This window comes from Lactuca virosa, chromosome 7, assembly GCF_052849685.1.
Source record: "Lactuca virosa cultivar CGN04683 chromosome 7, Lactuca_virosa_CGN04683_v6, whole genome shotgun sequence".
NCBI classification, from domain to species: Eukaryota; Viridiplantae; Streptophyta; class Magnoliopsida; order Asterales; family Asteraceae; genus Lactuca; species Lactuca virosa.
The window spans coordinates 133,974,482-134,046,570 of NC_136432.1; positions in this window are offsets into that span (position 1 = coordinate 133,974,482).

A 72,089-nucleotide genomic window follows, 5' to 3' on the forward strand; every position below is an offset into this window, starting at 1 on the left:
TTAGCATAAGCAGAAATAGAACAGGCCTTACAACATCTATTATTTTAATGGCCTATGATCCATAAATCTTTCATCAGATCATTACTCCTGTGCACTTTTTCCACAACTTGTACTACAAGAAACTGAGTGGGTCAGGCTTGGGAGCCTGGTGAGTACATAGGGTTTTCAACCCACAATAATTAAGTTTAGTAATTTCATCAAATCATTCAACCAGATTGCCTGTTCCCGTTATCCTCACTTCATATCCCTAAAGTATCTAATTTAAGGGACCTATCCTAAAGATCATCATCGGGATAGACGATAATACTTAGGGGATTCCACAACAATATATGTCAGTAAGGCAACCATGAGGGGAATGGAGTAAACCGGTGAACACATCGTTCACAAACACCTACAGGTCGCGAGCTTGCTAGCGTTCCACTAGATTGTCAAGAATAGTCTGTGGTCGTCATCTATACTCTGCTAGATGACTAAATCATATTAAACATCGAGGCCTCTCATCTTTTATTTCATCATCTATATCATCTACCCATCTTTACCCATCATAATTATAGGTATAAAATACATATACAGTTTGAATCGAACAAAACATGTATATTTTGTTCAACCAGCATAAATATCAAGAACACAGATAATATGCACACATAGCACGTAATTTATATTAAATACTTCATATGTATGTGTAAGATGAAAGTAACTATGCACTCACTTGTTAAAGTGATGACTCATAATTCGGGCAACGCTTCGCTTCTAACAACTTTCTTTTCCTCCGACGAAACCTAGTATCATTATTACTAGATTTTAATCTAATGTTTATTGAGACTAATTATTAGCCTATATTTATCTTTAGCTCAAGGTCTACGTCATGATCTATCAAGTAAGGAACAACCAGGTAGGATCATATCAGAGGTAGGGTCAGTTTGGTATATGTAATATACCGTTTGGAAAGCCTACTTTAAACACCTCACTAAATCACATCCTATACATAATCCACGTAAGTAGATCAATTAGTATAACAACTTTGAATCACAAATAAATATTGTTTATAGGTTCATAATAATGATAATGAACTTAAACATAAGTTATACTTAATGTAGGGTAAGCATAACTCACTTATAAGGAGGTTTAGCTAGGAGCGGGGCTCTGCTGGGGCAGAACTTCTGAGCCGAAAGCTCTTCTTCATGGCGCCTTCTGGCACTCCGGGCTTTTCCTCTAACACTTGGGAAATGCTAGGGAAGGGGAGGGGATAAGGGGGTATTTGAGAGAAAAAGAATTGTTTTGGTGTGAGTAAATGTGGTGATTTACGCATCTATTTATAGGCTGAGGAATTGCATTACACGAGGCGTAACTTCGGAGAACGCGGCGTGTACTTGGTACGCAAGCGCTATGCTGGGCGTACGCGGTCCACGTGTCGAGATCCGGTGCGGAGTTGGTAGGGTTGGGATTGCGCCACGTGTCAGCCTCACATCTTAACCCATAGTTTAATTAACTTCTAAATTCCATAACTTTCACATACAAGATCTGTTTTCACGTTCTTTATATCAATGCGTAGGTAACGACGTGATCCAAAACTTTTGTTTAGACTCCGTCGGCTAATTTTGAATTTATTTTTTTAAGTTATATTTTAAAGGGCCTAGACAGTTAAAGTCCATTAAAAATTCGTAACTTTGTCATCCGACGTCGGTTTTCGCCTGTCTTTATATCGTTGTGCTCCTATTAACGAGATATCTGATTCTCATTTAGATTGTCTCCGCTAAAAATCGATCGATCAAAAATTTGATTTCCGGGCTGCACACTGCTATACCAAACCTTAGAAATATCATAACTTCCTCTAACAAAGTCAGATTTGGACGTTCTCTATATGGACGCTCTCGTTTTAACGGATACTATGAATTTCGTTTAGATTGTTAAGGCTAAAAAGTATTTTATCGCAAAATCACTTTTTACAATACTCAACGTCGTGTTGGTTTTGTCGCAAAACTTCGATGGGTCATAACTTCTTTGTTATAAGTCAGATTTCAGTGTTCCTTATATCCCCAAAATCCTTGTTACGACTACTTCGACTTTCTTCATAGATATTAGGTTTATCTATTATTTTATATTTGACGCATATTTTTTATTATTATTTTATTATATCGTTATAAATACATATATTGCACATAAATCACATAATACTCAAATAATTTCTCTTCAATACTTCAAAATAGGTTACAATTGTTGACCCTAATTATTGCATCATCATATTAATGCTTAGCCAGAAACGCGGGGGTTACAATTATCTCCTCTTTAGGATGATTTCGTCCCGGAATCATGCATCAGCAAACAGATGTGGATACCGACTCATCATGTCACTCTCTGTTTCGCAGGTGAGGTTTGGCCCATTCAAAATTTTCCATTCCACAAGCACTAATTCGACCATCTTGCGTCGTAATTTATTCGTCTTACGGTCAACAATTGTTTCAGACTCTTCGATTAAGCTCTTATTTTCATCCATCCTTAACTCCGAAAGTGGAATTATATCAGGAACTTTTCCTGTGAACTTCCTCAAATAACACACATGTAAAGTGTTATGAATACCATCCAGTTCTTCCGGTAATTCCAGCTTCTAAGCTCTATTCCCAATCCTCTAAAGAAGTTTGAATGGTCCAATAAATCTTGGACCCAACTTTCCTCTCTTTCCAAATCGTATAAGTCCCTTCCATGGTGAGAATTTGAGCAGTGCCGAATTTCCAACTTCGAATGTCATTGGTCGTCACTTCTTGTCAACATAGCTCTTTTGGCGATCTTGAGCCGCTAACATCCTTTATCTAATCACTTTTATATTTTTAGCAGTTTAATGGACTATTTCGGGGCCCATAAACTGCTTTTCTCTGGCCTCAAGCCAACAAGATGGCGTACGACACTTCTATTCATACAAGGCTTGATAAGGTGCCATCTTAATGCTTGAATGGTAACTATTGTTGTAGAAAAACTCTACCAGAGGTAAATGTTGATCCCAGTTACCTTTAAATTCTAAGGTACATGCTCTTAACATATCTTACAGTGTTTGAATTGTTCTTTCGCTCTGACCATCAGTCTACGGATGGTAGGCTATACTTAAACACAAATTTGTACCCATTTCCTCTTGTAGACTTTTCCAAAATCTTGACGTGAATCGACTCTCACGATCCGATACAATCGTTAATGGAACACTGTAAAGTCTTACTATCTCCTTCACGTAAGCATTTGCAAGTTTATCCATATACCATCTCTCACTGGATGTTATGAAGTGTGCACTCTTTGTGAACCGATCCATGACTACCCAAATCATGTCGTGACCGTTCTTCGTTCTGGGTGGTTTAGTCACAAAATCCATGGTGATGTCTTCCCATTTACCTATGGGTACAGGTAAAGGTTCTAAACTACCATACGGTTTCTGATGTTGTGCTTTAACTCTTGCACATGTTACACATTCGTCCACATACTTTGCAACATCGAGCTTCACCGTCGGCCATTAATAGTAAGGTTACAGATCCCTATACATCTTAGTGCTGCCGGGATAAATCGAGTACATGGTCTTGTGAGCTTCTTCTGTCTGAAGGTATCTTATTCCCCTCATCTTAGGCACCCAAATTCTATCTTGGAATACCTTAAATCCTTGACTGTTTGTACCAAATTTCAATGTTTTGCCTAAAAGTTCTTCCTTTCGGTCATTTTTCTCCAAAGCTTCTTCCTGAGCGTTCTTAATACTTTCCACAATCATTGAGATAATTTCTTTTCTTAACACTCTTGGCCTTTTTCTTTCCAATTTTACTTTTCGACTTAGAGCATCAGCTACGACATTTGCTTTGCCAGGGTGGTAAAGTATCATACAGTCGTAATCCTTGAGTAACTCTAGACAGTGTCGTTGTCTCATATTCAATTCCTTTTGATCAAAGAGATACTGGAGACTTTTATGATCAGTGAAGAGTTTGCACTTTGTACCATAAAGATAATGCCTCCATATCTTTAATGCGAACATTACCGCTGCCAACTCTAGATCATGAGTGGGGTAGTTCTTCTCGTGGTCTTTCAATTGTGGAGATGCATATGTTATTACTTTATCTCTCTAGGTTAGAACACAACCTAACCCAACTCCAGATGCATCACTATAAACTGCAAAGTCTTCGACACCGTCAGGTAAAGAAAGAATCGGTGCTTCACACAACTTCGTCTTTAAATTCTCGAATGCTTCTTCATGTTTCTCAGTCCATGTATATGTAGCTCCCATATGTGTCAAAGCTGTCAATGGAGCGGCTATCAAAGAATAGCCTTGGATAAATCTTCAGTAATATCCAACTAATCCCAGAAGGCTTCGAATCTAAGTGGGACTTTTTGGTCGATCCCATTTCATCACAACTTCAATCTTTCCTGAGTCAACCATTATTACCTCTTGGTTAACCACATGACCCAAGAATTGGACTTCTCGAATCCAAAAGTCACATTTGGAGAACTTTGTGTACAACTTCTCCTTCTTCAAAACTTCTAATACTATCACATATTTATCGAGGAACTGTTTACAAACCCTGTCCGTCAAATCCATAAACATTGTTGGAGCATTGGTTAGTCCAAACGACATAACCAAAAACTCATAGTGTTCGTATCTTGTTCTGAATGTGGTCTTCTCAATATCTTGATCTCTCACCTTCAACTGATGATATCCTGACCTAAGATCGATCTTTGAGAAATTGCTCGAACCTTGCAGTTAATTGAACAGGTCATCAATCCTTGGTAATGGATACTTTTTTTCACCGTTGCCTTATTCAGCTCTCTATAGTCTATGCACATCCTCATGCTTCGATCATTCTTCTTCACGAATAACACCAGAGCTGCCCAGGGTGATGAACTAGGTCTAATGAAACCGTTGTCCAACAACTCCTGATGTTGCATCATAAGCTCTTTGATCTCTGTCGGTGCTAATCGGTATGGTGCTTTCGCTATTGGTGTCGATCCTGGAAACAAGTCTATTCGAAACTCTAATTGTCTATCACGGGGCAATCTAGGAAGATCTTCAGGAAAGACTTCCAGATAGTCACACGCCACTGGTATTCTTTGTATCTCTTTCTTCTCCTTCTTTTCATCGATCACAAATGCCAAGTATGATGTGCATCATTTGGACAAACATTTTTTTGGCTTTCATCAGGGAAATGATTCCAGAATTTATTCCACATTTGTCCCCGTACACCATAAACTATTCTTTTCCAGGTGGGTTTACTCTCACCATCTTCTTCTTGCATAGTATCTCGGCATCGTTTGCACTAATCTAATCCATTCCCAGTATGATGTCGAAATCATTCAACTCAAATGGTAACAATTCCTCATGGAATTTATTCCTGTTCAAATCGATGACGATGTTTTTAATGCAATCGCTAACAGGTATGAATTTGCCACTGGCAAGTTCTACAACTAGAGCATTATCAAGTTTATCTACAAGCAATACTAGTCTTCCACCAATTTATGTGATATAAAGGATTAATTTTCTCCTGAGTCAAACAGTATATTGGTAGGCAATCCATTTACAAGAAAAGTACTTGAAGCGACATCTGATTCATCCCTTGCTGCTTCCAGGGTCATCTGGAATGCTCTTGCCTTTGGCCTCGGTGGAACATTAGGCCTTGACGCCTCTTTCTTCTTTAGTCAGCCCTATAAATATGCCCTTCTTCATTACATCCGAAACACACCTTCTTGTTGAATGTGCACTCATTGGCGTAATGCCCAGACTTTCTACACTTGAACAGGTCATCTCCTCGCCGCATTTTCCAAAGTGTTTCTTTTTGCACTTATCACACCATCTTGCTTCACCTCCTCCTCCTTCAAACTTATTAGAACTAGACTTTGAGAATTTTCTTTTCTTGTTGGACCTTGAAGACCCATCAAACTTCCTTTTCTATCCTACCTTACCTCTCTCCAAACCCTTTTCCCTTAATTGGGTCTCAACATTCTTAGCTGCTCTAACGGATTTCTTCAAAGTGGTTGCCATTTTGACCGTTGGGCTAAAGTCTGATGGTAATCCATTAGCAAATTTCTCTATCTTGGAGATTTTAGTAGGAACCAAGTAGGGGAATAACTTCATCCTCTCGGTGAATGCAGTCGCATAGTCATCAACACTCATCTTCCCTTTCTTTAGGTTCTGAAACTCATTGTTTAGGTCTATCAGACCTACTTCCGAGCAGTACTGCATTTTCAACTACTCCATGAATGCTTCCCAAGACATCCTCAGTGCTTCTCCCCATGACATTGTATCTGCCTATAACTTCCACCAGCTTAGAACTTTGGTCTTTAGTTGTCTGACTGCAAAGACGGTTTTCTGCTTGTCATTGTAGTTGTAGTTTTCAAATATCAGTTCCATCTCGGAGATCCAGTCCGTAATCTCCACTGGCTTCGGGCTTCCAGAAAGACTTGGTGGCTTGGCACCCAAGAAGTTCTTATACATACACCCATGCCTATCAATCCCTCTATTCGAGTCATTCTTTTTTACCACCCGAGGTTCAACTTGACTCACACTACGACTGTAATTTCCTTCCTCTGACTATTCAATGTTCAACTCAGGTTGTACAATGGGTACAGTAGGTTCATCCCTATTATCATGCAATATTTTTCTTATCTCCTCTTTTTGTTCGACCATCATAGCCTGGATCATTGCTGGGACTCCCGCCATCGTGATTGGTTTGGGTGCAGTTGTTACCTCTGGTACATGCTCAATCACAGGTCGCTGATTAGCATTAGCATTTCCGAATTCACTTCGTGTTCACGCCATGTCGAACACTTAGAAATTTGAACACATAAAGTTTCCACATCCGGTCGGCAATAGATCATAGATCCGTTCAAATAATAACATAAATCATTTAGCACATCAGAGAAATTTAGGTATCTTTCCTAAAATAAGCTAGTGCTTGTGTCAAAAGTATAGCAGACACTAATCATCACCTAGCATTCTAAGTTTAAGTCTAGAAATCCTACAAATTCCTAGTTCGCTTAAACTAATGCTCTGATACCAACTATGACATCCCCAATTTCACGGCTAGAAAAGACCGATTTGTTTTTGCTTTATTTGAAAATCAGAGTATCTTTTTGAAGAAATATGTTGCGGAATTTGTTTCCAAAAATATGATAAAGATATTATCAAAGAATTTCCGAAGAAATGTGTTTTTATTTATACTAAAAACCTCGAGATGTCATTGTCAATATAATACAATAGCATAAACAGAAATAGTACAAGCGTTACAACATCTATTATTCTAATGGCCTATAATCCATAGATCTTTCATCAGATCATTACACTTGTGATCTTTTGATACTACATGTAATACAAGAAACTGAGTGGGTTAGGCTTGGGAGCCTGGTGAGCACATAGGGTTTTCAACCCACAAGAATTAAGTTTATTAATTTAATCAAATCATTCAACCTGATTACCCATTCCCGTTATCCTCACTTCCTGTCCCTAAAATATCTAATTTAAGGGACCTACCCTAAGGAATATATGTCAGTAAGGCAACGATGAGGGGGATGGAGTACACCGGTGAACACATCATTCACAAACACCTACAGGTTGTGAGTCTGCTAGCGTTCCATTATATTGTCTAGAATAGTCCGTGGTTGTCATCTATACTCTGCTAGATGACTAAATCAGCTTCAACATCGAGGCCTCTTATTATTTATTTCATCATCTACATCATCTACCCATGTTTACCCATTATAATTATAAGTATAAAATACATATACAGTTTAAATCGAATAAAACATATATATTTTGTTCAACCAACATAAATATCATGAACACAGATAATGTGCACACATAGCACATAATTTATATTAAATACTTCATACCTATGTGTAAGATGAAAGAAAATATGCACTCACTTGTTAAAGTGATGACTCGTAATTCGGGCAGCGCTTCGCTTCTAACAATTTTATGTTCCTCCGACGAAACCTAGTATCATTATTATTATATTTTAGTCTAATATTTATTGTGACTAACTATTAGTCTAGATTGATCATTAACTCAAGGTCTACGTCATGATCTATCAAGTAAGGAACAACCAGGTAGGATCATATCGGAGGTAGGGTCCGTTTGGTATACTTAGTATACCGTTTGGAAAGCCCACTTTAAACACCTCGCTAAATCACAACCTAGACATCATCCCCGTAAGTAGATCAATCAATATAACGACTTTGAATCACTGATAAATCTTGTTTATTGGTTCACAATAATGATAATGAACTTAAACATAAGTTATACTTAAAGTAGGGTAAGCATAACTCACTTACAAGGGGGTTTAGCTAGGAACGGGGCTCTACATGGGGTAGAAATTCTGAGCCGAAAGCTCTTCTTCTCGGAGCCTTCTGGAGTTCCGGGCTTCACCTCTAACACTTGGGAAGTTCTAGGTACGGGGAGGGGCTAAGGGGGGGTATTTGAGACAGAAAGAATGGTTTTGGTGTGAGGAAATGAGGTGATTTACGCCTCTATTTATAGGCTGAGGAATTGCATTATGCACGGCGTTACTTCGGAGAACGCGGGGCATGCTCGGTATGATCGGCATACCAATCCCTAAGTTTGGCGTACGTGGGCCACGTGTCGAGATCCTGTGCGAAGCCGGGGGGAGAAAGGTAGGGTTGGGATTGCGCCACGTGTCAGTCTCGTATCTTAACCCATAATTTAATTAACTTCTAAATTCCGTAACTTTCGCATACGAGATCCGTTTTTGACGTTTTTTTATATCCACGCGTAGGTAGCGACGTGATCTACAACTTTCGTTTAGACTCCATCGTCTAATTTTTAATTTATTTTTTTAAGTTATATTTTAACAGGCCTAGACTGTTAAAGTCCGTTAAACATTTGTAACTTTGTCATCCGATGTCCGTTTTCATCTGGCCTTCATCTCCTCGCCCGTCGCATACTGCGGTTCCAACAATGCTCTTTCTCGGAACATGGCAGTGATCTATGCCACTGTCTCAGTAGTATGGTGAAGGTCCTGAAACTCCCTCGCTAGATGTTGCACCTCATTGGTTGGTGCAAACTCCTCCTGGAATCTCATGACAAACTCCCCCCAAGTCATGGTCACCACAGCCGCATATCCTAATTCACGACTGACCTCCTCCCACCAATCACATGCTTGTTCCCTCTAATCACATGATGCAAATCCCACATTCGCCCCTTCATGTCAGAAGTTCGTCCACTGAGCATTCTCCATGTCAGCGATCCATCGGCGGCTAGCAATGAGGTCCTTATCCCCAAAGAACTCCAGAGCTCCACAGGCCTTGGACTCCTGAAGGGAAGGAGTCTGCGCTCCATCTGTCCTGCCGCGATTTCAGCCCGAAAGGCCTTGATTTGCTTATCTAGAATCTCCATAATTCTAGAGCAGTATGCATCCTGATGCTCCTCCATAATCTCTATGATCCCCTCCTTGACTGTACCGAAAATCATAAGATTCTACTCCAAAATACAATAGGTGATCTCTAACGAAATGAATTCCCACATCTGATCATCTATCAGCTCAGTGCCAACACCTGAACCTGAACCAGATCCTTTTCCATGAGTGCTCATCACCATAGTGAAAAGCATCCATATAAAAATCAGAACATACCCATTAAAATCCTTCATCCTACTGTCTTCCTAGAATTTTCATGACCTTCCTTGATTCGAGTATGGATCCTATGCTTTCAGTAGTACGGGCCCAATACTACCTTCCACACCTATCCATACCTTCCTCAAGAATTTTCCTTAATCTTCTAAGTCAGCTTCTCAAACTGGTATTCTAAATACCCGCTAACAGCACAACCAAACCCACTAAAGCACTTCCTAGGCTCTCCTAGGCTCCCAATCTCACCCTACCATCAGCTGCTGAAGAATGCCCACTAATGTACTAACTACTTTATGAATACAATCACATGCAACAAAGCTTAGATAATCATTTAACTCGAAGACTCAACCCTGCAACGGTTAGACTCAAACGAGAGTTGTGCAACAGGGCCAAATCCATCAATCTGAGATTAGTTAACCTTTACAGCATGCTACTTATCATATTCACTTAATTGTTAACTCACATCACTAATGGTCCCATAAAGGACTAAGAAAGCAGCATTCGTGCAGTAATACTCCAACCTAGGAACTTCTACTAACACTGTTGGTTGCCTTATGCATGAAAATTATACACAATATAGGATCAAATAGACTGTCGAACAAATGACTCTACCCTAGGACTACAACAAGATGGGGAATAGGAAATAAGGCTAAATCAATCCTTCTACGGCTATATGATCTTGATCGTATATAATTTTTAAAGCATACACTTAGCAATTAGTTCTGCCAATATAGATGCCAAATCTAACATAGCATCCAATTCCTCTTACGCTATAAGGCGTCACAAATCATGCCAATCTATCATGCAATTCTTGAAAATATCCTTATCCTTATTCTAGCATGCAAGCATTTACATCATATAACATATCAACATGTATGGGTATTCTGGGAATCACTTACTTAAGTTCGGCTGATTGCACGCATCACACCCCTTTTTCTTTTAAAAAAAATCTCTTTAGAATTTATTTTCTTTAAAAAGATTACAAATTCCTCAGTTTGAGTTCAGTCACACCCGAGAGTATGCTTGAATCCCACAAACCAAGGCTTGATACCAACTTGTGACGCCCCAAAAATCCATGGAATAATTTTCATTTTTAAAACATTAATCCGTAGAACAATTTGTTCCTAAAAGCATTCATGCTGAAAATAATATTTAAACATCAGAGTAAAAATCATAAACAACCACTTCAGAATAAAGTCTGGGGGATGTTATGCAGTCACGTCGGTCCCTTCCCTTTCGAAGTGGAAGTACTTGAAACCATAAAAATGAAACTATAAGTAGAAAGCATAGTGAGTTCCCTAAAATACCACACATATTACATATCATTGGGCCTTTCCCACACATTGGGCCCACCCTATAACAATGGGCCTAGGCATTCCTAACCGATTGGCCCAACCCATCATACAATTGGGCCAAACCCGTCATATAATGGGCCTAGCATAACATACAATGGGCCCAGCCCTACATACATGCCCTTGGGCCCAACCCAACATATAATGCCAGAGTCACAAAGACAAATAGCATCCTACATAACACATTCCAGTGGGCTGACATCGATGCCTTTGACCTATAAGTATAGTGAGGAGACTCACCTCAATCTGAAGATAAACGAATCACACATGCGTTGCTGCTACAAGGGCTCCTCACACTGAATACATCCAAAATCAATAACGAAGGTAATAACCAATTACCGAAGGTCCAATTCTTATTCTATCATACTAAGGGTAAAAGACCATTTTACCGTTCCCATACTTGACCCAACAAATCATGGCCCACAACCAAATGACCCAAGGCAAAAAAAATGGCCCATAAAGACTTTCTGGTGAGTACACCCCGCGTACTGCTTGGTCATCGAAAATGAAATGGTTCGAAACCCGTTACGCGCAGCGTACCAGAGATGTACGCCCTACGTTGGAGTCCAAACCAGAACCCTAGATTAATAATTCACCAAAGGACCACTAACTTATGCATGGAAGAGATATACCCATCAAGATTCGATTTTTATGACTTAATGACCTCAAAATGACTATAAGTGAGGCTCAAAGGTTCGAGAGTAACTTCTACTCACAATATCCAAGTCGTGGGACCAAAACACGCTCATAACCTAGCCCAAAACTAGATCTACACAGAAGAGCCACACAGTTTGAAGCTTTATACCTCCAAAAGCTTACAAAGATGATAAATTTCCTAGATCTCCAAGCTCTAGCCACAAAAATTCACAAGGATGAACTTCTCCTTGTTCCACAAAGCACCAAGAACACTTTGAAGCTCCCAAAACAAGCTCTCAAAGATTATGGTTTCGAATTAGGTATGGAGAGGATGGAGGCTGTAAATGAGGCCGACCTCAAGGGAAATAATGAGTTTTTATAGGGTCCAAACCCTAAAATTTAGGTTTAAGATTCACATGAGTACACCCACTGTACCCTTATGTACGCCCATCGTACTCAAAAGATACTTGCGCCTCTTCCATGCAGTATGCCCAACATACATGCTATGTTCGCCCAATGTACAAGCCAAACCCCCCTTTCCTCCTAACTTCCAATGGTTACAACTTATGCGTCCCAACTCCGTTTCAATGTTATTATATCCTCAGAAAAGTAATGATAAGCCCTAGAATCCAATCTAATCTCATTTGACTTAAAACTTACCGAACAAGAATCCTTAACTCATGAAGAAGTCTGAAGCACCAATTTTACGATTATACTCTTTGACTCCAAATTAGAAATTGAAAGCTTGGATCACATAACCTAGATAATCCACATCCAATTGGGTTTAAACCCAAGCCCTTTGAAGTCAAGGTCCCTAACTAGATCCATTAAATGCCCAATAACCATAATTCCCAAAATAGGAAACTTATTGAAATAGGATGTTACAAAGTCACCCAATCTTGAGAGAAAAGATCATGTCCAAGAAAACAAGGGTTAAGGAAGAAATATCTTTTTTCCCAGTCATGATCAGTAGGAGAACTTTTGGAGACTAAATAAGGTTTCCCAATATTTATCTTAAGGACGGCATGAGAGTACATAAAAGTATGAAGAATAAAACTTTCTATCTTGGATAATCCAAGATCCATACCTTCATACTCATTTAAATAATGAATCCAAAACAATATACACCAAGCGACTGACATAACTTGGGCATAAGCAAGTTTGGTAACTTTGAAAACTCCGAAAATTATGGAGAAAAGGAAATGATAAACCGATGATGAATGGAAACTCATAAAAACAATTCTAGGATGGAGAAAGACAATACTCTCTCAACTTTGACCCCAAAACCTTGAAAATGGTGTCTTCTGGCAATTTTCCTGATGATCAAAGCAAATCGATATCGTCATTGGAATAGTTACTTACCTCATCCTCATTACCAGATAGTAATCCTATATCTATGAAATCCTCAACAATGGGTTTCCCCCGTCTACCCTAGCCTGAACAATTTTTTACCCATGATCATGTTGGGTTAGGTGTCTAAGCCCATAACTATTTTGGTATGTACTTGACCCGATTGTGAGCATGGTCCTTTTGGGTTGCCTTCACCATAGCAACTGATAGGATGAATTAAGGAGAAAGAGGACTAATTATGATTTATTAATATGTTATATGAATAATATATTATAAGAGAAATCATATTGTTTAATTAATATTAGTCAAGAATTAATAAAAGTTAAATTTGTGGCTAAAAGAGATTAATTAAATAAAGGGGACTGATATTGTAATTATATGATAGTTGCAATTAGGCTATGGATTCCTAATGGAAAGGAGTTTGGACGAAATCTATGGGAAGCCCATATGGATTTTGTCCAAGGGCTTTCTAAGGGAACTCCATGGGTTGCTTAAGGCCTAAGCAGAGAATTAGGGTTTCACCTGAAGCCCTAGCAACCCACACAAGTATATAAAGACCTCTAAGGCTCCCAAAAACGTGGCTAAGTGATCTCTAAGGGTTCTTGGACGTTTTTGGTGCTTCTTCTCCTTCTCTTAAGTTATCTTGCTGCTCATGGTGTTTGTGACTCCATTAGAGGTGCAACATTTGAGGCACTACGCTTTCAGAAGCCAATTACAAGAAGGAATAGATTGTTATTGCTACATAACAATAAAAGGTAAGATCAAAACCCTATATTATGATAATATTGATTATTGTGTGCTAGATCTAGGGTTTATGGCTTTGGATGATTATTGCATGTTCATTAGACAAACTAGATCCAAAGCTTTAGGGTTTGCATGTACACCATAGGAATGATGTAGTGCTCAAAACCCATCAGTGGTATCAGAGCCTAGGCTGTTTGTTTGATGTATTTGATGCTTGTTTAATCATTCATTGCCTGAAAATCGAAGTTTTTGGTCCTCTACCTGACTGAGTCGGCAAATCAGTTGATGAACTTGGCGAGTCAGCCTGACTCGGCGAGTCCAGTCCCTGACTCGGTGAGTCCCGGGTTCAGACAGAGGATATTTCGGGATTTTGACCTATTTTGCTGTGGGATAATTACCAAAAACGTTTTTCATTAATAAAATCCGAATTTTATCAATATTTGGTGATTATCCTTACCAAAATAGAAGATAATTGTCAAAATTAAGATAATTACTTGTTTTATAAGATAAATATTAATTATCTGTAATTTTGTTTTGAATTATCTAGTAAGAAATTGAATTAGGTCAAATTTAGATAATTACCAATTATTTGATTAATTTTAATTATTTGTAATTTGATCTAGATAGTTTTGAAAAGTTTCAAAACTTGCCCTCAAGTTTTGGAATTTAAATTTTTGATTAAAAGTTTAATTTTGAAATATTTAAATTCTAAACTCTAATGTTTTGAAATGTTTCAAAACTTGCCCTCAAGTTTTGGAATTTAAATTTTTTGATTAAAAGTTTAAATTTTTGAATTAAATTCTAAAACCCTAGTTTTGAAAAGTTCAAATTACACCCTTATGGTTTTATTAAGTTAATTAAAAATATAATTAAAAGAGAGTTAATAAATCCATAATGATATTGTTTATATTTAATTAAATTAAAAGGTATAGATTATTAAATTAAACCACCTAGTATTTTAAAAGTGTAAAATACACCCTTATACTATATATAAAATTAAAAGGTTTAATATTATATATGTATAAGTAAATGTCAGTTTTACCGTTACTAGGCCTCATTCACGAAACTGGTCTCTAAGGGGTGTTTAAGGAAGCGGCCTGTAAAATGACCGCCATTAGGTATCCACTCTTACCAACCACACTCTTGAGTAGTGGAGGGTCGTTAGCCGAACGGGTAGGATAGGACACAACCTTTCATTATAAGTATAATGAAATACGAAGTAACTAAACACGCTTTTATAAATTCCAAAATCTTAGTTACTTTAGGAAAAAGTGAATTTGATGTAATTCCATGGAATTACACTTTGTACCCTTGCCGAGACAATTAGTAAAGCGTGTGTGGTTAACCGGCACACTAAGTTGGGATTAGCATTGGTGGCAAAGGGTGACTCGATATTTGTCATAGATCGATGGTGTAACATCCCAAAATTCAAGGCCAAAAATTTCGTTTTTAGATAAGTTATTATAAAACCAACAGTATAAGAAAACATCCATAATATCATGTCATGTCAAAACCAAAGTAGAAATAATCAAAACATGTTATCATAAAACAATATCAGAGTGTAATCCCAAAGATCTCATGCGCGGAAAACTATAGTGTGATGCGCTGCGATCGAGCCGACTCCTTTCCTTTGAAAACGAGTACCTGAAACCAAAACTGTAAACCGTAAGCACGAAGCTTAGTGAGTTCCCCCATCATACCACATACCATACAATCACATATTGCCAGGCATATCTGGGTGCCCGACCTACCCTGTTGAGCATACCGGGGTGCTCAACCTACCCCATGTCAGGCATATCTGGGTGCCCGACCTACCCTTTCGGTATCTTTCAACCGATAACCGGGAGCTTGCCTCCCCTTCGGTATCGTTCAACCGGTAACCGGGGACTATTTCACCCCTACCACTACCACATAAAAACATAGCATAAAAACATAAATCACATACTTCCTAGCTTATATGGGTGCTGGACTACCCCTTCGGTCCTGTCGATTGGTAACTGCAGACTATTTCACCCCCTACTACCACTATCACATAGCATCACATCATGCTAGCACATAAACATAACAGGTAGTAGCAAACCTAGATAATTATCACAGAGAGAATCATCTAACATATAACTCCTACTAGTGGGCCGGCATTGTGGCCGTAGACCCACCACTACTGGAAGGTAACTCACCTCACACTGTTGAAGTCCCGTAGACTCAACCCCGCACTGCTGAAGTCCCGCAGACTCAACCCCAGCTGCTGGATGACAGATTCCCGAACTGTCAACACCAAAATAACACCCAATTAATAAGTGGGTTCCAATACATAACTATAAGTCCATGCTTGGGGGTAAAAGACTACTCTACCCCTAACTTGGCTTGATTCAAGCCCGTGGCCCAATCTTAAGGCCCAAAAGTCCCACTATGGCTCAAAGCCCAACATATGGCCCAATTTTCCAAATTTGGCCCAAGCCTTTACATGTCTTATTCAAAGGCCCAACCAAAAAGTCCAGTCCAACATTTCGTATTCTAATGGCCCAATATCTCATAATCACAAAGGCCCAAACTATGGCCCATCTATGGCCCAATTTTCCAAATTGGGCCCAACTCCTTATATGGGCCTTACCTCAAAGCCCATTAATTATTCTAGTCCACTTGCTTGATCTTGGATGTCCCATTACTAACCCAAGTGAAATTAGGGTTTCACATAAAATGATGATTAGGGTTAAGTATCCTACTTAACCCATTAAGGACTTAATCCACTAAGGACTTAATCCATTAAGTCCAATATTGCTTAGATTAATTTTTTCCAATGATTATTATTTAATATTCCAAGTTATCAAATAATTCCCGTGTGTCCCGATTAATTCCCCAAATTAGGGTTTCATTGCATTAGGGTTTTCCAAACCCTAATTAGGGTTTCCAACCCATATTAGCCCAATAGACCCAATAACTTGGTCTTTTTCTCAATTAGGCTTCATTACACCCATTAGGGTTTCACTAAGCCTATTAGTCACATGTTCGGGCTTTTAGGTCCATTAGGGCTTCATTGGGCCATTAAGGTCTTATTGGCCCATTATCCAAACATCCAACGAGTCACGATCCAACAAGACACACCGCCACCTGACACGACGGCCGGTGGTGGTAGGAGGCGGCAGCCACCACCCTAAGGTGGTGGTTTTCAATTTCTTTTTTTATTTCAATTCCTAATTACATCTTACAATACAATTATCAATTAATCCACACACACACAACCACCTAACGATGGTCGGCGGTGGCGCATGGCGGTAGCCACCACCTCACTGTGGTGGCGGTTATGATCTTCGGCCAATACAACCCCCAAGGCACTCCAAATATCCATCCAAACGCACCCGAAAGCCCACATCCACCCGAGATGGTGGTTAACAATGGCAGAGCGGTGGCAGCAGGTGGCGGTGATGGGTTTCTTCTGTTTCCTGGCTAAGCAATTATTTACACAACGTTAACTTTCCAAAATATAGTCATACACACCGCAAATCACGCACACATCCACCTCCGCATGGTGGCTGGTGACGACAGAAGAGACAACAGCTCCCAACCACCGACTAGGTGGCTGAGGAGGTTGGAATAAACAGGAATGGCGGCCACAGGGTCACCGGTGGTAGAAATCCATGCTCCCGACTTCCATTCATCGAGAAGAGAGAATGAGAAGAAAGAACGATGGTAGATAGCCTTACCCAGAGATTCGCGATCGCTTACGACCACCCAGCAGCGAACAGGTTCCCTTTGCCGGCCTCCAGTGGTCTTGCGAGCTGCACTCACGTCTCCGGTAGCGGCTCTGTGGCGGCGGCGCCCAATGGCCAAGAAGCAGCTACGAGTTCTGCTCCACCGACTTCTCACAGCCACGACATAGACTCGCCGGTCTCTGCTTACGTCGGCAGCAGTGATGGGGGTATTGACTCGGTGGTTACGACTTCAATGCATGCGGTAGTGACGGCTAGAGGGGTGGAGGAACAAAGGTGGCGGCTGCAAGGTCATTTTAGGATTAGGGTTTAGAGGATGCGACTCAAATGAAGAAACATGGAGAGGGTGATGGGTCTTAACCCGTTTCTAATCAAACTTCTGCCGATTTTCACTTTCAGTCCCTCCCTCCTAGATTTATTTCAGCTTAGGTCAAAAATTACAAAACACCCCCTGCATTCAATATTTTTTAACAATTCAAGTCCAAATGTTACCAAAGGCCCCTCCTTTACAAAATTGCTTTCAACTCGAGTCCCGAATTAACCATTTAGCCCTCAACCTTCCAAATTATTTCTAATTGAAGTCCTTATGTTACGAAATGACCCATCCCCTATAAACCCTTTTCAAATTAAATTCGAATGATACCAAGCAGCCGTTGTCTTCTAAAAAATCTTTACATAATAAATCCCGGAACTCATACTTTGACCCCCGAGTAATCCAACTTATGGCATTAGGCTTCCCAAAACCAACACCTTGCTATATAATTATAAATTTTAGGGCTACTATTCGTTCATTAGTTTATTTATTTATTAAATAAATAAACGGGGTGTTACAACTCTCCCCCACTTAAATTAGATTTCGTCCTCGAAATCATTCCTTACCATTTCTCACACGCCCAACCACTCTAGTAACATAGTTATCACCCTGGTGACACCCCAGCCTTCCTAGGGTAGCCGTGGCCGGTCTTCGCTAAGCCCTAAAATCCACAGGTGAACGAATTCTTCACAACAAGATCACATCTACTTCGTCTGAAATCTGTTGTCTTGAGATAGTTTGATTCCCTGACAGACCACTCATACAGAATCACTATCGTTGAATCCAGTCCGTTTATCCCACAACTGACTACTTAACTTCTGATCACTCACGGTTCCCACTATAAAACAGGGTCGCAGACTCAAATATCCTTGCATATCACTTTTACTTGGCCAAGCCTCAGCTAATCCCGCTGTGAGTGACTTGTCACTTCCCAATAATCCAGCTATTCTGTGCGTACTTGCATCCTAACACAAACACTAACATTGTCCAAATGCAGAAACTGCTCGAACACTGAACTGCTTGAAGCAGTATGTTACCACATGGCTGCTTCCAAAATCTACCGAGACCTGCCTGGTCTCAATTTGTTCGTCAATTATCTGAAATACCGGGTTCCGATCCAGTTATGGAGCCCAAGAACTCCCACTTAGTCGCCTCACACGACCCGCGAATGAAATTCTTCTCTAGAACTAGTTTCCACTAGTTATCATGTCACGGGGGTTCTAATAATCTTCTGATCTAACTGATCGGGTCCATGCGTCAAATTCTGACAACACCAAATCTGAGGCTAAAAGTGATTGCTATCCGACCGATGGTAGACTTATATCTCAAACGACCTTCAGCAGTCCCTTGCTTCCTTGATCTCATAACTGTGGTGGCGTTCCTACAGTCTTATCACTGGCTCAACCGGATCAAATCCGTCTGGGAAATTCCAAAATCCAATCCGTGGATCTCCATATCCTCACAGCTACACCCGAACTGGTAGGTACTATGGTTCCTTCTGCGTCCTAACAACGCACTCATGCTATCTATCAGCCTAGTGAATGCTACGGCTACACCCGCAGACTTACAATACTCCTCACACTATCTACTGCTAGCGAATGCTGCGACTATCCCTGTAGTCTTACAACACTTTCCATACTGCCTGATCGTTATTGAATGCTACGGCTACCCCCGTAGTCTTACAGCACTTTCCAAACCGGTCAAGCACGCACTCGACCTAGCACACAACTGAACTTGAGCCCTGATTGGAGCTCTAACTGGATTCCCCAAAACCTTCTATCTGACGCCAAGGAAAAGTGTGACCCAATTATTGGAACGTTTTCTAAACTCCCAACTCAACCAATCCTCTACCTAGACGGCCACTCGGCCACTTTCCGTCCTGACGGGAATGCAAAACTCATCCTAGTCTCACACTTATATCGAACCCTGAATACCTGATCGGTTCTCCCCCACCTAGCTGCAGCTAAGTCTTCATGGCTCATGAGAATTGAAGGACTCCCAATCCTTCTCGCTTCCTAGTATCCCACTGATGACAACGTGTGCTTACTAATGCTAACGTTCAATCACCTGTTACATTCTAAGATCGCCCATCCTTTGAAATCTTGAAGAGTACTCTTGAACTCTGGTCCCGTCTGACCCCTCAGTCCACCTCCAATGCTGACAACTGGAGGCCTCAATCTTCACCCTAGCTAACGAATCCTTGATCCCATTTTAAATCTTGCAGCACTAATGAACTCTAACAGATCACAACCCATGTGAAGGTACATTTCTCTTAAACATCCAACATCTGAACACTCATGTATCTGACACTCGCAACTGGCTCCACTATCTTCATGCTACCAGTCTCTTCCTAGCAATGGTAGTGCCTTGAACTCCAAAGTTCCTCCATAGATAGCTGACGACCATACCCGAACAATAGCAGAATTACTGAACTCTAACTTCCCTGGAGAACTATAGCTTTAACTCTGACTTGATATTCTCTAAACACTACTCCTGCGTAGATCCTAAAAAGATCCGGAATGATAACAGTACAAGCAGAACCCACTCCGCAAGGTACATCCCTCAGTATGTTCATCAAGGACTTTTCGGCATGCAGGATGGCATATATATTATCCTTGATAACCCAAACACTAGCAGAAAACTGACCCGAGATCTGACTTATCCAAACTCACTCACCATCCCAAAGCGATAAATATTCCCAACGTCCATCTAGCAGCAAAAGAAGATGACATACCCACAACATCTAGAGGAGCACTGATCACATTCAGCTGACATGATCGACCCCGTTACCTTGTAGCAACCTAAACCCTTGGAGTAACAAACTCCGTTGTGCACTTTCCTGTACGTGCTGCACTGACTTCGGCCATGCTGGCCTTTCATCCGATGATCAGAAGTCATGGGTCTCTTCCCAGGACCCTCTACTATATGCATCCGGCATGACCCTCTCTTTCCAGGGCTCCGAATCGATCTCGCATCTGCAACCTCTTGCAAATCATATCCTTCAGGGTCTGACACCTTGCCACGCTTGCTAGCTAACTTGCCAATGGCAAAGCTGCAATGACTGAAATATCCTCTATCCCCAACCGGGTCACAAACTCTTCCCCGAAGCTTCTCAGGTTATCCAAGACTCTCACCGATTCGAGTATGGATCCTATGCTTTCAGTAGTACGGGCCCAATACTACCTTCCACACCTATCCATACTTTCCTCAGCATTCCTCCTGAATCCTCCAAGTCACTTCCTCAAACTGGTACACCCAAGTCTCACTGAACCTCACTACTAACCCACTGAAACGTATCATAGGCTTTCCTAGGTTCCCAAACTCACCTAGTCCTCAGCTGCTGAAAGATTCCCAGTAATGTCAACTAGCTACCTCATGAATATAGCCACATGCAACAGAGATCAAATAATCCTTTGAGTAAAAGACCCATCCCTAGAACGGTTGGACTCAAACAAGAGCTGCGCAATAGGGTCAAATCTATCACTCTGAGATTATTCAGTCTGTGCCACATGTGACTTAGCATATTCACTTAATAGTTAGTCCACATTACTAAAAGTCTCACAAAGCACAAAGCAAGCAACATTCAGACAATGGAAAATCTAACCATTATATTCCAATCAAATCATAATATCCTCTAATCAGGAATCTGTACATGCAATTCAAAGGCTCATACAATCAGGCATAACCTAAACAGACTATCCTATCACTGACTGATCAGTACTAGCATGCAACTCTACAAGCACATAAAATAGGCATATAAGGCATCCTCCTAGATCCTCAGCCCTAGTCTGGCATGCAGTTCTCATAACCATATAATATCATAACATAACATGTATGGGTATCTTGGGGAAAACTTACTTGAGCTTGGCTGATTGCACGCATCACACACCTTGTTCTTTTCAAAGTTCTTTTCTCTTTCAAATTCTTTTAACCTTCTTTTTATAAAATGATTTTACTTTTGAAAATTTTCATACCAAGTCCTTAGTTTGAGTTCAGAAACACCCGGGAGTGTGCCCGAATCCCTCAAACCAAGGCTGTGATACCAACTTGTAACATCCCAAAATTCAAGGCCAAAAATTTCATTTTTAGATAAGTTATTATAAAAGCAACAGTATAAGAAAACATCCATAATATCATGTCATGTCAAAACCAAAGTAGAAATAATCAAAACATGTTATCATAAAACAATATCAGAGTGTAATCCCAAATATCTCATGTGCGGAAAACCATAGTGTGATGCGTTGCGATCGAGCCAGCTCCTTTCCTTTGAAAACGAGTACCTGATACCAAAACTGTAAACCGTAAGCACGAAGCTTAGTGAGTTCCCCCATCATACCACATACCATACAATCACATATTGCCAGGCATATCTGGGTGCCCGACTTACCCTGCTGAGCATACCGGGGTGCTCAACCTACCCCATGTCAGGCATATCTCGGTGCCCGACCTACCCCTTCGGTATCTTTCAACCGCTAACCAGGAGCTTGCCTCCCCTTCGGTATCTTTCAACGTGTAACCGGGGACTATTTCACCCCTACCACTACCACATAAAAACATAGCATAAAAATATAAATTACATACTGCCTAGCATATCTGGGTGCTGGCCTACTCCTTCGGTCCTGTCGACCGGTAACTGGGGACTATTTCATCCCCCTACTACCACTATCACATAACATCACATCATGCTAGCACATAAACATAACATGTAGTAGCAAACCTAGATAATTATCACAAAGACAATCATCTAACATACAACTCCTACTAGTGGGACGGCATTGTGGCCGTAGACGAACCACTACTGGAAGGTAATTCACCTCACACTGATGAAGTCCCGTAGACTCAACCCTACACTGCTGAAGTCCCGCAGACTCAACCCTAGCTGCTGGATGACAGATTCCCGAACTGTCAACACCAAAATAACACCCAATTAATAATTAGGTTCCAATACATAACTATAAGTCCATGCTTGGGGGTAAAACACTACTCTACCCCTAACTTGGCTTGATTCAAGCCCATGGTCCAATCCAAAGGCCCAAAAGTCCCACTATGGCTCAAAGCCCAACATATGGCCCAATTTTCCAAATTGGGCCCAAGCCTTTACATTTCTTATTCAAAGGCCCAACCAAAAAGTCCAATCCAACATTTGGTATTCTAATGGTCCAATATCTCATAATCATAAAGGCCCAAACTATGGCCCATCTATGGCCCAATTTTACAAATTGGGCCCAACTCCTTATATGGGCCTTACCTCAAAGCCCATTAATTATTCTAGTCCATTTGCTTGATCTTGGATGTCCCATTACTAGTTACATCTTACAATACAATTATCAATTAATCCACACACCCACTAAGTTAATCACACACACACACAACCACCTAACGGTGGCCGGCGGTGGCGCATGGCGATAGCCACCACCTCATGGTGGTGGCGGTTATGATCTTCGGCCAATACAACCCCCAAGGCACTCCAAATATCCATCCAAACGCACCCGAAAGCCCACATCCACCCGAGATGGTGGTTAACAATGGGGGAGCGGCAGCAGAAGGTGGCGGTGATGGGTTTCTTTCGTTTCCTGGCTTAGCAATTACTTACACAACGTTAACTTTCCAAAATATAGTTATACACACCGCAAATCATGCACACAGCCACCTCCGCATGGTGGGTGGTGACGGCAGAAGAGACAACAGCTCCCAATCACCGACTACGTGGCTGAGGAGGTTGAAACAAACTGGAACGGTGGCCACAGGGCCACCGGTGGTAGAAATCCATGCTCCCGACTTCCATTCATCGAGAAGAGAGACTGAGAAGAAAGAACGATGGTAGATAGCCTTACCCAGAGATTTCCGATCGCTTACGACCACCCAGCAGCGAACAGGTTCCGTTTGCCGGCCTCCAGTGGTCTTGCGAGTTGCACTCACGTCTCCGGTAGCGGCTCAGTGGCGGCGGTGCCCAATGGCCAAGAAGCGGCTACGAGTTCTGCTCCACCAACTTCTCACAGTCACGACATAGACTCGCCGGTCTCCGCTTACGTCGGCAGCAGTGATGGTGGTATTGACTCGGTGGTTACAACTTCAATGCAGGCGGTAGTGACGGCTAGAGGAGTTGAGGAACAAAGGTGGCGGCTGCAAGGTCATTTTAGGGTTAGGGTTTAGAGGATGCGACTCAAATGAAGAAACATGGAGAGGGTGACAGGTCTTAACCCGTTTCTAATCAAACTTCTGCCGATTTTCACTTTCAGTCCCTCCCTCCTAGATTTATTTCAGCTTAGGTCAAAAATTACAAAACAGCCCCCTGCATTCAATATTTTTTAACAATTCAAGTCCAAATGTTACCAAAGGCCCCTCCTTTACAAAATTGCTTTCAACTCGAGTCCCGAATTTACCATTTAGCCCTCGACCTTCCAAATTATTTCTAATTGAAGTCCTTATGTTACCAAATGACCCATCCCCTACAAAACCTTTTCAAATTAAATCCGAATGATACCAAGCACCCCTTGTCTTCTAAAAAATCTTTACATAATAAATCCCGGAACTCATACTTTGACCCCCGAGTAATCCAACTTATGGCACTAGGCTTCCCAAAACCAACACCTTGTTATATAATTATAAATTTTAGGGCTACTATTTGTTCATTAGTTTATTTATTTATTAAATAAATAAACGGGGTGTTACAGATGGAGCGTGTGTGGTTAACCGGCATATCGATTAGGTGACTGAAACATTGAGTGCACCACGTACATTCACATGGTTATTCACACATTATTTGTGATCCTCGGCATCCCAGTCACAAATGAAGGGCATAATCGAGATTAAACATGCCATTGAAAAGTTCAATGAATCTCAACAGATCTAGGAGTTTCAATTCATTTAAAACTTAAGCCTTCAATTTTCGTTTTTCATGGTGGAAATTGGTAAATCGTCATTTACCTACCTTCAAATGTTCTGCAATTTGGATTACGACATCCCTCTTCCAAGTTGTAGAATATTGTGTTGGGTCCTAGCTTTAATATCTCATTTGGGTGTTTTATTAAGGACTCAATCACTAACTTAAATTTCTCCCGTTTTGTAGATGTCAAAGTCTGACAACTATGGTATTCCTGAATCCGTTGGAAAAAGTTTTCAACATGAAGATGATGTTCCATGATTGGATTGTGGAAATGGAAATCATGCTTCACTTCCTCCTCCTCCTCCAATAATTCTCCCTGACCCACGTGTTCGAAGACTTGAAAAGTTCAAGGTCGCTCAAGCCCTATTGGCGAAAAGACATGAAGATGGAAAGTCGGTATGCGCTCATGTCTTGGATATGAAGTTGCATATTGATAGATTGGGAATGTTGGGTGTCGATGTCTCTAGGAAGCTGACTATTGACTTAGTTCTTCAGTCACTTCCCGAATCATATAGTGAGTTCATTAGAGAGTACTATATGATGGACCGAGACGTGACCCTCATTGATTTGATTTATTTGCTTGTTGTTGCTGAATCAGAAATGATCTGGCAAACTGGTCAAGCAAATTTGTCTTGTAAATCAATGTCTCAACCTTCTATGGACAATGGCAACATTGGAAGTCCATAAAAGTTTTCTCTACACAAGAGAAAGGCTAAGTCTGAGATAGTCCCTTGTGTCATTCCCAAAGAATCTGTGTGTTTCTACTGCCAAGAGAAGGGGAATTGGTTGCGAAGCTGCCCTGACTACCTGAGAGATCTAAGAGATGGGAGAGTCAAGATGTATGACTCTACTTCAGGTGAAATCCACTATCTAACTCTATTAAGTTCCTTTTTAGATTCTTAATACATGATGTGATAAGATTACATTTGGTGTTTTGTAGGATCGAAGAAAAAGGAAGCTTAAAAGAAAGAAGGGAGTTGCATCTGGTCATGAAGAAATGAATTTCGATCGCATGATTCAAAGATTGGATTTTTTTAGTTGCTACTTTAGAGTTAGGACAGATTGCTAAATAATATTTACATAGTTTTCATTTGTAATCGCATTGTAAGGACAAGATTTTTCCGTAATAAAATAAATTTTGATTTTGCCTTATTTATGTTTCCTTGCGATGGATTTTATGAAAATTGGTATTTGAATGTTTCTGTTGTCAGCAATATTGTGAATAGATTTGATTCTTAGTTATGTTATTTGTAGTAATGTCAGAAATTTACCAAATAAGGAAATATTCTCATCGCCCAAGTTTCAATTGGACAGAAACTTGAAATCATGCAACTGGTATTGTATGATGAATGAGAAAATTCGTATTTGGGAAACTAAGACTAATTTCTTATTCACATAAGTATGTGAGTCAAGTGATGGACTAGGAGATCTAGTACGTATTGTTGTGCACTAGGTCAAGTCCGCCACAAATAACGATAAAATATTCGTCATGATTTGCTAAAAGATTAGTAAATATGGTTATACTTAAAAGTTTAAGTATAATTCTGAATCATTGAAAAGTTTCAATGAATGACAGAACGAGTAATAAGAATCAATCGGGCAGAAAGATAAAGGTTTCTCCAATCTAAAAAGATGGGAGAGTACTTAAGTATCTATTTTATGAATAACATAGTGATTTGAAACCGTATCACAATTTATCCTCTAAGGACACCGTGGTACACTAGTATGGCTAAGAAGAGGAATCGGCAATTGTTGAAATGGTTAAATAAAAAGGTGAATCATACTTCGTTCCAAAATCAAGTCTTAGAGTCGTACTCCAAGATTGTGATTTGAGTGACATCATCGTAATAAGGTTTATAACACACTCATCAAATGTGATGTAGGAAAATGTTTTCTTGCTCTTGCACGTTTAAAATTGGTAAGTTGTGATGTCTTGGATAAGACAAAGGCCAATTAAGACCAATTGTATGTAGTATTTGCCTTGATAAGGACTTACACTAACTCTTGAATATTTGTTTTGTCAAGAAATGTTTCTTGACAAGAGAATCTTATATGTCAAGAGGTCAGTGGGATTCTAAATGATCTTGAAAAGGTTCTAGAACTAATCAAGAGTAAACCAATTATTAAACACTAGCACACGACTTGAGGCTTGTAACCTATCGTGTTGATAAAATTTCATTTCTATGTCATTACAGTAAAGTTACTTATGCATATGAGTTCTACGAGTTCTTAATTGACTGCATAAGGGCAAGCACCCTGCTCAATGGAAAGTACATTGATAGGTAGGGGTGAGCTGCTAAATAACTTGGAAGCAATGGTGGGACCCTTGATGGCAAGAAATTATGAATGAACAAGTTCTGTCCATAAGAGTTTGGATTTGTCACGAACATTATCTTATGATTATGGTTATGACAAATTCACATGGATAGGAACACATACACCATAAATCTAAGTGTCACAAGGTTTCTCTCCTTCATGAAAATGATTGTGAGGAAAAGCTTTCACTAAGAGAAGATTTTAAGGAGATAGCGATTGTGTAAATTGCATTCTCAGATTCGATTATGATTACGGCATCCCTCTTCATAGTTCGAATTGTGAGATTTGGCGATTAGTTTGAACATTCAAGACTTATTACTGTAAGTTCTAGAAATGTTTAGACACACATGTGAGTTATCTAAGGAAAGGTGTATGAGAAGCTTAGATAAAGGCTCATCGAAGCATATCGTATTAGAAATATGAACTTTGGAAGTCAATAAGTATTACATTCTAGAAGTCCAATGGTTTTCTGAATACATGTCGAAGCTAGTGGGAGCATAAGTGTTATGCTGGTATGGATATAATCATCATGTTAGTGGGAGCATAATTATTATTTTAAGTGTTGCAAGTTAGCAATGTTAATTATAGAAAACAAAAGGTTCACTTTGCAAAGTTTCTGGGGTTGAAAAGTTGTTTTGCTATAATTAAGGGATAGAATATTATACTTCGTTTCGAAATCTAAAGGCTTAGATCGAGAAATTTTAATCAATAGTCAAGGATATATTAATTGCGTTCTCAAAATTCGATTATGATTACCGCATCCCTCTTCATAGTTCGAATTGTGAGAATGTGACAAATAGAAATATTATGGCAAATGGCTGATAAAGTATCATGCTTTTATGTAAGACATTATGAATGGTGTCCCATACGCTTCTGGTATAGGATCGATTGCATATGCTGTAATATTTGACCGTTCTAAAATTTTCCAAATGCCTAGGGCATTAAGAGGGAAAAGGAATAGAACTGGTTTGACTAAAATAAATTGAACAACTATCAACGACAATCTAAGGTTCACTAAAGATTGGTCGCTTGTGAGCGGTTGGAAGTATAGTAATGAATGGACCATATCGACATTATTATGAATAGATAAGAATCTATTCACAATGAGTTGTTATATGGCAGATATGGAAATGTTTCCATAGTAGGATTTGGATGTTAAGAATTTATATCTAGATTAGAAACTTTTATGCAAGAAGGATATTCAAAGGAATGTACTTTGAATGTGAGACTTCACATCTATGGAATTGTCTTGTAACAATCCCTAATAGAGCACTTTGTAATTTCATTGGCAAAGTCTTGGTGACTTTTGTGCAATAAGATTGCAAAAAGGATAATTGCATAAAGTATTAGAATCTAACATATTCTAGTAGTGGCGAGAATTTTGTGTTCTTACACTAACGATAAGGATTAGGTATTGTGAAATGAGCATCATTGGAAATGTTTTCAATTGATATATTTCACAAAGTAAGGACCATAGGTAAACATAGTGTGCATGCCTGGTGCATGGGACAACTGTTGTTATAATTCAAGTAATAAGTTGATTACTTGAAACATTATACAATGAATAATGTGTAATCAATATGGTGACTAAATAAAAGGAGTTTTATTTATACTCAAAAGTTTGGGGCCATATTGGATTCGATTATTCTTGTGTTTCACTTTGCATGTTTTGACTTCCTGAATAATAAGATTATTCGAACGTTCCACAGTCGATCATACATTGGAAGTAGGTATGAAAGAAGACTGTCATGAATCTGACTGTAGATTGTCTAAAGTGTTTTAGACATAGCAAAAGTTTGCTGCAGGGTTCATGAGTGCTCCTATAAGATTAGAGTATTGGATTAAACCCACGCTCACTTGGATCGCTTCATGGATTTTATCACGAGTGATTGGTGAGACGATAATATCTTATATTTTTGAAACCGAGACGTGTGAGTTGTATTCTACGACTTGGTTGCACATTGATAATATGTAAACGCACCAGTAACTTGGTGTTATAAAACATATTGTTATGTGTGATTTGATGAGTAGGTACAAGCGAGCATTGAGTCAAAGTTTATCCGTTCTTTTTACCCAAAGTGGGATAAAAGAGATATTTGTGGGCCCCTCGATGATTTAGTGATGACACCCTAAGCGCTTGGCCAAGCCGAGACTGAGTTGATGTGTTCAATTGTAGTCTGTTGTCAGTCGTCATAAATCGAAAGTCGGGAAACAACACATAGACTGAGAGAATGATTATAATCCATATCATATGTCTATATGATATCTAGAATGGAGGAATATATGATCCCTTATCTAAAGGACACGCTTCTGATAATATCAGAGTTGACAGCGGCTTTTGAAAGCTACGATTGCTGATCAGGTTCCGAAGTCATATGCAATATAGTTATTAGACTTATCCAAGTGGGAGACTGTTGGATTAGGTGTCTAAGCCCATAACTATTTTGTTATGTACTTAACCCGATTGTGAGCATGGTCCTTTTGGGTTGCCTTCACCATAACAACTGATAGGATGAATTAAGGAGAAAGAGGATTAATTATGATTTATTAATATATTATATGAATAATATATTAAAAGAGAAATCATATTGTTTAATTAATATTAGTCAAGAATTAATAAGAGTTAAATTTGTGGCTAAAAGAGATTAATTAAATAAATGGGACTGATATTGTAATTATATGATAGTTGCAATTGGGCTATGGATTCCTAATGGAAAGGAGTTTGGACGAAATCTATGGGAAGCCCATATGGATTTCGTCCAAGGGCTTTCTAAGGGAACTCCATGGGTTGCTTAAGGTCTAAGCAGAGAATTAGGGTTTCACCTAAAACCCTAGCAGCCCACAAAGTATATAAAGACCCCTAAGGCTTCCAAAAACGTGGCTAAGTGATCTCTAAGGGTTCTTGGATGTTTTTGGTGCTCCTCAATTCTCTTAAGTCATCTTGTTGCTCATGGTGTTTGTGACTCCATTAGAGGTGCAACATTTGAGGCACTAAGCTTTCAGAAGCCAATTACAAGAAGGAATAGATTGTTATTGGTACATAACAATAAAAGGTAAGATCTAAACCCTATATTATGATAATATTGATTATTGTATGCTAGATCTAGGGTTTATGGCTTTGGATGATTATCTCATGTAATTAGACAAACTAGATCCAAAGCTTTAGGGTTTGCATGTACACCATAGGAATGATGTAGTGCTCAAAACCCATCAGATCAAACAAGACCAATATAACATAAATAAGAGACAAAGAAGAAGTGATTACCTAGAAGAAATCCTTGTGATTTCAAGCTTAATGAAGAAAGAGAAATTCATTGGGTTTATAAGAGGGTTTAAATACACAAATCTCGACCGTTTAAGATTTGAAATTCCTAAGATAATGGACATATAAGAGTAATCCTTGATAAATGGGCCACGTCATGTCAACATTTGAACGTGATTGCTTTCAAACACTATAAATCTCCAATTAAATGGATCATGGATTGGAGATTTCTAGGGGAAATTGTTATGGGTAGAATTTTCATTTTACTATTTTTAGTATCTTGAACTGATGATAACATCCCTGGAAAGCCCAAGAACTTGGATTTAGTCAATATCTTGGGACTACCATTGAGGTTCTTGTAATATTTTATGTAGGTATCACAGGCTTGACTAAAAAAGAATACGACCATGTCAATAGCACATGGTCAAAGCCAAATGAACATTGAGGACCTTCGAAAGCCTGGTCAATAATGGATCAAGGAAGATCCCTAAAGCATCAAAATAATTGTTGTTATGACTTTGTATAAAATGCCTAGCTGATCATCATTCACGGACACATTCTCACTTCCACTCCCACTATCATTCTCTCCACACTTAGGATTTTATACACTCACATCATGATCAGCTAGCACCGCTAATTTATTTCAATTAATATAAGTTCTAAGGCAGGTAATTTCATCACTTCCTGAGGTGTTATGCCGAAGATCCAAAAGGATTAAGGGCTTTGCTTATACATCACAGTGTTCTTTCTCTTTCTTTAACTCCTTTAATTATAACTATTGTTTGGTCGATTACAACAATCTTTCATACTTACTTGATTGTTTATTTGATTTCATTGTCAAAACTAATACGATATGCTGTCGCATATTGGTATCTTTTTACATATCTTAAAATTTATTTTTTTAATTCACCTATTTCACAACTTTAACACTTTCTTTTCCCAATTACTTCAAATATACTTACTTACATTCCGAAATAATTTAACCTTATCAAACGATTTTATGAGGATTATTGTTTTCTTCCCAGGATCTTGGGCATGACCAAGATCTTTGGCATATTTCTAGATCTTAAGCATTCTAAACTTAAACAATTTTGTTCTAAAATCAAACCATACTTACTATTTTGGTTACGGATTTAGTCTATCAGTATTTTGACCAAAATAATTTGGTTTTATTCGTGGGAGAAGTGGTGTTATTATACTTTTTTTAACAATTAATCAAAATCTTTTCCTCATATCTTTAATCACTTAAAAATTTTGATCTAAAAATTTCTTATTTCCCAAAATCCACTTCTAGCACTATTCCATCCATCTCCGCTAGTTAGAGATTACCCCTACCTCCTGTTGTCAACCCACAAAGAAGGAATATCAAAATCCTAGTAGGACTGTCAATATATCTTCACCAGTCCAATATCTAGAAGTTGTAAACTAAGAAACACCAGTTATGGTCTCAAAAATGGAGATCATATTCATGATGACTAAAATAGGCTGACATATCACTTGACACTGTGGATGAACTTAGGGATCTTGCCAAGATAAGGATAGCAACCTATCAGCAAGGAATGACAAAATCATACAATACGAATATCAGGATAAGAAGATTCCAGGTAGGAGACCTTTTCCTTATAAAAGTATTCCAAAATACAATGAAAATTAGTACAAGTAAAGTTTCCCCAAAATGGGAAGGACCTTACCTTATAGATTCAAAATCTGGAATAGGGCATAATGGTTATCTACCATAGATGGTCAAGTATTACCAAGATCTTAGAATGCTATACATCTTAAATCTTATTTTTCATAGACCCAGGATCTTGGTCCAATATATTCAGGTGTGTTTCCTTTTCAAATTTCAATTATCTTTATATATCTTCATTCTCGTCAATGACTTAAGCATCGGAGGGGTGTTAGCTAAGTTAACACCAACCCTTTACCCAAGATCTTAGTTTTGCAGAAACTAGAGACCTTGACCAGGATATTATAGAGTGAGCATCCTTTCTAAGATCTAAGGTACCAAGATACCTTCTAAGGTTTAAAGATTAACATCTTTCTACAAGATCAGGTTTAAACATCTTGCTTGAACGCACAAATTCTAGCTATGGTAAAAGGATATGGGGACCAACTTACACTTTAGTAACTAACAATCTCCATATTGCTAACTATATGTTAGAACTTAAGAAAAAATCAATAGAATGACATAGGCTTGTCATACATCCGGGAACTTATACTCATATATATATATATATATATATATATATATATATATATATATATATATATATATATATATATATATATATATATATAATGCCATGTTAAAATAAGACATAAGGTAACATCCCTAGGTTGGGAATAACCCAAGGATCCAACATTTTCATTTTGACTTGAGGTCTGAACATATTCATGTTCACAAAGGTAAGAATTATAAAACACATGAATATCTTAAAGATAAAATATAAATGATGTTAACTCAAAAGCCGAATATCACCAAAACTAAATATTCTGAGTTGTTGAAACATCCCAAGAAGTCAGAAGAATCAAGGATTACTTTCCAGGCTACAATCAAGATACATTATGCTACTCATAATGTATACAAATCTTTGTTCATCGTTATATTCATTTTAAAAAACTTGTTAAAGGTTGCCTTTCTTTGAAAAATACTTACTATTTCAATTAATTTTCTTAAAACTAAAAGATTACTCCAACCATTCATAACATTCAAAATAAAGTAAAAGAGTGCCATGCTTCCATAAGCTTCTGAAACGTAGGATAAACTATTACGTATCAAATATTATCTTAAAACTACTAACCAATATATTGTTCAAACAAACTTAACACCATCAAACCTAAAAAACTTCAAAGAGCAGTGTCGTCACCTTTTTTAGGCCTTCAACATCTTGACCTTCAACATTCTCTCCTTTTGTACCCTCATTAACCTTCTCATTAACCTATTCTTCTCCCTTTAAGTTCCTTAGCGTCTGCTCCCACTTAGTCTTGTTTCAAGATTCGACTTTGTTCTCTTGAACATCCTCCACCATCTTCAACCTGACCTTCAAATCAGAAATAACAATAAACTTATTTGCCTTCTTCTCAATATCATCAAATTGTTCCTTCATGTCATCTCTCTCCTCCATCACCTCTTCTATTTCTTTCTTCCTAGCAACATCCTTAGATGTCAACTCCTTCAACTTTGATGTAAACTCTTTATCCTTCCTCTTTAACTATTAATTAGACTGCTTCTTCATAATCTCCAATTTTTTATTTAATTCCTATGTACCCATCAACATTAATGTAGTAGCTTTCTACTTAACATCAAAAGGATTTAGCCCCTCAAATGCATATTGGCCCATCTCCAAGGTAACATTCCTTTTCTTGGATTTGGTACTTTTTGGATTAGTCTCCATCTTCTTTGCACCTAAATCGAAAGGCTTCTCAATTTTCACAACAAGATCTGAACACAAGAAATCGTCAACATTGAAAGAAGAGCTAAGGAGGACACTTGATCGAGTTAATCTTGGACCTAAATAAAAGGAATTTTACCAGCCCATGAGGACATCATCAAGTTAAAGTAGAAACAATGATACACATGTAGACATGTTGATCGATGCCGAATCCTTAACTACCACGGGTGTACCAAGATCCTCAGAAGGAAAATCTACCACTACTCCAAAACTACTCTTTTTCTAAAGGAAGCCTTAAGAATTCTTTGATATTTGCCTCGATATCTTCTTAAGGAGGGAAAAGCTCTTCGAACTTTGGAACTGTTCAAGATAGAAGGTTAAAATTAACATCTAAGGAATGTGTAAAGAAAAACAAGACCCAAATACTGAAATCCTGCCCTAAGTCACTCAAACTTGAGAAAGAAGATCATGTCCAGGAAAACAAGTCTTAACGAATAAATGTCTCCTTTTCCAATCATGATCAGTAGGAGAACTTTTCATGAATAAATAAGGTTTCCCAGTATTTATCTTTAGGATGACACGAGAATTGTTAAACGTATTAAGATTATAAACCCTTTCTATCTTGGATAATCTAAGATCCATACGTTCAAACTCGTTTAAATAATGAGCCCAAAATATATACACCAAGTGACTGACATTACTTGGGCATAAACAATTTTGGTAACTTTGTAAATGATCTGAAATCAGTGGAGGAAAAGGAAATGATAAACCGATGATGATTAGAAACTCATAAAAACAAGTCCAGGATGGAGAAAGATAATCTGCTCTCAACTTTGACCCTGAAACCATGAAAATGGTCTTCTAGAAACTTTCTTGATGATCAAAGAAAATTGATATCAGCATTAGAATACTTAGTGGCCTCACCCTCATTACCAGGTAATAATCCTAAATGTATGAAATCCTCAACAATGGGTTTATTCGATCTAGCTCTAGCGCGAACAATTTTTTTACCCATGGTCTAACAGGAAGAGTATTACAAAAATAAGAGACAAAGAATAAGTGATTACCTAAAACAAATCCTTGTGATCGCAAGCCGAATGAAGAAAGAGAAATTCTATGGGTTTATAAGAGCGTTTAAATACGCAAATCTTGGCTGTTCAAAATTTACAATACCTAAGATAATGGACAAATAAGATTAATCGTTAATAAACGCGCAACGTCACACCAACATTTAAACATGCTTTCTTTCGAACTCTAGAAATCTCCCGTTCCCTAGATCATGGATTGAAGATTTCTAGGGGCAATTGCTATATGTAGAATTTTCATTTTACTATTTTTAATATCTTGAACTCATGCTAACATCCCGGGTAAGCCCTAGATCTTGGATTTAGTCAATATCTTGGGACTACCAGTGTGTTTCTTGTAATATCATATGCAGGTATCATGTGCTTGAGTGGAAAAGAATACGACCATGTCAATAGTATGTGGTCAAATCCAAATGAATGCTACAGACCTTCGAAAAACACTATTCGAGAATGGATCAAGGAAGACCCCTAGAGTATTAGAATATTTGTTATTATGACTATGTATAAAACGCCTAGCCGATCATAATTCACGAACATGTTCTCACTTCCACTATCTTTATCATTCGCTTGACACTTAGGCTCTTCTACACTCATATTACAATCATCTAGCGCTTGTAATTTTATTTCGATTAGTGTAAGTTCCAAAAGGATTAAGGGCTTTACTCATACATCATCGTGTTCTTGCACTTGCTTTAACTCATTTAATTATAAATGTTGTTCGATCGATTACAACATTTTTTCATACTTACTTGATTGTATATTTGATTTTATTGTCAAAACTATTGTCGCATCTTGGTATCTTTTTACGTATCATAAGATTTATTTTATGAATTCAACTATTTAACAACTTTAACACTATGTTTTTCCCAATTACATCAAATATACTTACTTACTTTCTGAAATAAGTTAACCTTATCAAACGGTTTTCTTAGTGTTATTGTTTTCTTCCCAGGATCCTGGGCACGACCAAGATCTTCAACATATTTCAAGATCTTAAGCATTCTAAACTTAAACAATTTTATTCTAAACATCACACCACACTTATTAGTTTCGTTTCGAAATTAGTCTATCGTTTTTTGACGAAAACAATACCATTATGTATGATTATTGGAGGACAAAGGAGATGAGTCGGCAGAAGGAGCTTATGGTTGAGTTGAATGACTGGAATTGGATTCGCGGGTTGACCACTTGATCTTCTTCATGAGAGTTTTCTACTATGACAAATAGATATAGGGGTGAACAATTGAGAGAACTGCCGATTTAAGGCTTTTAATTCATTTTAATCTAATTTACATATATAATCTCGCTAATTAATAAAATGGCAAACCAATAGAAAAATAAAATGATACATAGACTGGTTATTTTACATGTGTTTAAGAGAGGTCCATTGATGATAACAACAAAATAGACTAACCATGAAGCATAATGACTACTTGTATGAAGTATTTTAGTACTAAACGGACCCTAGACCAACCAAAAGGAGCAAAATCGTAATTTACTAAAAATAAAAGGTTATTTTTCAAAAACATATTTGACTTATTCTATCTCATCATATTTTTCTCTAACAATGCAACGGTTTTACCATTGTTAAGCATTTACCCTTTGTTTTGTTTTGAAAAATTTAATATTTTACTAGAAAAATACCACGTGGGATTCATAATGAAAGTGAATAGTAATGGAAGGGAGTTTTTTTTATGTAACACATAAATCTTTGGTAGTGGACGGACCCTCACTTTCATTTTCATGATTTCTTTTTCAAATATAATATCATTTAATTTTTTGCTTTATATTTCCTTATCATTATTATTATTACAATTAGATCAATCATCACGACTTGAACTATTTTATCTGTCCACAATATATATATATATATATATATATATATATATATATATATATATATATATATATATATATATATATATATATATATATAGGGCGAGGTTCAATAGAGAACCACAATTAACCAAGGAACCAAAGAACCAATCGTGAGCGTCAGAAATCATAACGATCAACGGCCAAGGAAATAGATGTACACTTTTACATTGGACGCACACACCGAATTATACCAAAAAATTCACATTTTCAAAAAACACACAACTTTTTTTCGTTTAAAATTTTTTTTAGACTGTTTTTTATCAAAAAAAAAAAACCGAATATACCGTTGTTCACGATTTTTCGTCTTCTTTCCATAGAGATTCATGATGATATATAAAAAACGAATTTTTTTTTTCGAAAAAAACTCACTTCATTTTCTTTAATGAAAAAAGTTAAGGTCTATTTTTTATAGAAAAAAATTAATAAATATATCAAAATTCATATTTTTTGTACTTTTTAAACATAGATTCATATTCATATTTAAAAAAAAACGATATTTCAATTCAGATTCACATTGTGAACCTGTTCAGATTCACATTGTGAACCTCCTCAGATTCACAGTGTGCATAATAATAAGTCAGATTCGCAGTGTGAATCTGAACTGATCGGAGCTTTTTCACATTGTGAATGTTAAAATTTGAAATATTTACAGTTTAGATTCACAGTGTGAATCTATACTGATCGAGGTAAATATCATATGTAGAGAGAGAGAGAGAGAGAGTAAATATCATATGAAAACTCAAAGATTTGTGAAAACACAAGATGTTTTTGTGTGATTTTTTTTTTCAAAAAAATTATTTTCAAGGGTCTTATCCGTTGGTTTTTAAGTCTTTTTGATTTTTTTTTCGAATAACATATATATATATATATATATATATATATATATATATATATATATATATATATATATATATATATATATATATATATATATGAGACGATTCATTTGAAATTAAAAAAGAAGTAGAGATCTTGAAATTCAATTGGAGCCATACATTTCTCATTTGCCGTTCTAACGTTTCAGTGTACCGACATCAGTAGTGTATGCGTAATCATAAATGAATATACATATATATCTGTTCACAAACTGATTAATCATATATGATTATGATAGTTAGTGGCAGAAAATGTGGTGGTGACAGAGGTGGCGGTGGTATAAGTGACAGAGGTGACAGTGGTGGGGTTGGCTGGTGTCAGATATGGTGGTAGTGGTGGTGGGGACGGTGGCGGAGGTGAAAGGAACGGACGACGCTATATAATCATTCATGATTATAACAGGCTGTCTCACTGGTACATCGGAGGGTCAGAGCGGCACACTTGGAATATGTGGCTGACGTTGAATCCCAAAATCTCTATTTTATTTTTAATCTCAACGGAACCTATATATATATATATATATATATATATATATATATATATATATATATATATATACATATATATATAATCTTGAATAACATAAAACTATTTTGAACGCACCAAAGATCATTTTGCATGCATAGAAAGATTCACAAATACTTATAACTCTTGTACTTAATTGGAAATTATTTATTTTATGAAAATATTAAATTTCAATAACAAGTATCAAATAAAATCATAAATTAAGATTTATGTACACTTGTGTACTTTCTTGTTTATGTATATAAAATAGTTTTTGTGATATGAATTAAATGGACATTACTTATAAATAAAAGAATGAAGAAATACCTTACATTGTTTAGCTTTTGCGTGACAAAAACATAAGTAGTAAAGATGACGAGTTTCCTTTTTGTATTTAATGATTTTAATATTGAGAATCACATTCTTTGGATCCATGTGTTATTTACAATGAATATGCATGGTTATGAGGTAATTTTAAATGAAAAACATAAGACGTTTTGAAGCATTTTAAAGAATCATTTCCTTTCCTTTCATTCTTAGTTGCTATGTTTGGAAGCCTATAAAGGAAGGGTATGACTTTATAAATAACAAGACTTATTAATTGTTCTCATGTCCCCTTGATGCCCTTGGTTTGGATAGAATGAAAGAAGCTGAAGTATGGTTGGTTATATAGATAGAGAAAGAGACCTTAAAACACTTCCAAGTCACTAAAAACTTTCATGCTTCCAAAGTATGTTATTCTCTTTATTATAAGTAACAATTACCAAGAACTAGTCACAAGACTAGCTCTCGGTTTTAAGGTCAAAAGGAAAAAGGAAAATAAAGCTTTTACTAAATTCTTATAACAAAAACTCATATATATATATATATATATATATATATATATATATATATACACGTCTGTGTGTGTAAGGTGTCATAGTATGTATAGGTTGTGTTTGAATTATATTGCGAATGAAATCATATTGTAACATCTATATCTTACTTCATCATATATGAAAGTATATTTTGCTCTGTAGTTATGTACTCTAGGGTTCGTATTGGTTATTTCCTAATTGTTTGATAGGCTGTCTTAGCCTTAGTGTCATGATCTGATTGGTCTTTTCCTAACCGACTCCCTGGATGTGATTCTATATAAGGGATGTTAATTAGTTAGAGGTTATGTATTTAGTGAGGTTCTTACACCCTTCATTGTAATTGAGCCTTTGATAGTCTAATCAAAACCATATATTACATACTCTCTTGTGTTAAATCAATTATGTATTTGAATCATGATTTCAATATTTTAGAATCTATTCAATCCAAAAAGTTTTTATCAAAGCAAGGATTTCCTACTCAAATCTCTAAATACATTTTGTGTTCTTTGAGTTTCTCGTTTGTAATTTTGATTTTCCAAATCTATTCCGCATTAGCAATTTATTTGCAATTTGATCTAGAACTTCTTATTTTGAAACTATTTTTGATATGAATATTAGTTTTAGCTCATCAATTGATTATTTTTCAATTTGTTTTTGAAATCATGTCTAAAGCATATTCACACACTATTTCATTCAATCTGTCAAGTAATATCAGATAAAACACTAGAATTCCAATTTTGTTTCCTGATGACTTTGAGGTTTGGATGTTAGATTTTGAAGATTAGATCAAAGGAATTAAAGATGGGTGTAACATCCGGATTTTCAGAGGTATTATGGTGTAGGTTAATCTTGTGATTGAAGGAGAGACTCGACGAGTTGAGGGTCCAACTCGCCGAGTCGAGTCGGGTTTCTCCCGTGGATTTAATGAGTGGACTCGACGAGTCCGAGGAGGGACTCGACGAGTAGGTGCTGGGCAGAGAAACCCTAATCTCTGGGGTTTGGGACCTATTTAAAGGCACTTATAGCCTTCTTGGCCCCTTCCTAACAGTGTCTTCATCCCTTGAGAGAAACCCTAGAGTTATTTATGAGCTAGAGAGGAAAGAGGCTTCTTGGAGGTTATTTCTTTGAGAAGAAGATCAAGGGAGTTGCAAGGATCTCAGAGGAGAGTTGGTGGATCAGTCTCATCTTCATATCAAGCTTCAGATCTGGTACAACTCTTGCCTCCCTTGTGTTTGAGTAGATTTCCTTGGTTGTAAAGTTGGGCTTGTATCCTTATTGATGGGGTTTTGGGTGCATCCAAACCCTTTTTCGAGTCAATTGTAGATCTGGACCTTGTGAGGTCCAGAGATCCAGAAAGTAGGCAGCCATGAGTGAGTAACCTTCGAACTTTGAAGCTATGGAGCTTCAATGGAGTCAAAATGGTGTATAGAGCAAAATACACCATGCATGAGCCTCAAGTTCAGACCTTTTCATGACTTTTGGCTAGTAGGAGGTTAGATCTATGAGTTTGGGTTACAAAACTGACCTCAAATGGCTGAATGAGAAATCTGTGGGAGCCAACTCGCCGAGTCCAGGGGTGACTCGACGAGTCGTAGCGGGTTTGACCGAGTAGTCTTAACCCAGTGTTGGCTCGCCGAGTTGGGAGTCAACTTGACGAGCTGAGTGAGTCCTAGGTAGAGTTCAGTTGATGCGAGGGGACTCGACGAGTCGCATGGGTGCACTCGACGAGTAGGGTCAAATGTGGACGGTTGACTTGAGCTTGACTTCTGTTGACTTTGGGGTTTTGGTCAACATAAGTAATAGAGGCCTTGGAAGGGTAAAATGGTCTTTTACCCACTTTAGAGAGTTAGAAAGAGAAGGAACCGCCTTCGACTATCTGAGTCGTGAAAAAGAGTTATTATAAGAGATATTCATCCTATGTGTTAGGCGGTGGCGAGTTCGAGATTCAAGTGTGAGGATAGCTGCTTTCTGCTTTTATGTGATGTAATGCACTGCATTATTCATCCTATGTGTTATGTGACAGAGTATTTTGTATGCTATTTATGTGATGTAATGCACTGCATTATTTCTATGTGATTTATATTGTGTGTGTGTTCCAGAGTTTACAGAGTTAGGACCGAAAGGTCCACAGAGTTAGGACCAGAGGGTCCACAGAGTTAGGACCAGAGGGTCCATAGAGTTATAGCCTCGAGTGGCTAATATGTGTTTTATGTGGTATTTTGGGCAAGTCACTAAGCTTCGTGCTTACCTTGTTATGTGTTATGTGTTTCAGGTTCTCAGGATCGCGGGATGGTACCGATTGATTGTACACACCAGAGAAAGAGTCATGAGGATCCTGGATTATTAATTACTAAAACATGGAGTTATGTTTTGTGAATTGAACAAATGAGATTTTAATAAAATGTGCCATGAGGATTTATATGATTTTAAATGAAAAATTTCTTTTGAAAATTTACGTTGTTACATGTTGGTATCAGAGCCTTGGTTTGAGGGATTCGCATGCACCTTCGGGTATGTCTGAACTCAAACTAAGGAATAGAGGAAAGTTTTTCAAAATAAATGATTTTTCTAAAACGAGCAGGAGTTTTAAGAGAAAACGAGAAAGAGCAGTGTGTGCAATCAGCCAGAGCCCGAACGGTGATTTCCCAAAATACCCTTACCTTATGTGTTACGAGATATTATACATGCTAGAGACAGGCTAGGTATTTCATATTTTAGGACTAGAGTGGCCTGATTTGTGATGCCTTAGTCTAGGAGTTGTTGTTATCGGTGATGCGCTTTCGAGTATGTGTTGAGTAAGAGTATCCAGCGGGAATCCTTATAGAGAAGGGACTTGAGTAGAGAAGTAATCTAGGAGAAATACCTAGATGAGCATTTATGGTACCTACTGCGAGAATAGTTAGACACCCGTGAGGGGTAGAGTTACTTGATTTCGGTGATATCTTTTGAGCGTGAGTAGAGCCAGTGGAGTTGTACCTAGAGTGGTTTCTCGTGTTGGTACAGATTATTCAATGCTCGAATGCTGCTTTCTTCGTGCTTTGTATAACTCTCGGTGATGGGAGACAGCTACTAAATGAATATGACGATATTCAGGAGGTAGGTGGCTGGCATCATTAGGAGTTCTTCAGCAGCTGATGGCGGAGAAATGTGAGAACCTAGGAAGAGCCTAGGAAGTGACCTTAGTCAGAAGAGTACGCTGGCAGAGTAGAGCATTTCGCTGGGAAGCGAGTACGTGTATGGGGATTGGTGATTGAGAGAGTTGAGCAGCTACTCAGGGAATCTGGGATGGTCCGTGTAGAGAGTATGGGTAGATGTGGCAGGTAGTATGGGCCCGTACTACTGAAAGCAGAGGACCCATACTCGATGCACGGAGTATTCCAGACATTCTGAGTAGCAGATTGAGAGGTGATGTCATGGTTCGGGTACCATGATCAGTAGCAGATCGAGAGGTGATGTCATGGTTCGGGTACCATGATCAGTAGCAGATCGAGAGGTGTTGTCATGGTTCGGGTACCATGATCAGTAGCAGATCGAGATGTGATGTCATGGTTTGGGTACCATGATCGGTAGCAGAGCGAGAGGTGATGTCATGGTTCGAGTACCATGCTTCGTAGCGGATAGTGTTTGTGCTTTTTCCAGTTATCCTGTCGTGGTTGGGTTATTCTATGATCGGATGCGATAGAATATGGGGCCGGAGGGCCATGTTGAACGAGTTTCAACAGAGCATACCTTGAGAAGAGATTTGAGTTGATTTCCGAGAGATTTTTAGTGAGATTTTAGTTAGAGTCGCAAGACTCAAAGATGAGTGGAGATGGTATTATATGAAGGATTGCGGCCTGAGTTGAGCAATCAGCCGATAGTGGAGACGTCACCTTCTGTGATCTGAGTGGTGCTATTTCCGTTTCCTGTGGGAAACATAAGAAGTGTCGATATCTTCGATTTTGAGCTTGGGGGTAAGCCCTGCAGGGTAGCAGTGATGGCGATCTTCCGCCGGAGTAATTGGCAGTATGTCTGCCGCGAGGTAATGATATAGCATGAGCAGGCTGTCGGTGGGAACTAAGATGGTCAAGGACCAGGACACATCCTACTCGAGTATAGTAGGGCACGTGTTAGCTGTAGCAACGAATGATCAAGAAGAGTATATCGGGGCGATGACTTTTTGTCTATCATGGGTATCGAGAGTGGAAGTGGAGTCTCTGCTCTTATGATGAGTGATGTGATAGAACGTTGGTTGAGGAGTCAAGGATGAAGAGAATGATAGTGCATTATTTCCAGACTAAGAGTCAGAGTTAATACTTGACAGTTGGGGAGGTCCGGTGATGGGAGGGTGTGAGTTTCTGAAAGACTAGAGACAGTCATGATGGGAAGTTCTGAGGATTTCATCTGAGATTGGAGTTATTTGGGGTTGCTTGATCTCTCTCGAGAGATCATCGAGCGTGCGTAGCACCTTCCAGGAGTAGGTGCGATGTTACTGGTGGGAACAGTCTGTGGGATAGATTGTTGGTGCGTCAAATGATGATAGTTCGAACCCTGAGTGGGGGAGAACCGGGTATTCTAATGAGAGAATCAGAGGTTGATTCAAGAGCGGTTAGAGAACTGGATATAGAGACCTGTGGTACGGATTCAGAATACCAGCGTTATTGGTGGTTAAGGTGAGGTGCAGAGTAAGTGCATGGATGAGGCTCGTGCTCATGAAAGGATGAGTCTCTCCACGGCCGGTGAACGTCAGGGAACTTATAGTGGTTAGAAATTCTTCGAGGTGGTTTGGCTTGTAAGGTTAGTTCGGCAGTTGGGAAATTCCGGTCTGATGTATGGGCTGTTATATGTAGTTTGGGAGGAGCAGATGTGGAATTAGATAACCAACCTCAGGGTCGGTCAGTGTATTCTTGCATGAGTTTTGAGCAATAGAGGAGGGAGTTTCGGATGGTTGTCATCATGTTCCGAGTCATTGTCGATTCATCAGTCTTTCAATTGAGAGTTGGGATACTCCGAAGTTGCGCGTTGTGTGAAATGAAGGATAGTTATGATATCCTGAGGGAATGCATTGAGGTATCCGTGTATGATGCCGTAAGTATGGGATCGGTGGTTGAGGCAGGACATCGTGATGTTCTACGATGGTGTTCCGGGGTATCCGAGTATGATGCCCTGAATTCCGAATTATTTTTAGAGTCTTGAGTTTGAGGCGGAAAGTGGTGTATCAAGTATCTATGGTTCCAGTGGGAGCCCTTCGGGTATTGACATCAAGAGGGATCATTTAAGAAGGTGGATTGCAGCAGGGAAAGGTGTTATGTTATGGCGGTTGTCATCAGATATTATGATGCATAATTTGGATGAGTGTGGGTACCTATCTATGTTAGTCCACGGAGCATGAGTTAGAGGACGCATTGTGGTGTTAACGTGAGTATGAGACTGTGGGATGATAAGAGAAAGCGCTGCTAGTCAGCGAGAGGGTGTTGTGATACTGCGGGAGCCGTAGTACTCACTAGTCAGCGAGAGGGTGTTGTGATACTGCGGGGAGCCGTAGTATTCACTAGTCAATGAGAGGGTGTCGTGGTATTACAGGAAGCCGTATTATTCGCAAGTCAGAGCATGACGCAGAGGAGTGTTAGGCTTGGGTAGCCTTATTATTGAGTTTTTAGGGACCTGGTGGTCGGACCAGGAGTGAGACTATGGTCTCCTTAATGATCAGGAATCGTTATATACTGAGTTAAGGGGGTGGTTATCAAAATCAGAAGGAATTGGGGAAGTGATGTACGCATGGGTTGCGGGTCATGAGTCATGAGTTGAGTGGTTTATAGGGACGAGTGGTTCCAATTCTGAGTCGGACCAGACTCTCGAGTTTGAGTTTGGCTCTAGTGGTGCTTTGAGTAGACGAGATGAAATTCTAGATTCTGAGATTGGTCCCAAGTTGAGGGGTATTGTTTATCAGCTGATGTCTTAGACCTGTGTAGGTCAACACTCGGGTACGGGAGGTACCGCGAGGCGCATGTATCTAGGGAGTGGTGTTCGACAGAGGTCGAGGGTGAAACAATTTAGTGGGATTGTGGTATTCGTTGGGGTAAAGAGAGCTTCGTGACTTGTGTGTCACCGGGCCGAGATTGTGGTTGTGAGAAGGAAGTCGGTGAGACATTTTGGGACATGTTATGGGTGACCTTTGGAGGTTCAACTGTGGAGTCAGGAGTTGACTTAGTGCCCAGTATTGAAAAGGGATATGAGAAACGAAGTTGGGGCTTACGAATGTGATGTCTGAGGACACTTCTGAACGAGTATGGTTTTTCCCTTGTGTCTGAGGGCAGAGTGTTAAGGATTCTTTGTCCGGATGGGTTCTGATAGCGGTTTAGTGGATGACCCCTAGTGAGGTGTGGACCCTTCCGTTTCTTGGGGCGTGATTCGGATCTTTTAGCATGTTGGTATGAGTGAGCGGTATCCAATTGTTAGATTCGGTCTTGTGAAAATCAAAGGATCAGTGGGTTATCAGGGCTGACATTTGAGGAGCGAATATCATGGTGATCGCTTGAGTAGGTGGTCTGGCGGCGAGTTAGGCCACTAGAGTTTCCAGATATTGGGAAAGAGTATATTAGCGGCCGAAGAGTTGGTTTATTTTTGGGACTTGGGAGTTTCTGTGTGGTTTCAGGTGTCCATTGAGAAAGATATAGGTGTAGTATGAGATACTTGCGGTAGTGTCTTTCGTGTTGATGAACTTGGTGTGGTCACGGAGTAATTTCGAGGGCGAAATCTAATTCAAGTGGGGGAGAATTGTAACATCCGGATTTTCAGAGGTATTATGGTGTAGGTTAATCTTGTGATTAAAGGAGAGACTCGACGAGTTGAGGGTCCAACTCGCCGAGTCGAGTCGCGTTTCTCCCGTGGATTTAATGAGTGGACTCGACGAGTCCGAGGAGGGACTCGCCGAGTAGGTGATGGGCAGAGAAACCCTAATCTCCGGGGTTTGGGACCTATTTAAAGGCACTTATAGCCTTCTTGGCCCCTTCCCAATAGTGTCTTCGTCCCTTGAGAGAAACCCTAGAGTTTTTTATGAGCTAGAGAGGAAAGAGGCTTCTTGGAGGTCATTTCTTTGAGAAGAAGATCAAGGGAGTTGCAAAGATCTCAGAGGAGAGTTGGTGGATCAGTCTCATCTTCATTTCAAGCTTCAGATCTGGTACAACTCTTGCCTCCCTTGTGTTTGAGTAGATTTCCTTGGTTGTAAAGTTGGGCTTGTATCCTTATTGATGGGGTTTTGGGTGCATCCAAACCCTTTTTCGAGTCAATTGTAGATCTGGACCTTGTGAGGTCCAGAGATCCATAAAGTAGGCAGCCATGAGTGAGTAACCTTCGAGCTTTGAAGCTATGGAGCTTCAATGGAGTCAAAATGGTGTATAGAGCAAAATACACCATGCATGAGCCTCAAGTTCAGACCTTTGCATGATTTTTGGGTAGTAGGAGGTTAGATCTATGAGTTTGGTTTGCAGATCTGACGTCAAATGGCTGAATGAGAAATCTGTGGGAGCCAACTCGCCGAGTCCAGGGGTGATTCGACGAGTCGTAGTGGGTTTGACCGAGTAGTCTTAACCTAGTGTTGGCTCGCCGAGTTGGGAGTCAAATCGACGAGCTGAGTGAGTCCTAGGTAGAGTTCAGTTGATGCGAGGGGACTCGACGAGTCGCATGGGTGCACTCAACGAGTAGGGTCAAATGTGGACGGTTGACTTGAGCTTGACTTCTGTTGACTTTGGGGTTTTGGTCAACATAAGTAATAGAGGCCTTGGAAGGGTAAAATGGTCTTTCACCCACTTTAGAGAGTTAGAAAGAGAAGGAACCGCCTTCGATTATATGAGTCGTGAAAAAGAGTTATTATAAGAGATATTCATCCTATGTGTTAGGCGGTGGCGAGTTCGAGATTCAAGTGTGAGGATAGCTGCTTTCTGCTTGACAGGTGAGTCTTCTCACTATACTTTACCTAGAGTGGTAATTAGAGTTATGTGATAGAGTATTTTGTATGCTATTTATGTGATGTGATGCACTGCATTATTTCTATGTGATTTATGTTGTGTGTGTGTTCCAGAGTTTACAGAGTTAGGACCGAAAGGTCCACAGAGTTAGGACCAGAGGGTCCATAGAGTTATAGCCTCGAGTGGCTAATATGTGTTTTATGTGGTATTTTGGGGAACTCACTAAGCTTCGTGCTTACAGTGTTATGTGTTATGTGTTTCAGGTTCTTAGGATCGCGGGACGGCACCGGTTGATTGTACACACCAGAGAAAGAGTCATGAGGATTCTGGATTATTAATTACTAAAACATGGAGTTATGTTTTGTGAATTGAACAAATGAGATTTTAATAAAATGTGTCATGAGGATTTATATGATTTTAAATGAAAATTTTCTTTTGAAAATTTATGTTGTTACAATGGGATTGATAAGACTAAGAGTTTTCCAGTTGTCAACTGCAAATGACAAATCTCACAAGGGCCCAAAGAAGGTTTGAATTTTTAAATTGGCTTAATTGTGTAGGTGATTCATGACAAGTAGTATGATTATGAATCATATATTGACAGTGGCTGTTCTCGTCACATGACTTAAAGGAAATCATAACTAAGGGAATTTCAGAGTTTGAAGGATGCTGGAAGAGTCAAGTATGAAAACAATGTAACATGAAAAATAAAAGGCTATGGAATCATTATGAATGGAGAATTCATAATACGAATGGTAGCATACATTGAGGGTTTACAACATAATTTGATAAGTGTTTCACAATTGGTTATAGGTACTAGTTTGAAGGTAAATTTGAATGATGAGGGATCGGTAATAAAGAATAAAGAATACAAGGAAGTACTTTTGAAATAAAAAATAAAAGGATAAATGTATCTGTTGGGTACGAAGCCGATTGAAGGGAATCCGTTTATCCGTTTCTTGCAAAAGCTACTTTTCATGACGGTTGGTTATGGTACCGAAGGCTTTCGCATCTGAACATCAAGGACATCAACACACTAGTTTTGGGTGATTTAGTGTGAGGCCTTCCTACACTCAAATATGAAAAAGAACATTTGTGTTCTGCTTGCAAAATAGGAAAAAAAAGTCGCAAAGTACCATTTAACAATCATGAATACCAAGATTGTTGACCCTATTGAGTTTTTACATATCGATCTGTGTGGTCTATCTTCGATTGAAAGCATTGGTGGAAATAAGTATATTCTTGTTATACCATGATTGTTCTTGATTTCAGTAGGTTTCTTTCTTAAGAAGAAATCTGAAACCACTTAGAAGATGATTGATTTCTTAAAGAAAGTTGAATTACAATTATGAAAGCCCGTGAGAAAGATTCGTAATGAGAATGGGATTGAATTCAAGAACTAAGTATTTGAGGAGTTTTTGATATAGAAATGCATCAACAACAATTTATCATCTCGTTATAGACCTCAAAAAATGGTGTGGTTGAAAAGTAAATCAAATCCCTTTGTGAAGCTGCCAAAACAATGCTTTCGTTTGCTAATTTACAGATTTATTTTTGGGCAGATTCTATTGGAAGAACATGCTTCACTCAAAATAGATGTTACATTAATAAATGATTTTTATAACTCCTTATGAGATATTAAATAATCGTAAACCTAATGTAAAATTGTTCCATGTGTTTGGTTCCAGGTGTTGCATTTACAAATTAAAAGAGCATCACAACAAATTTGATGCAAAAGCAGATGAAGCAATTTCCCTTGAATACTCTCTTACATCTAAAGCATATCATGTTCTTCACAAAAAGAAAAGAAATGTTGAAGAATGCTACTATGTTACGTTTGATGATAAGTACATCAAATTATTTCAGAAGAAAGTAATTCAATATGAAGAGATCATTCCATCATCATGTTCAAAAACAATGCCAATCATAACATTTGATGACGATTTCCTTCAATTCTTTGATGAACCTAAAAGGGCCTTCGATTATGAAGAGAAGGCAACAAACGACGTATGTGATGAATTGTTCAAAATAGTTGATGAAGCTTTTAATGATGTTGAAGGTCATGTCAAGGGGGAGCATAGTTTTTTTTTAAATACAAAAGATCCAATTGAGGGGGTAAGTGCTGTTAATAAAGTGTAAGTTACTTCAACTGAGTCATTGCAAAAATGAAAATGTTAAATATAAAACACCAAATATTGATGATCATGTCCAGGCGGGGAATCTAACTTATGGTGAGGATAATGTTTAAAGGGAGAGTGTTGTGTATGAAGATAATGGTGATTATTCTAAAGTTGAAGAAATCAATTCTAAAGTGATTCCCGAATATGATCGAATTTATCCTCGTTTGATAAAATGGATAAACGATCATCCAAAAACACAAGTCATTGGTGAACCATCCACTGCTGTTTTAATACGTCATTAATAAAAGGAAAGGCAAGAAATGTTAAACATCAATTAAGAATTTTGTATGTTTCATTCTTTTATTTCGAAAATTGAACCTAGGACGGTGAATATGGCACTTGATCATTTTGATTGGGTGGATGCGATGCAAGCTGAGCTAAATGAGTTTGAAAGAAATAAGGTTTTGCAATTAATTCCAATAACCCAGACACTTAGTTCGTTTGTTTGAAATGGGTATTTCGTAACAAGCTTGATAAAGAAGGAAATGTAGTGCAACATAAGGCTAGGCTTGTTGTGAAAGGTTATTGTCTGGAGCAGGGTATTGATTACGGAGAGACATTTGTTCCAGTTGCGAGACTTGAAGCTGTTTACAGTTTTATAGCTTATGATGCACACAAAAACTTTGATGTTTTCCAAATGGATGTAAAATGTGCATTCCTAAATGGAAAATTAAAGAGACAGTCTATGCTGAGCAACCTCCACGTTTGATAAATGAAAATATCCAAATCATTGTTATATTCTTGAAAAAGTTATTTATGGTCTTAAACAAGGTTAGAGAGCATGGTATGAAACTCTTAATCGTTTTCTTAAATAGTCAAAATTCAAACAAGGTTTAGTTGACGCTGCCTTCTTTCACAAAAAGATTGATGATCACTTGATGGTTGACAAAATTTATGTTGATGACATTATTTTCGGTTCATCAGATCCTAACTTCCCTACTGAATTTGGGAAATTAATGGAAACTAAATTTGAGATGAGCTCAATGAGTCTTTTTATTTTTTTGCTTGGTTTGAACATTAGACAGAGTAAAGAGGGAATATTCATTAACCATGAGGCTTTTTGATGAGTCAAGAATTCAGTGAACTTACGATTTTATATAGTAAATGAACACGATAGGTAAATAAATATGGTTTAGGTCATTATTGTCTGGAAGGTAGCAAACATACAGAGTACAATGAGTAAGTTCTATAAAATTGTGATTCCTATAACCTATGCTACAGTACTATTTATAGTGTTATCAACAGACACAAAATATACATAGAGACTTTGACATAAAAGTGTAACATCATAAGCGCTCTATGAAATACATAGATATATCAAAGGTACATAACCTTCAATATAGACAGCTAGACAACCTTCGACATTATGACTATAAGACTTTGATAGAATATCTTCACAACAAACCGTAGTGGTGTTGATTATGATGGCATGTGCAGAATAGGAAAAGATCTAGTGAATCATCATGTAAACTCAAGAACACAAGGTGTAAATAAATCTGTGTAAGCTCACAATAGATCTAGAAAGGATATACAAATGGGTTTGTACAAATTTCTCTCTCTAGTCTAACACTCCAAAATGATCAACTCTAAATATGAGTGTCACTCACTTCTTATCTATAGGCAAGACAACTCATTTACATAACAATAAGGGTAAAGCACAAAATACATCCAAGCGTGACTTTGCACCCTAACATTCTCCCCCTCAAAGTAAGGATTGGATGCCCGACTTCATTATCCAACGAGCTCGCGCGACCAAGACCAAACTCCCCCTCGAAGTAACATCGGTCTTCAAATCCGCAAATGATTACCCAAAAAACTCGCTTCGAATACCCATCATTCTCCCCCTTTTTATAATCAAAAAATGATTATAAAACCCGTTAAGGGTGAGAAGCGCCCGAGGAATAAACTTCACAATACTCCCCCTTGATGTGTACCAAAAATGAATCACCAAAAATCTTGAACGGAAAAACAATCACGAAAAAGCCTCAAAAAATTTCCAATTTGTGAAATTTTTTTACTTTTTAGGTGAAACTTGCAAGATTTTCCAAAATCCAGGTAGAAATTGTCATTTTCTGAATTCTGCAGGGACCCATTGCGCCAAAAACGGCTTAATATGCGAAACTCTACCCCATTTGTGAAACTGGGCATAAAAAAATTCGCACAAACTGCAGGGACCAGAAATGTTAATTTCACCATATCTCAGAATTTTTATCCAAATTTCGAAACTGGGTAAATTCTGCCAATTCACAAAAACTGTAGGGATGCAAATCGAAAATTCTTCATACTTCACAAAAATTTACTACCATTGCGAAAATGGGTGGTAATTGCCAAAACACTGAAAATGGAAGGACCATATGCGAACATTTTTGCTTTCTTCCCCAAAATTGTGTTATCAGATACAGATATGAACGACGATCCATAGCAAAACTAAGTTCGACTTTTAAACCCAATACGAGACTAAAGATGTGAACTGGAATGTTACCATAAAAGCGAAATCATGTTGTGTTACCAGATGCGAAAGTTGATCAGCACACAACGAAATCATTATTCACAAATCGACTCAATCGACTCCAAACCATCGTCCATTCGAATCTTGACCCATCCCTTCCTGTTCGTCATCAATCAATAACTATCGATTCCAGATTTCGCTTTTCAAAAATCAAGTTTTCGTTACTCAATCAACAATCGAAAGCAAACCAAACCTTCGAAATCATCGTCAAACATAATCAATTTGCTTTCACAAACTTTCGAAATCGAATCCATGACTATCGTGATTATCATTAAGACCCACTGTCGACTCCAAATCTACCTTCCCTGTAGACGCGAACAAATACACATACACCATCAAAATCGAATCATCTAAGCATTCGATTTCAAACAATCGAATCTTCCAATCACTAGCGAACCACAATAGATTTTGACATCAAGCCTTCGTTCTACAAGTCTTCACTATCAAAAGACAAAAATCCAATCATGTTTCGTTCTACAGGTCATCGATTTCAATTAGTCCTCTTCCCAAATCAACTTCTAAAACAGACTTATTCGATTCAACAATCACACTTAGCTTTTAGTCCAAACCAACAAACATCGCATTCCAACCAACTTACACTTTTCAAACATGGACTCCAAAATCGACTGTAAAATCAACTCAATAACAAGTCTTCGTTCTTTGACAATCGAACCATCGACTTTTGACTTTGGAAATAAATCGCTTCCATTCTTTCTTGACTTCGCATCGATTGACTGCAACGTACCTCGACTATCGACTCGCATTTCCAGATCAACAAGCAAAACAAAAGAATTGGTTTTGCCATCCAGAAAGGGCTAGCAGCGCAACTTATTGCTCGTTTGCCTTCCATCGATATGTATTAAACTATCGTGGAAATATTGTTTTGTTTGGTGTTTATCTTTAACTAAAACAAATCAACCATCGGAAAAAAAATTATACGAAAAAAAAAAACAAAACAAAATCGATTGCGTTTCCAAGTATACCCTTCGAACATCAACATTGACCTTAAACCGTTGATTGTACACCTCGATTCTAGAAAACAGCAAAATCAAAATCAAATTTCTTTAACTGTTAAACATCAATCGTCCTTTGACTTTTGAAAGTCAATCCAACTATCGATTTCGATTGCTTCGATTTTACATTTCAATTGCAAATTATCCTCCGAAATTAGTCAAAATCGATTAACCAAAATCGATTCTCATGACCCAATCCATACAACAAAACTAATTTTAATCATTTGACCTTATTTCAAAATCACTATCAATTCTCAGCCTTCGAATATCTATCTTCCCAGTCGATTATGACTTCTAAATCAACAATCAGTAAGACTTGATTGAATTGTTGGTCGATTCACAGTAAAAGAAACGAAACTCAAGAACACGATCTTAAAGAAAGTCACGAAGGTACAACACCTTAAAGCATATGATAAAGTCGACTCAATAGAAATAGGAAGGAATTTATCATCTCTTAGGCTTAAAAATGAATTCAGATACAATTTGATTTTGGGCCAATCAAACCGATGAACAGTGACAAGATGAAAAAATTGAGCTTTTATTAGAATGAGATGAACAGTGCTGTTCGAAATTTGGGCTTCAAATTATGAATAATGAACAATAAAATTGATTTTAAGAGAAAGATTTTGGTTTTGATCTAAACAAAAATAATTGGATCAACTATGGGGTTGAAACGAATTAGATCCAATTAGGCAAATTGATCAAAAATTGAAAAACGCAAAGTACGAATCGAAATCATGGACGTTTTGGAATCCATTTATGAAATTGAGATACCTTTTTGACGAACCGAGTTCCATTTGCAACGAATGAATCAAATTTGGAAGATCTTGGTTCTTTTATTGGAACGAGAAAATCTCTAATTTTAACATTGTACCACCCATTATGCGAGATGTACAACTCGTCATTCGTGTTCTTCAACGATCCAAGAACATCTTCAAAAGAACCACCAACACTTTTGGGTTTTGACTTCAAATTCAATTCAATCTTTGGAGATTGTTTCTTTGGAAACCAAATTTGCTTCACGGATTTCGGATTCACAATAACATTTGACGATTTTTGTGAATAACCCCGCTTGTTTTTACGTTTGATCTTCTTCTTCTTTTTCTTTCTCAACTTTTTGCATCTTGAAGACTTGATTTCATGAACAAACCCACTTTCCACAACTTCAACTTTGTGAGTTTGTATCAAATCTTTTAGAGTTTGATACTTGTGATTTTCTTGGATCATCGGCTTCCGATAAGGAATCATTCCTTCAAACGAATCACAAGAACACAAAATATCATCGGTTTGAACTCCAATCGAGCAAAAACCTTTTTCATCTTGAAAATCAATTTGAACTCTTTTTTCTTGAACATCATGAAGATCCGGGTAAGAAGCAAGAACACTATCACCATATTTGCATTTACCAAGACGAACTCCTTCAATTATTTCATCATCTTTCTTCTTATTCCTTCTTTCATGAAAAGTTGTTACGAAACGATCAAGCAACGCCTTATGATAAACATGATCAATAGGATAGCCATTGAACTTTTCACATTCACATTTTTCATTAGAAATGAGTAAATTTCGTTTGAAATACCCGGTTGCAAAACAATTGAAGATTCCTTCAAAATTGAATGGCCATGGAAAACCTTCTACAAACCAAACATCATGAATTGTTTCTTCCATCATTGATCAATCAATAGGATCTTGAGTTTTTGTAGAGAGAGAATGTGAGTTTGAATGGGTTTTCTAGAGAGAGAAAGTAAAAATCACTTGAATTGTAGTGAAAAAAATCGAATTATGAATCGAATCAAAGATGAATTCGATTTCTAGAATCCAAAAACTCTCTAAATAATGAAGATCAAAAATCAAAAAATTAATCACCAAATCAAGAAAGCCAACATGGATCAATTCTTGATCCAATCAAGAACACCCGCTCTGATACCAATTGTAGTGGTGTTGATTATGATGACATGTGCGGAATAAGAAAAGATCTAGTGAATCATCTTATAAACTCAAGAACACAAGGAGTAAATAAATCTGTGTAAGCTCATATTAGATCTAGAAAAGATATACAAATGGGTTTGTACAAATTTCTCTCTCTAGTCTAACACTCCAAAATGATCAACTCTAAATATGAGTGTCACTCACTTCCTATTTATAGGAAAGACAACTCATTTACACATCAATAAGGGTAAAGCACAAAATACATCCAAGGGTGACTTTGCACCCTAACACAAACTATACTCTACGTTCCCCTCATTTGTAAAGAGTATTCAAGTCTTCAAAGTGAAGGTACTGTATTCATGTGACAACCGTCAAATTCAAGTCAAAGTCAAAGTCAACAAGTCAAACAGGTCAAACTTAATTAGTACTTGTATGTTAAAAGTTATTCTATGTATAAAAATGTGCATTTGTATGTCAAGAATTCAAGTGTCTCGAAGAATCTATGTGTTTAGCAATGTAAAAACCCTAAAAAGGGAGTTAAACGCATCAAAAAACGACTATGGACCCTTTTGGGGACTTAAAACAATCATAAACGAAGCATAACGGGGTTCACGAACCTTGCATTACGAGATTATACGATAATAATGGCTAAAATTAAATCGCTCCCAAATCTCTCCAAGTATGTGAAATCTCTCCCAAATCTCTCCAAGTATGTGAAATCTCTCCCAAATCTCTCTCAAAATCTCTCTCAACTTTTTATAGTCATCCGGGTCATCCCGACCCTTAACTTGGCCAAAAACCGCTTGAAACGGGAAGTTAACTTGAAAATCAGCTAAATAGGGCTGAAACTCCTCTTAGGAATCGAACCTCTTAATGGAACCTCTTAGAAGGAACCTCTTAGAACCGAAACCCTTCTATTAGGGCCGAAGCTCCTTCCTTCCCTTCGATCTCTTCTCCCTTCTCTCGGTTCTCACCTTCTAAGAGCCGAACCTCGCAGGTTTGCTCCTTAATGCCCGATTTTCGACTACTTTAGCCTCCTAAGCCCGTTTTTGACGTTTTTGACGGGGATTTTTCACCAAATTCATATTTTTACCATTTTAAACCCCCAAAACTCATATTTTATTCATTTCTCAAGGATTTATTAATTAAAAATCATTATTTTATATTAAGAGGAGTATTCTACCCCACAAGTGGGTCAAGTGTGCCCACTTGCCTCCATGTGTCATCCTCTCATTAGCCCAATCTTATCCACATCACACAAACCAAGGTAAACATCATTTCAACTTGCAAATTGCTCCATCAACCTTCTCTATACAAAGAAATCCCTGGAGGATTTCTTGGTTTACCTTGATCATTCCAAACTTACATACTTCTTAACCCCTCAAGAAAGCTTCTTTTCTCTCTACTTCCCACCTCTTTGTGCTAGTGTTCTTGAGCTATTACTTCACTTTTTGGTAAGTATTTCATCTAAACTCAAGTGTTATTCCATGTTTTCATAACATCCTTTAATCATCTACACACATTTTAACACCAAAGAATCATTCTTAGGATCATCCAAGCTTTCACGTGTTCATCAAGTGTTCTTGACTTGATACTCCTTGTCTTCAACCTTCCACTCTTCAAGAAATCACTCAAGGTGAGTTCATACCCCTAAATTTTTCAGTTTTCTTTAGTTTTTCAGGGGGAGGGGAATACAAGTTAAAACACCAAAATATACTTAAAACTTACCTTCATAGCTTACAACAAAAAAGTTGTGACATATTCACGAACTGTTTTACCCAACTTAAACTACTTGCACACCTCCATACGGTTTTTCTACAATTTATGGTGATTTTTACAAAATTGCCTATCACTGCAGCAACAAAATCGGACGAGGTTGTGAAGATGAACATTTTCACACTGGTTTGAGACCACCAAAAATTATAGGAAAATTTATGAACACAGTATACTCTTTCTCCAAACACTCAGAATTTACGGATTCAGTTTTCGACTTACGATGATTTTTCTATAAATATTCTAAACAGTGACAGTTAAGGGTAAAACTGTCAAGAACATGTTTAAGAGTTATTCACACCTTGTAACATGCTGAGCAAGGTGTGTATGATCTATACTTAGTATTGTCAATGTCATTTTATTGAAATACAAAGACATGTATAACAAGGTTTCATTCAAACACACAACACTTTTGATAAACTATAATAGGTATAGTTTGAGCACTTCGTTTAACAAAGAAAACAGTAACATAATCGATTTACAAAACGCGTATTTCATTACAAATTATGTGAACTTTTTAATGAATAAATTTGTGAGACATTCTCCTTCAGGGTACTCTTAAGTACCACATAAAAGTCCTGTAGTTATAATCAGAATCTCCTGGAGGGAGAGCGTGGTAGTTGTGTATAGATCTATATTGGGTCTGACAAACCCGCACCTAAGCTGCTTGCAACAGTTGGACCGGCAGGTCTGGATGACAAGTGTCATAACATTCCGACGCTTGAAGAACGTCGAGTACAAGGTCTTCGAGTTTTAGCATGGTTATAATATCTCACATGGGAAATTAACAAAACACACAATTCACGGGGATTTAATGAGTTTTATTTAAATATAAAACCACATACACACAAGTGTGACGATTTACTTACATACACTAAGTCTTGGTTCAGTTAAGACTATATCAACCCTTTAGAAAATATTGGATTTTCTAGAAACAAACTTGTAACAAACAAAAAGGAACATCATTCATTTTTCATTCATAAATTGCTTATGAACTCACCAGCTTTATGCTGATACTCTTTCTAAAACAACTTGTATTCTCAGGTAATCAGTAATACAGGTAACCACAAGATTTTGAAGGCAAGACGCTAAGGCACATATATCTTTTGAACTATTTTGACATCATATGTAATTTATTTGGAAACATGTATTTTTGCAACGATGTAACCTTTTAAATTATATTTATGATGGTTGTGTTTACTTTCTTCACTATGGTTATGATACTGAGCATGACGTCCTCCGCCCCCGAACGTTTCCGCCATTTCGGTTTGGGGGTGTGACACTTCACCACTTCCATTAGTGTGTTTCTTATCTCTAGGTGCCAACAAACTATGTTCCCTATTTCCTGCCTATTAGCGTCAGAATTCTTCTTGCACTTTGCAATTCTGATTAGGATGTTATTGAAATTCGCTGTCGAATACATATCTTTCACATCAGTGTAAAAGAAATGCTTCTTTTGCTTCCCCTTCACTTCTTTTCCTTAGAACACCACTCCTCATCCTGAGGATTTCAAGATGATCTGCCCATCCTCATACTATTCTAGATCTACATTATCAATTTTTGTCTTTGGATTCTTCCCATTCTTATTGTATGTCTTGGCAATCTCGACGTCAGATAAACCAAGATAGACAAGTTAACATTCAATGAAATTATTTAGATAGGGATACTCCAAAACAAAGTCCCTCTTATCAATCACTTTCTTATCATCCACTGTTTTGATAAAAAAAACACAAAGTGTTCATACCATTTAAATTCATTAAAGGGAAATCAACGATGGTGAACTTACATAGACTATGATCTACTCTAATGACCTTGTATTGATAGTTTCAAAGGATATTCTCAAAGACATCATCCTTTGATATGACACCAACTTCACTATCTTCTTTAAGGACCAAACCTCATGTTCTTTCTTCCTAAGAATTGCATGAAATCTCATCTTGACATACTTGAAGTTTTCATCTTCATGGAAATTATTAGCAAGCTTGAATTGTGAAAAAGTAAACATATGAATGATTTAAAGGTAATACAGCTGTTGTAATGATGAATTCTCTATATCATAACTTTCCTTAGGCATTTTTCTCAAAAGAATCTGCATTGTCAAATTCCACAGACTCAACAGTCCCATAGTTTCAAGTTTTATTCACTTCCCCCTACCTTCTTCTTTCATAGAGGATCCTTCTCCCTTTACTTCAAGAAGTTGTTCAACTATTTTAGATTCTCTATCTTCAATTCTTTTTGTCTATTTTTCTCATTATTAGATGGTTCAAGCCCATTTCCTTTATCTTTACTTGTTGTAATTGTTTTTGGCTTTACTGTCGAAGACTCTCCTCATTGATGGTTAAGCTTTTCTTTGAATGTTGCTTACACACATCAATTTCAACATCAGTAGTTACAAGTGGTGACATTGTATGAACTGGTTTATAGGAATTAGAATACGAATTTGTTGAGAAAAAACCTTCTCTACCACTTTGCCTTTTTCTTTACCTCCTACTTTCGACAAACCACTTTTTCTCCCCCTTGTGATACTTGCATCGCATGTGGAACATTTGTGGGAAGTTGAAGTACCAAGTCAAGAATTGGTACAAGATGAGGCTTAAAACAAGATTTTATCGAAGATACAACCTTAGAAATAGTTTAATCAGACATTGAAGATGTTGAGGTTCCTGTAAACTTTGAGATTTGTTCTTGAATAGTATTAAGAGAAGTCTCAATACCCTTGAACAATGCAACATCAATTTCATTCTTTTTCTCCTACTCATCTTTATATTTGACATTAAAAGCTCGGACATCTTCAACTAGACACCTGATAGATGATAATAATCAATCCACATTCTTTTGCACACTCAGAAATAACCCATCGATCTTCTTTACTTTTGTGGTGATAAGATCAGGAACTTCTTGAATTTTTAATTCAATAGAATCCTTAACAACGGATATATTCTTCTCGATCAACTCATATGTAACGTCCGCGTTTCTTGCTAAGAATTAATATTATGATGTAATAGTTAGGGTCAACAATTATAACATATTTTGAAGTAACGAAGAATAATTATTTGAGTATTATGTGATTTACGTGATTTTATGTGCATTATGCTTGCTTATAACCATATAATAAATTATGAATAAAAAATATGCGTCAAAAATAGAATGAACATTTAACCCAATATCTATGAAGAAAGTCGAGGTAATAGTGACAAGGATTCTGGAGATATAAAGAACATTGAAATCCGACTTATAACGAATAAGTTATGAACTGTCGAAGTTTCACAACTAAACCGCCACGACACCGTGTATCGTAAAAAGTGAACTTTTGGTAAACTACTTTTGTAGCCTTAGAAATCTAAACAAAAGTCATAGTAGACGTTAAACTGAGAGAGTGCATATAGAGAATGTCCAAATCTGACTTCGTTAGAGAAGTTATGATTTTTCTAAGATTTGGCATAGAAGTATGCAGCCCGGAAATCGAATTTTAGATCGATCGATTTTTAGCCGAAACAACCTTAACGAGAATCGAAGATCTCGTTAATAGTAGCTCAACAATATAAACACAGACGAAAATGGACGTCAAATGACAAAAGTTATGAATTTTTAACGAACTACAATTGCCTAAGCCTGTTAAAATATAAGTTTAAAAAAAAATTCAAAATGAGCCGACGGAGTTGAAACGAAAGTTGTAGATCACGTCGCTACCTCGCGTGGATATAAAGAATGTCAAAAACAGAGCTCATATGCTAAAGTTATGAAATTTAGAAGATAATTAATTTATGAGTTAAGTTCCGAAGCTGAAACGTGGTAAGATCTCAACCCCACCTTCTTCCCCACGGCTTCACATGTGATGTTGACACTTTGTAGGGTTATGCCCAACATAACAAGTAGTACGCCCAGCGTATCTAGTATGCACACCCCGAGTTCGACCCCCTAACCTATAAATATGAGGCGTTTTTCCTCATTTTTATTCACATCTTTTCTCAACTTCACTCCCAAATACCCCAAAACCCTCTTCCACTTTCCCTAGCACTTCCTAAGTGTTAGAGGTGAGTCCTGGAGCGCCAGAAGGCCCGAGAGGAAGAGCTTTCAGCTCAGAAGTTCTGCCAGAGCAGAGACCGATTCCTCGCTAAACCCCTTGTAAGTGAGTTATGCTTACCCTAATTTAAGTATACCTTATGTTTAAGTTCATTACCATTATTATGAACCTATAAACAAGATTTACCAGCGATTCAAAGTCGTTATACTCATTGATCTACTTACGGGGACGATGTTTAGGCTGTGATTTAGTGAGGTGTTTAAAGTGGGATTTCCAAACAGTATACTTCATATACCAAACAGACCCTACCTTCGATATGATCCTTCCTGGTTGTCCCTTACTTCATAGATAATGAAGTAGTCTTTGAGTTAATGATGAATCTAGACTAATAATTAGTCACAATAAATATTAGACTAAAATCTAGTAATAATGATATTAGGTTTGGTCGACAGAAAATAATATTGTTAGAAGCGAAGCGCTGCCCGAATTTCGAGTCATCACTTTAACAGGTGAGTGCATAGTTACTTTCATCTTACACATACATATGAAGTATTTAATATAAATTAGGTGCTATGTGTGCATATTATTTGTGTTCTTGATATCTATGCTGGATGAACAAAATATAAATGTTTTATTCCATTTAAATTGTATATGTATTTTATACCTATAGTTATGATGGGTAAAGATGGGTAGATGATATAGATGATGAAATAAATGATGAGAGGCCTTGATGTTTAAGCTGATTTAGTCATCTAGCGGAGTATAGATGACGACCACATACTATTTTAGGTGGTCTAGTGGAACGCTAGTAGGCTCGCAACCTGTAGGTGTTTGTGAACGATGTGTTCACCCTGTGTATTCCATCCCCCTCATGGTTGCCTTACTAACATATATTGCTGAGGAATCCCCTAAGCAGTATTGTCTTCCCGATGATGATCCTTAGGCTAGGTCCCTTGAATTAGATGCTTATGGGACATAAAGTGAGGATAACAGGAACGGGTAATCAGGTTGAATGATTTGATGAAATTAAATAACATAATTACTGTGGGTTGAAAACCCTATGTGCTCACCAGGCTCCTAAGCCTAACCCACTCATTTTCTTGTATTACAGGTAGTGGAAAAAGAGCACAAGAATGTTGATCTGATGAGAGATCTATGGATTATAGGCCATTAGAGTAATTGATATTTGTCAGGCATGTACTATTTCTTTTTATGCTTATGTTTTTTTGGAAACGACAAATGATTCAACGAAAGCCTCTACCCAATATTCCAAAGTAGACCCCGAGTTCGAGCTCCGCAAAGCGGGCAAACCCAACCCCTAAGGGGATTTCCAGGGAAAATTCCCACACATATGGGGAATATTTGCAAGAGGCACACAAATTGTGCTTTACCGGGTTTGAAACCACGACCTCAAACCCACATAGGGATGTAAACCCAATGCATCAAGCCAGTTGAACTGGCCGTCACTTGCTTTACCGGGTTTATGCTTACGTACTGTATTGACAATGACATACCAACGTTTTTAATATAATTAAAATACATTTCTTCGGAAATTCTTTGATAATATCTTTATCATATTTTTGGGAACAAATTACACAACATATTTCTTCAAAAGGATACTCAGATTTTCAAATAAAGCATAAACAAATCGGTCTTTTCTGGCTGTGAAATTGGGGATGTCACATCATACCTTTCCCTTCCAACATTATGTACCTCACAAACACCAACCTTGAAAGATTTCAAGTTATTCTCCATCATTCCATGAAGATCAATAACTGCTTCACACACAATCCCCTTGATCTTTGACTCTTCAGACTTTAAAAGAAAAGCCACTTTTTCTTTACGAACTGAAGATGAATCATTCCTAGAAGAATCATTGAGAAATTAAAAGATCATATTCATCTTGTACTTCAGGATATTGTATTGTTTTCCTAACATTATAGCTTCATCTGCAATATCCTCCTCATCAGGATTAAAAGTAAGATCTCCAAAACCAAAATCTTCTTCCTTATCATCCTACATATGATGAGAAGCATCAGTGTCTTGATCAAGATATTGATCAATAGATTGAGATAAAAGGAGTTTAACAATCAGTTGCGTAAGTGCCCTATCATAATTTGGAAAATAGAATGGAATGGAGGTAGATTGAATAAATGAAGTTTTAAGTGGTGAGTTTGGTGGTGGTGAATGAACTATCGAAGTATCAGGAACATATTTCTCACCCATCGTGACATTTGAGTCGACATTAGATGTATTCCTAGGGATATCAAGATTTATATTCTCCCCCGTATTGGATTCAATAGTAACAACCTTATGTGGAACAGTTGATGTCGACTTAGGAATAGATGTAGAAGGTGTTTCATAGTTCACGATGTTTGTATCCACATTAGATGTGCTCACAAGGACATCTGGATTTCTTGTCTCCTCTGCATTAGATTCAAAAGTGGCAATATTTTATGGTGAAACATGTAGTGGATTAGTGGAAAAAGTATCATTAACTAGATAATCCACATCATCCGTATTCACTTCTTGAGTGTACTATAAAGTCTAACCTTTAGACATATCCATATCCTCTGTATTTGTCTCTTCATCATCATCTCCTTCTCCATGAACAACATCATCTTTATCAACAATCATTTGTTTTAACCTTCGAGGTAAAGGTTTTGTTGCTAAATTCTTACTACCACCATTTTTCAAAACTACAACAACTTTCCTTTTCTTTTGTGGTTATTCCTCACCAGATGGTTCTTAGATAACCACCCCTCCCTTCGACTTGGACATGGTTTTCTTTGGAGTAGGAACACGAGGAATTTCAACCAGCGGTTCACGATATCGAATCAAAACAAGGTTCGATACATCAACCAAACTTAGAATTGCCTTAGGAATCCTTCCAATAGAAAGAAATTCTGCTAGATCATCATCCAATGATTTGGGGATTTAAATTTTGGAAAACTTAGCTACTTCGACATCCACCGAAACTTGAATACCATCTTGTTGATACGCTTCAATCAAAAGTAGACCCCCAAAACTCACACTAACAGTCTCAATTTTTTTTATTAGAGTGATTTACATAAGTAGTAACCTCTTTCCAGAGAAATGAAGTATCATCAAATTTGAGATTATGGTAAAAACCTACTAAAATTACGTATAATTGCAACTTTGCCTTATCTAGACCAGAATTCATCACAGTAAAACATTGGATGATCACTCCAAAGAAAAAAATACTTAACGATGGCAATTTGGATTTCCTAAAACCACTTATTAGGATAATGGATGGAGTATATCCCATTTCATTAAGAATAAGAAGGATCTGATTAGAACTCAAAACTTCAAATGGACCAACAGCCTCCAAGTTAAGAATCTGACTAAATTGTTTCTTTAACAAGTTCTTCTTCCCTTTGTGGTCCATATGTAAAGTAACCACATCACGATTCTTATCATATGTAGTTGTAGAACAAGCCAAAATCAACCATTGCATCGGAGTAGCAAATGAAGAAGATAGAGAATGATGAAGAACTGAATCATTCAAACACTAAACAAGCATTTTAAGTTCTTCAGGATAAGCGGAAACATTTTGCTTGAACAAAATATTATTCGACTAGATCATCAACTAAGGAATGGAAGTTTCTTCATCAGTAGTGTTAAATTGATCGACATGATACATGATTGGAAGTGAGCAAAGAGAATTTTGCAGCAATTTGGGTTCAGTTTTTTGAGAGAAATCGGGAGATCCCCTAAATATATGGCGTCAAATTTGAATTTGAATCGATTTCCAATTATATTCTTCCATGTGGAAAGTAGGCAACTGAAGCGACATCGTCGTGATCTGCCATGTGGAAGAGCAATAAATAGTTTCTCTCGAATGAAGAGAAAGAAACAAAAATAGGTGAGATCAGCTACACAACGGTCACATTGCTCTTTCTCAAACATCGAACATAAATTGCTATGACATCGAACAAGTATGAAACTTCGATAGTGAACACAGCTAATGTTGGGTCTCATCCACTTATGGGTAGAATAAATGGAATCATACACCATACTTTGCAGAATCTTGGTTCAAGTTGGTAGTGCTCGAAATCTCGAGTATTCTAGTACAATGTGTTTCCAAAAAAAAGTTAGAATCAAATTTAACAAATTTTTTGAAAAATCGTTATATCAAAGTTTAGTTGACTTTTTTGATTCGGAACTCTTAGTCGAGCTGATGGCGAGATCTTTTTTTTTTGTCAAAGATAAATTTGATCTAAAAGAGATATGATCTCGGGCAAAGATTCTATTCCTTTGACATCAATAGAGATATCAAAGTTCTTGTGTGTTTCCCATGAATTACAATTGAATACTTATAGAGAAGTATCGAAAGGCCTCTTTTCACAAGTATCGAAGATAAGCTGTGTTTTCAAACATATATGCAACTTAAAATAAAAGCAGTGATATGAATAAAAATCCTTGAGTGATCACTATAATTAACTACAAGTAAATGTGATAAGATTTTATAGTAAATAAAAATGTGGAAGTGTTCAGACTGAAATCTCATTCCATGAAAATAAAACTTAGATCTATTTGGAAGAAATGACTTGGAATTGGTTAATTTCATTAAGATCATGCAAAATGAATGAAAATGATATTTTGAACATGAAAAAATGCATAGCAAAACTATAAACGCTTCTTCCGACAATTCCATGTTGAAAGTCTAGAACAATAAATTGTTCACAATCAATTCCTTAAAATGGTATTGTTTTGTGGGTTTCACTGAAATCATGGTGACAATGACCTCAAGATCATGAACATAGAGTTTTGCCACACCATGATTCTAGTTGGTTTTGACTAGAGATCTAATGGCTAATTCATCTAAGTGTGTGCATAGTGTAAGAAAACTGAGGTAAGAATATGGAAAATGAGTCTCTCACAAATTCATGAAGAAAACAAATTTCATCATTGAATTCTTTTTCGAATAATCATAATCCAAGTTGGTTTAAACTCAAAATGTCAAGGGTTAAACCAAAAACATAGCTAAAATATCACGTCAGTTCATTTGTTCCAGACTGGAATACATGGTATTCCCTAAGAAAAAATAATTTTTGAGATTTTTGATTTTTGTATAAAAGATAAAAAATAAAGAAAATATTTTTAGTATCTTTGACTTTTGGACAAAATAAAATAAAGAAAATTTTTTTGATGTTTTTGATTTTGGAAGAAAAGATAGAAATAAAGAAAATCTTTTTGATTTTTTTTTATTTTGGAGAAATAAATAAAATCATTTTGGTATTTTTGATTTTTCAACAAAATAGAAAAATAAAGACAATATCATAATCCAAGAAGAAATGTACCAAAACTTTGATAATAGGCTAGACTCTGCTGAATGATTTACCGCAAAGGTTGAATTCGAAGACCTTCGAAGCTCTTAACGTGAATAGTAACCGGTGAATGATACATTGCCAATGTCGAAGTTCTTTGAGTATGGAAGTCTTTATTGATGAACAATAACTTCGATCATCAAGACATGGAAGATTAGCTTGATTTTGGAACATAACAATCCTCTATCATTCCCAAGCCATTTAAAACTTTGAGAAATGATTTTTCATCAAGAGGCTTTGTGAAAATATCTGCCAATGTATTTGTAATATTGAACAAGTGAACTTCGATATTTCCATCTTCGACGTGATCTTTGATGAAATGGTATCGACGAGCAATATGCTTGGTCTTGGAATGTTGAAATGGGTTATGACATATGCAAATGCACTTTGAGCGTCACAAAATAAAGGTATTTTTTAAGTTGATCGCATAGTCACGGAGTTGACTTTGTATCCATATAACCTTAGAAGTACATGTAGCAACAACAACATACTCCGCCTCAGATGTGGATGTGGGAACAATTATTTGCTTCTTCGGCTGCCAACTCACTAACTTCCCATCAAGAAAATGACAACTAGGGATGTTATTCGGGTCGGAACCACACCGAACCGACCTAAACCTGAATAACCCGAAAACCGAACCGATTAACCAATACAGGCTAAGTTCGGTTCGGGTGTTAATCAGTTCGGTTCAGTTATTACCCGAATAACATATAAAAGATGTTTAAAGACCTAATATAACCGAAAAAACCCAAATAAACCATATTAGGATTCTATAACCCGAATAACCTGAAAAATAGAATAACAATGTACTTTTATACATCAACGTAAAACATTCAAAGACTAATATAACACAATAACACATTGAAAGAATAGCATCTACGTAGTAGATTAACATAATGATAATTAATTTCTTACTTGAGTTTCTTGCGTTCAAGCCTAATTTTCCATCACTAGACAAAGTAGGAACACGTAAATCCTTAGAGACAATAGGAAGGGTCGATTTTTGAAAGTCTAAAACAAGAGGAAGGATCGAAAAAAGTGATTTTGAATTTGGAGATATTTGAGAAGATTGGTCGATTTTGAAACAACGAGAACGAGCGTAGGTTTTTTTTCTGTTATGAACGACGAGAACAGAAGTGTGAATCGTGATTTTGATTTCCGTCGATAAGAGAAAGGGGACAAGGAATGCTTATTCGGGTCGGGTATTTAGAACCGAATAAGCTCTTATTTGGGTAACCCGAACCGAATAACCCGAGAACCGAATACACATAATATAGATACCCAAAACCTGTATCGAATTGCTTATTCGGGTCTAATTCGGTTCAGTTCGGTCCGGGTTTCGGTTCGGTTCGACCTGAATAACCCGAAAACCGAACCGATTAACCAATACAGGCTCAGTTCGGTTCGGGTGTTAATCGGTTCGGTTCAGTTATTACCCGAATAAAATATAAATGATGTTTAAAGACCTAATATAACCAAAAAAACCCAAATAAACCATATTATGATTCTATAACCCGAATAACCTGAAAAATAGAATAACAATGTACTTTTATACATCAACGTAAAACATTCAAAGACTAATATAACACAATAACACATTGAAAGAATAGCATCTACGTAGTAGATTAACATAATGATAATTAATTTCTTACTTGAGTTTCTTGCGTCAAGCCTAATTTTCCATCACTAGACAAAGTAGGAACACGTAAATCCTTAGAGACAATAGGAATGGTCGATTTTTGAAAGTATAAAACAAGAGGAAGGATCAAAAAAAGTGATTTTGAATTTGGAGATATTTGAGAAGATTGGTCGATTTTGAAACAACGAGAACGAGCTTAGGGTTTTTTTTTCTGTTATGAACGACGAGAACAGAAGTGTGAATCGTGATTTTGATTTCCGTCGATAAGAGAAAGGGGACAAGGAATGCTTATTCGGGTCGGGTATTTAGAACCGAATAAGCTCTTATTTGGGTAACCCGAACCAAATAACCCGAGAACCGAATACACATAATATAGATACCCAAAACCTGTATCGAATTGCTTATTCGGGTCTAATTCGGTTAAGTTCGGTCCGGGTTTCGGTTCGGTTCGACTTTCCGTGCCAAATTCTCATCGCTATTTACAACCAAGAGTTGTACTATTTCTATCAAGTTAACAACGACACAAATAAACATCAGAATATGCTTGAATGAAAAATCTTGTATTCACTGGGCACCAAATTCCAAGTGTTGGAGTTCGATGAAGATATCAAAAGATATTCACATCAATGATATGTGGTTTCCGTGGGATGGCTTGATACCTGGCACAATTACAGACAGAAAATGTGATATCAGGTCGACTTGCAGTCAAATATAAAAAGGGACCTCTCATGCTTCGATATGTATCTAGATCAACAGTGGGTTTATCCAAAGATGGACTCAATCGCATGCTACATGTCATTGGTACTTTGGCATCTGAGCAATTTGTCATGCCATATCTTTCAAGCAAATTCTTCTTGTACTACTCTAAATTTATAAAGATGCCTTCTGTGCTATGTATAATATTCAACCCCAAGAAATTGTTGATTTTTCCCATTATGCTCATCTCAAACTGACTGCACAACAAATCATCAAACTCATTCTATAAAGCAAGGTTAGTAGAACCAAAAAAAAAATATCGTCTACATAAATTTGAACACGCATAAGTTGATCCCCCACTTTCTTTTGAAATATTGTAGGATCAACAGATCCTTTCTTAAATTTAGAGATTTTCAAGAAATTATTTAACGTTGCATACCAATCCCTTGGTTCCTATTTTAAACCATAAACAACTTTACCGATAATGTAGTAATGATTAAGAAACTTATCATTCACAAACCCTTTTGTTTGTTCGACATACACTGTCTCTTCAAAAACACCATTTAGAAACACACACTTTACGTCCATTTAACTGTCATAGGTTCGATTTTTGATACAAATAACATTAAACATAGAAAAATATTGATTCATATTCAAAACTTCATTTCGAGCTCTAATTTGTGCTATTGTCAACACACTAGAGTTACGATTACCAAGAATTGATTCTTTAGGATGATTATGAGTCCACTTCTCCATTGGAGGATAAGATGGATCAAATTAAAGATCAACATCCTCAAAGATTTCTTCAGCATCAGAGAACTCTTCTGCAACAGAAAGAGTATCCTTAATATCATGATTTAAAATTGTGTCTCTTAAAGCTCCATTGTTGATCTTTGATATGTGTTTGACATGAATCTTCGACATGTGTTCAACATTGCTCCCATTGAACACATGTATTGGTAGTTGCCCCCCTTAATTAGAACTGGTATAGAATATTGCTCCCCATCGACTTTAGAATTAGGTATCAAAGTGACACATTCATCATTTCTTTCATCAGTGATTGTTGAATCATTTGTGTGTTTAGATGCCTCAGGAAATTGATTATCTTCGATAATCACTTCAGCATTGGTTGCCCTGTCAGGAATACCAAAAATTAAATCAAAGTATACATCAAAATTAATCATTTGATTAGAATCCTCTTGAGAATCAGTAAAGATTATATCTTGAGGAAAAACATTATTCACTCTCTTCACAAAGTAATCATCAAACGTCAAGTTGAAAATTTCTACGATCCTCCTTGTACTTTTTTACATCACCTTATATGAAACAAAATTTGGTGAATATCCAAGGAATATTCATTCATCAGCTTTAGCTTAAGATTTTGAAAGATGATTTTTCAAATTAATGTTGAAGCAGTGTAAATAGCCTCAGGTTGGCATATTTAAGCATTGTTCTAGCTTCTTCACACCAAGATCAATTTCTCCTTTCCACTACTTCATTATGTTGTGGTGTATATGGAGTTGAAAGATTTTGATAAATGCCATGATTTATCAAGAATGAATCAAGAGCATGATTCTTGAATTTTGTTCCATTATCACTTTTGATTATGTGAACCATCTTCTTCAAACTTACTTTGATGCTTTTGATAAAATCTATCATCACTTGAGCAATTTTAAACTTTTGTCGACGAAAGTATACCCAAGTTAAACATGGGAAGTCATCTAAAATGACCAAAATATACTTCTTCTCCACCAATGGACTCAATTGTTAATGGTCCACATAAATCAATATGTAGAAGTTCTAAGGGTTCAACAATCTTCGATTTGATGACAATTAGATGTCCTTGTCGATGTTGTTTCCTTTATTCACAAGCTGCACACAATGAATCATTGTTAAACATTATAATGGGTAAATCGTGAACTAGATCATTCAAAACAAGTTTACTAAACTTTTGAAAGTCAAGTGGGAAGGCCTTCAATGCCAAAGCTAGCTTAAATCAGAGGAAGCCTATGATAGTAAAATTATCGAAGGTAGACCAATAATTGGCTTCATGTCTAATGTAAACATGTCCCATTTTCTCTTTGACGTTAACAACACTTCATTTGTCATTTTGTTGGAAATGACACTGCCTTCTTCATCAAAGAGCACTTAGTTGTCTGTACCTACAACCAATTGAAACACACTTATTAGATTGTGTTTCAGACCTTCGACATTGGCCACAAGATTATCAATAAAATTCACATTTGTTATTTTACCATAGCCTTTGATTGTGCACTTATTGTTATTCCCAAAGTTCACTACTCCAACATTTGCAAGCTTCCTAAAATCCCTCAAACAATCCTTCCTTCTAGTCATGTGACACAAGCATCTACTATTAATATACCAATTCTCATCATATTTCTCGTGACATGGTACCTGCATTTAATTAGAGAGATTTAGGTACCGAAGGCTTTTTGGGTCCTTGAACATTACAATGGAATGTAGTATGAAACATGGAATCACAAATCCAATTTCGAACTTTGAATTTAGTGCTATCAATTAAATTGACCTCGTTAGATTGAGGCAAAGACACATATTCATTTGACATCGAAGCATCAACATTGATTTTCTCTTTTTCACCTTTACATTCTAAAAACTCAATTTTTGTATTGGATTTTACATCACTCCATTTTTATGGCTTCAACAATGTTTCTTGTGAAGAAGTACTCCCATTATTTGATTCACATAAGTAATTTTCATAAGCATCTTTCACTTGTTCTTATGAGACTTTGGATTGATATTTTTTCCTTTGTGCTCAAACCAATGGTTGAAGTTATCGAGATCACTTTTACCTTCGGAATTAGAAACCTTCGATTTTTGCTTCGATTTTGGATTTGGAAAGTTTGGTTCTTTAAGTGTAAAAGGTAAACTTTTCTTAACATCATTGGTTGAGAATTTTTCTTGATTTGGTTGTGGAAAAGATTTCCTTGGGCTTTGTTGAAAAAGATTCTAGTAACATTGGTTAAAACCATATGTAGAACCTTATGAAAACCAATTTTGGTTATGATGAAAACGAGTTGAAAAATCTTTTTAAAAATGGTTTTGTGAATTATTTTGAAAGAAATTTTGTGAACTATTTTGAGAATGTTTTTATGAACGGTTTCAAGGACCTTGTTGTGAACTCCTTTGTTTTTGAAGATTACGTATATTCTTCTGCTAAGATTCATACTGAACATTTCGATTAGACTGAGGCTTTTTGAAAGGTGATTTTTCTTCATTTGGTATTTGAACCTTTGACTCTCCTGAAATAGTCACATCAATAGATTTCGACATGTCTTTAATAGGAGATTCAGTTATTTTGACTACCCAAACACCAGTAGTGACTTTCTTGTTATGTTAACATTTGACTTTTTTTTCTATCTTTGAAAAGTTTTTGATATATAATTCAAATTATTTTCCTCAACATTTTGGTTTCAGTAAAAACCTTCATCAGTTACTTTCATATTATCCTCTTTCAACAAATCATTCAACTTCAAATTTACATTCTCTCCATTTCCTGATGTCACAAAAACTGGATTTGGAAAATCTTTAAACTGTGGAACAAAACAATATTTTGTTCAAGAAAATGTTTTCCTTTTTCATTCAAAACTTTGTATACTCATTTGTATACTCATAGACTTATGCTTCAACAACACAAGATATTTCTTCTCCATTTGAAACATCATAAGATTCACGATCATTATTTGTGACGTATTCGATATCAATTTTCTCTAGACAAACATTTGAAGAAATGAGAAAAATTCAGTAAACCTTAGACTTGAAGAGTCCAAGAGTTGAAAAATACTAAAACAGAATTTCAGAATCGTCAAGTGGCAAGTAATGCGGAAAATAAAGAGTTGTGAATCACCAAGTTAATGATAAAAATGTTTTTTATATGTTCAAGATCAATGATTCAAAAGTGTCTCATATTCACTAGAATTCAGTTACAAGTGTACGAATGTAAAACACACTAGAACTCTCAAGTGCTTCTCTGAGAACTAGTCTAAACAGTAATTGTGCAGAATAAGCAGAAATGAGCAAGGAAGATGTGACAACCGTCAATTTCTGGTCAAGTCAAAGTCAAATAAAGCCAACAAGTCAAACCGGTCAACTCAATTAACCTTGCATATTAGGGTATACATTATGTTACTACTGTACAACTCGCTATTTTAATAAGAAGTTATCACTTGAAAAATCCATATGTTGAGAATTCTCAAACCCTAATCAGGATAAGTGATGGAACTACTTGGT